Here is a 72,089-nt window from a genome sequence, read left to right as displayed (position 1 = left end):
CACAAAAATAAGAATAAAAATAATTTTTTTCTCAGTTATGAAAATCAATATAAATACGGTTCCCTAAGTGGGTTTGAGGATGTGACCACAAATTGAATTAGAAATTTGGCTGAAAAGTGGAACTATAATGGAAGCTGGGCTTTAATAAAGAGTGCTTGCAGGCACAATGACGATAGTAACTGCATTTAATATATCTCGCAAGCAAATTGATGGTTTTTAATATGATATTGGCATGCAAAACAAGACGATGATTGAATTGATATTATATTGGAAACATATCTTTATATGATACATGAAAGCAAATGACACAAAACTATCTCTTAATTACAATATTTGAAAGGCAATATAAACACGATGTCCATAAAAACATCTATAAAAATTATATTTGGAAAGCAAAAATAAAATGATATTGAAAACATATGTTTAATGTGCTCTGTTTAAAGCAAAACTACGACGATGAACGAAATCCTTTAATAGAATATTATGAACTTCGAAATGGTAACAAGGGAATTGCTGTTTTATATTTTACAGGCTCTATATTGATGAAGGAAGTATTTTTGACGTTCATTATTTGAAGATGTAATTTAAAACCAGGTAATTGTTTACTTTGGACTATCTCCTGTTTTTACTTATTTTCACACACAATTGGTTTTAACATCTGTATTATAAGCAGAAGAAGATCAATGGTCATACAACACAAATATACACTCCATACGTATTGGATACTGCGAGCCAACATGTAAACAGCATTGTGACGAACGATCAATTCCGATTGCAGCCTTCGAAGTACAGGTTATATTACGATATTATTTATGTTTATTCCGATATCACATCACACTGATAGCGTACAACACAACAGTTTACCCTAAGACAGTTTGCCCTTTAGTCAAAACAAATCAAAGGACCTTTCTCCATGTTGTGGCTGCCATAGCAGAACGTAACTAACAACAAGCTGGCTATGGCGTTTGCTTCCGACTTTAAGGTATCATCAAACAGAAAGGAGTCCCGATTAATCCACATTAAAATTGTATCAGAACCATTAACGTAATGAAAGTTTGGAAAAATCAATAACGAGGCTGACAACAGGGGGATGTATGGATCTTAATGTATTGATGATTTCAATTTCTTGGCGCCTGACGCAATCATGTCTGTACGTTCTGAGGTTATGTTCGTGTTAATGTCCAAAGGTTCTGTGTTTATTAGGATAGTAACATTTATGTGCTTCGTAAAGCAGGTGATCAAAGCTCGACCCTGATTAGTTCCCATTTTATTGACAACGTTGCAAGAAATATTTGTATCATTTTTGTGATAACGCAAAACTTTGGAGTCACAGAGAGGATCAGATTAAAATGGATAATTATCTGGTGAGCGTTGTGAAAGATATTTGTAGGGGGTCGTTGTTACTAGTCCACTCATCGTGAAATATCGTGTCAATGTATTTACGGACCCGTGAAGATCCGGGGTAGAATTGGTCTTTAGCAACCCATGCTTGCCGTAAAGGTGACTATGCTTGTCGTAAAAGGCGACTAAAGGGATCGGGTGGTCAGGATCGCTGACTTGGTAGATCAATAACTGGATTGTCCGGTCCAGACTCGATTATTTACAGACCGCCGTCATATAGCTTGAATATTGCGAGTGCGACGTTAACCAACAAACCAACCAACCATGTATTTACGTCACGTATTGGTCACATGGGACTGATTCTCAATGTCCGTCCCATGAAAGTTTTTAACCTAAACTGCCTTGACGACCTTATACAAGCGATACCCTAATACAATGTTTGTTGTTATCAATCTTTCCAACAGCGATCATTGATAATTTCGGGAGCAAATCCCTACCCTTAATCATATCTGGAATGTCGCTTAAACGTGATTACGACGAAATGCCGGTATGATTCTAATATTGACAAGTCGACATCGCCTCTATTTACTGAAGCTCGATATAACGACATTGTTCTCAAATCTCCCTGTTTCGTCATACGGTCATTAGTCACAATTCCATGACTTGAAATAAGAGACCATGCCATTATAACGGTTGTTGAGTGAGGGACATTTACTTCACGGTACCGTTCGCTGTCAGTGTCTCGCAATCGAATATCGACGAACCCTTTTTAAAAATAAATTATACATAGAGAATCTCATCCGAGTGTCTTTTGATATCAAATACATCAACAGGAGTCAATAACAGTCTGAAAAGCCTTGGCTGATCAAAACCGCTGTCTTCAATACGTCAAATATTATCATAAATGTTTAATACGCTTGTTAGGACAACAAGTAATCTTCTATAACCCATCAAAGAAGCTGCTCTGCTTCCTAGCAACGACATATTGTCCTGTGTGAATTACTGGGCCTCCTAATGGTTGTATGCATATTCATCTAGAACTCAGTGCAACTCATTCTCGACAGCCGGAAGCTCTCGTTTCTGCACTCGCTGTTTCCACTCGACAACTATTCATGCGAGGACAACGGATACCACATACAATGAGATCAAGCATCCTTATCAAATACTTGTATACACACACGCATCTATCAACAAACAAACGCACGATCCTTTCCCACACGAGATAGCTATAGTTTACCATGTACATAATGGTATGTGCTTGAAGCACATCTTGAGATTCTGGTAGGCTCTTTATGGTTGGGAAGTCTGCTATGTAGTTTTGTAATAGCTTGCATTACCTTTTAAGGGTTTTCTTAAGAAAAATTATGGTAATTTTTTAAGGCTTTTGTGACTGATCGAATTTAAAAGTCAAAGCTGGGAAATTATATCGCCCTTTTAAAGTTGGAATGGATACTGAATGGTATATCAACAACGAAGACTGTGTTTAACCTTGAAGCTTGGAACGTCTTCCCGATGGCCAGAACGAACCAGGTGACCGTGTCCCTTCAGCGCCACCACAATGAACATAAGAAACTGCCCCTTTCAGCTGTGCCTTGTCGACTATAATTTTATCGTTAAAGAATCACATATACGATCTGGGGCGGTCGGGTAGCCTAGTGGTTAAAGCGTTTGCTCGTCACGCCGAAGACCCGGGTTCGATTCCCGACGTGGGTACATTGTGTGAAGCCAATTTTCTGGTGTCCCCCGCCGTGATATTGCTGGAATATTGCTAAAAGCGGCGTAAAACCATATTCACTCACTCACACATACGATCTTTATATTCTCTGTGTAACAAAACGGATGACATAACTCAGAGATATCAGACGGTTCGAATCCCTAATGAACAATTGCACCCAAACTGCTGGAACAAGCAGTAACCGCGATGCATTTCGCCGTTACCAAATACCGGGACCATAAGAACGCTTTTCTATACTCCCTGGACCAGGGTCGATCGTGTGTTGGGTGTGTGTTTTAAGCCGCTTTTATCAGTAGTTCAGTTACATCACGGCGTGTTCACTTTATGTGGTAGCGACATAGGTCATAGACAATTACGAATGTCATGAAACACATATGGGACAAACAGATTATTATGTGATTCAAAATAACAAACAGCGAATCCTGCACCAGTAAGGGTCGCAATTATAGACTACACCGCCTCAGCCACCTGGGATAGCCGTGTCCCGTCGACATTTACAAATATTATGTTTCTCGAGTTATATAAAAATAGGCATAAACCTAAAAAAAATTATTTATATAATCGCAGCTACGTGTGCATATATTTTCTTTTCGTGTCGTAACTTAGGAATAAATATTAACACAATATCTGTGATCCTCCCTCCACAAACATAGTTGCTATCATGTTACTACCAACAAAGGCAAAGATATTACTCTACCTTCAAACGCTCCATCAATCATGAAAGTGTCATTTTTTACATTAAAAATGTATTTGCCTCGTTAATAGGCAAATCAATAACCGCGCTACAAAATAATGATTTATCAAAGTATTGATTCCATCGGCTTGATGTGTTTCATCTGGGTTTATGGACTTAACGAGGAAGTTTACACTAATACTGAAGGATTTCCTCACATGACAAAGTGATTACAGTGATGGTATTTATGTTGTTTGTTTGACATGCGAAATTATTTGGCACCCATGTCAATATCAAACGACATACATTGATCTGGACAAGTGACAAAATAGTGAGTTATGGTGAGCTTATTTGTTGTTTAACGCCGCACTCAGCAATATTCCAGCTATATGACGGCGGTCTGTAAATAATCGAGTCTGGACCAGACAATCCAGTGACATCATGAGGATCGATCCAAGCGAATGGGATACGATGACATGCATCTACCAAGCCAGCAAGCCTGACCACCCGATCCCGTTAATCGCCTCTTACGACAAGCATGGGTTGCTGAAGACCTATTCTAGTTATGAGTAATGGGGCTTTAATCGTGACGTCAGGGGCAAATGATTGAATCTGCCTGTAGAATGACCTGATGCGAATAGTGAGGCACAGGATGTAAGGATATTACAGTTTAAAACTTTCTGGAATATTGAGTGAGTGAGTGGGTGCGGTTTGACGCCGCTTTGAAAGTGTTCCAGTTATATCACGGTGTGTCAGCTTAATGTGGGAAAGCCAAAAGTGATGCAGGTCACAGACGTTTACCACTTCAGTGAAACCCACGAGCCCGGCTGAGCGAGTGAGTGAGTATGGTTTTACGCCACTTTAAGCAATATATCAGCAATATCACGACGAGGGACACCAGAAATTGGCTTCACACATTGTACCCATGTCAGGAATCGAACCCGGGTCTTCGGCGTGACGAGCGAACGCTTTAACCACTAGGCTACCTGATCGTTCCACGAGCACGGCTGCAAAAAAAATAGAAATATAATCGGGATTCTAACCCACGAGCATAGGTTTCTGGCGTGCCAAAGGGACGCAACTCTGCACAGCACATAGCGGCGCTTTTGACGACTTAGCCACCCGTGTCCCCATATACATCTTACCTTTAATTACTATAATAACTACCACGATAACGATTACTAGTAATGGGTAGATGATAAAACGATATGCTAGTAATGGCTGCCACTTCAGGGAAAGATGTCTTTAATGATATTTCAATGGACAAATCCACCTTTATAATCACAACATGCATCCGCTCTTATTAATGTCATTCATTTTTCAAGCGGGGCGGTCGGGTAGCCTAGTGGTTAAAGCGTTCCGACATGGGTACAATGTGTGAAGCCCATTTCTGGTGTCCCCGGCCGTGATATTGCTGGAATATTGCTAAAAGCGGCGTAAAACCATACTCACTCACTCACTTACATTCTCCAAGTCAAATTCCGTCAAGACATTATATTTTTCAACTTTGCACACCAATTTCCCACATAACAAACTTAATGAAAGACTTCATTCCTTGATCCATAGAACTTTTGTTACAAAACGTGGTGACCATAGATACAGTTACATTTATTTTCAGAGGTTGTCAAAATTGAAAGCAAAAACTACTGGAAGTTTACTGAAAAAACAGTATGCGAAGGTGTGTACTTTCTCATTGATAACATGTATGTACAATTTGGGGGTCAGGTTTAACATAAAATATCGCCTTCAGCCAAACACTGGCAGAAATATTATCAAGTTATTCAACTGACGATTGCACACATCGGATCGCAGCTGTCGTAAAGAAAGTCGATCGTTTCAAACAAGTGCTTCAACGTGTGGGCTACATATGAGTAAGTGCGTGAGTTGGGTTTAGCGCCGCTTTTAGCATTATTGCAGTTATATCATGACATGTCAGCTTAATGAAAGCGTGAAAGCCCGAAGCGATTGAGGTCTCAGACGTTTACCACTCCGGTGAAACCACCGAGCACGGGTATGGTGCTGACAAACCTAGAAACATAATCGGGGCGAACCGGGATTCGAACCCACAATCATAGGTTTCTGGCGTACCCAAGGGACGCAACTCTGCACAGCGAATCGCGGCGCCTTAGACAACTGGGCCACCCGTGCCCTCGTGTGACAAGAGGACTGACTTCAACTTTCCAATATTTAACAAATGTCTCATTATGTCGAGCAATATTCCAGCAGCTTCAGCCTATCGTGTTTACATATCACAACTTTCTTAGGCTCGCAGATTTGGTTGATGCATGTCATCGTATCCCATTTGCGTAGATCGATGCTTGTGATGTAAGTCACTGGTTTGCTTGGGCCAGACTCAATTATCATGGAACACCTCACTGGGTCAGACAATCAACAAAGATGCCCGGGGCGTTTCTACTATCAGGCTCTCTAGCTATAAATCTTCTTACAATCTTGGATTTTGAAAAAAACAAAATTGTTTGTTTGTTGTCAGCAATAGTCCAGCTATATGAGGGCGGTTTGTAAATAAATAATGTCTAGGCCAGACATTCCAGTGATTGACATCATAAGCATGGATCTACGCAACTGGGATACGACGACTTGCATCAACCAAGTCAGCGAGACTGACTACTCGATCCAATTAGTCGCTTCTAACAACAGGCATAGTCGCCCTTTACGGCAAGCATGGGTTGCTGAAGACCTATTCTAACCCCGATTCTCACGGGTATTGAAAACAAAAAAGGAATATCCAACATGAAGTGTGCATCATAGACACGTAGATCACATCAACTTCAGAAATATTCTACATGTACCAAAAGCCATCATCAAACCTTTGCCTCAAAATGAAACAATTCATGATCAGTAACTACTGCATATTTTTGCGGTTAGTTTGCATACATTATACGGCCGCTTCTTTGGGGTTCTAATGTACCTTGGCTGTCGGCGAGTCAGTTTGTTGATGTCATATCATCGTCGTGTCATCTTACAGCGGGAGCAAAGATCAAAGTGGCACAACACCAAGAAACTCGATCTGGTTGGAATTCGAATCCAAGACCAGTGGATGGTGCCCGACGATTTACGCCACTAATTTAACACCGGGTCAGTCGTGTTGCAGTAAATGAATTGGGATTAGTTGTGATTGCAACATAATCAGGAACATATAAATAAAAGTACTCACTTATTACTTCATAAGTACTCTCTACACTTCGACGATGCCCTGTACATCTGTATACCATGGACAAACATAGGGCTATCATGGGATTCCTACACTTGCCTACAAGAGAAAACCTAATTAACATACAATAGGAATCCAAATGGTATATTACCATTAAAAGCTGATTATTAAAAAAGAAATCGTACATTCAAAGACAAACATAAGAACACTAAATTATAACTGACAGTAGTACGAAGTATACACTCACGGCATAGCACTTTAAAAGACGAACACGAAATACCTGTTTTTAATGTGTAACTGTACGAGGAATGCATCGCGTAGCAAATTTCGACTTTCCAGAACTAATACACATCCTACATGTTTCATCAGATATTCTGACCTGACACAGTATGCCCCACACTACCATATTGTTCCCAATAACAGCGCTGGATCCACTTTATTGCAAGAAACAGATCGATGAAGGTTTTTATGATGCTTCAAGAGGTCCTTAGCAACCGTTAATATGTTTCAGCGTTGCTCTGTTTGATTAACAAAGGATGTTTCATACCGTGACAAAATGATGATCCACAGTCTGAAATGAATCATGTAAATTAAGGCTACAGATTTGTATTGCACACAGAACGCAGTGCAAGCATTGATTTTCAAAATTAGTTTAATCTACTTGGGTAAATGAAATACATTGCTACACTGTAAATATATATTTAACGTTAACGCCAGAGAATAGTCAGACTCGATTATCCGACGAAACATATTCCAGTGGGTGTAAAAGGCAAAACAGAGATAAAAACTACTTGAATGGATCACTGAAAATGAGTGATCCCAGTTGTTCGGGAAACGAGTAAGCATGTCCTGCCTATCGGTAGCACCGATCACTCACACAATTTGCATATAAGGTATGTGTTTGTTGCTTGACATCGTACGGTACTTTTGCCAGGCGACGGTCAAACAGAAGCGACAAAGGCCACACCCATATATCAACACAAACGGGACAGGAGATGTGGAGGAATGGTCGTAGCATGTTAATGCTATATTCGTACGCTCAATGAATAATATATCCTTTTAATATAAGTGACAAGACCATTTCGATATTCATAATACATCCATGCTGTAAACAGAGTCCATTGTATGATTCAAACGATATCATAAGCATGCGTTTATGATAAATGCGAAAGGTGAGGATATCCTACCCCACCAGTGGCACCCGGGCCAAACGCATGTGACTGACATGGTGGCATCGATCTATGCAACTGGGATACGATGATATGCATCATCAAAGTCAGCGACCCTGACCACCCAATCCCGATAGTGTACTAGCTCGGCTCATACTCGTATATTAATGCAGCGTTTCGCCGTACCCTTGATCCGTTAATCCGATTCACCATCCGGATAAACGAGGTTTCGCTGTACTGAATGAAACCGTCGTGACCCTTACTGTGTTGATATATTCGAATCATGGGGATGTAAAGAGGGGTGATTATAACACTTTAGAATACCAGTGGAAGAGAATTATCAAATTTACAACAAAAACAAAAACGAATTGACTAAACAGACGGCCAAAGGAAACTTTACCATAGTTTTAAAATCACCCTCGTTTAAAAAACACAAAAGATAGATGTATGAAGTAAAATGTATTGAAAAGATCAAAATCTCAAAAATCAATATTTAGAATGAAAGTCATTCACCTCGAATTGAGTTGGGGTAGCAAAACAAGCTTTCAACGCCATGGACAACGCACACGCATCTTAAACTAATCAGGTTCAATTATACGTCACATTAATAGTGTGTATGACCACCACCTGCTTCAAGACACAAAAACTCTGCGGCGCACAGAAAAAGGTCAGTCGTCTGATGACGTCACGTGGGATACGTCGTCATTCTTAGAGGGCCTGGATAAGTTCTTGAAGGTTGGCTGCAGGATGTGGTCGCTGTCCAACACGACGATCCAAGACATTCCAGAGGTATTATATGGGAGGCATGTCTGGGGAGCGTGCAGGCCACGGCAACACATTGACGTTGTTGGATGCAAGGAACCATTCGGATGGATTGGGTCTGGCGTTGTCATGCTGATAAGGACATCTCATGGCAGGCCTTGTAGACATGGTAGGACAATCGGACGAAGAATGCCATCCATGTAACGCTAAGCCGTCAAATTTCCGTTAACGATGACCAGTGGTCCTGCTCACACACATAACACCCCCTCCACCATACGGCACGACCTCCTGAACGCAACATACCACCGTTTGTTTTCCATCAGCTCTTAACAGACATAACCGGCTTTCATTAGTGAAGACTCTGCCAGTCATGTCGTTGATAATAATCACATGCCACTCTGACGACGATGTTGCGCTGCCAATAATAACTGTCCCCTGAAAGGTCTGTAAGCCCTAATTACGTCAGTCACCTGGCCACTGTCAACTAACAAAATGTCTTAAGGTATTCGTCGCTGATGACATCACTGTCAGGAATCGATACGTCAAGAATACACAAGTACCGGTCTTCATTAGGTGTAGTTACCCAGGGTCTGTCTGTTCTTGGCCTGTCTAATGTCCGCCCGGTCTCTCTAGCTCTGTATCGTTGCATCAGGTAAGTTACAGCAACACGGGAGCAACCAAACGTTCTATCAATGTGGGTATTGATGGCCCACATCTGTATCATACCACGGGCCCGCTCGCGTTGTTGGGTGTGCATTCGTGTAATTTCTGAGCTGTTCTTTTAATCAGTGTAAGTGTCTGACATGCAGCCCGCCGTATCATTGATATGCCCTTATTTCACATGTAATTTCGGCTGACCGAGCCGGCACGTGTTTTTGTCTCACTTTATCGCATTTTCTATAAACGAAACGTGCCGTGTATCACTTCCTGCATAGAGTCGTGTTGTGTTCGGACGATGTGTTTTGCTTTGATATAGTTGTGATTTTGATTTTTTTTAAAGTGGTCAGTTTATATGTATCTTGCGTACTCAGAAGGCTTGTAGTGGTGGGCTTTGATACTCGATTTGGATCTTGATCCTTGCCTTGATACTTCTAGCTGGATTGGAACACAACCAAGGTCCAACTGACACACGTGAGCAAAGACCAATAATTCGAAGTGAGCTACGCCTCACAACAGAGTGATAAAACAAACTTGGGATTTGTCATAAATGATATTCATGCTATGTCAGTCAGGTTGGACAGTGTCGTCGAATAGTCGACATAGTGATTTTGCACTAGAACTGGGACAAGGTTATTTATTAATCGTGTGTACTGAATATCCCGCGGTAGAGCTATTGTAACTGAAATAGCCGAAGGTCATGTCAGAAAAAAGATATCTGAAGCGTCAAGAAACGAAAACCATTTGAGTTTATCATCTGGAATGGCTTCAAAAGTAAAGTAAACAACAACGAACTGATTGACTAGTTTTTCGCAATTTGGCCGTTTCGAAGAACTTTAGTGAAGAGAATATTGAAACATCTCTTCAAACAACCATGTTTATATAACCTTACAACTCTAGGGTTGAGGGTGCTGTGTGTATTGTCCTGGACTTGCACGTAATAATAAACATGTTGTACTTGACTTCACTGATTGGATTTGTAGTTCTAGATAAGATCATGGTTAATGTAGATTGTGATGTCATTATTGGGTTTATGTATGTTCATCCTGTAAGGTCGTCTGTGAAGACTGACGTGAGGTTAATTCAAAGCATTGATTATGTTGAGCACAGCCTTATCAAAGCTTCGTACAACTTCGTAAATTGTTTAGTATATTGGCCTTTGCGACGACAGTGCGAGAAGTGGGAGTCTCATTGATTTCTTCTGCGATAACACGTATACTGAACCGCAAAAGAAACGTCACCCAAGTAACATTGCATAAAAAGTTGTCATTTAAATATCTGGGTAATTTTTGTCAAAGTTTCTAAAACTTAACATTATCTTGTCCGGAAAAATGAAATTTGATGATAAAAAACCCAAAGCAGATGACAATAAAACCGATCGCCAAAACGCATCACGGCAACGGCCATGGTAACCCGATGAACGTAAGTTCCGTGCAAATTGAAATGCAAATGCATACCCCCATTTCTTGCCCTATAAAAATCCACCCAGATCGAAAAACATTCATTCGTTATTGAATTGCTACCACATGCCAAGATTGACAAGAAATCGGCGACACCAAGCCCTTAGACGATTGCCAGCTGGACAAATCGCCCGGCAAGTAGCCAATGACTTTTATGACATTTTTTATGACTTTTGTCATATAAATTGCTGACTCTTGTCATCATTTTTGCTGACTTATCTCGTTATTATTGCCGAGTCGGTCAAGGGAGATGCACGGTACATTGATCAAGTCTTAAGACCACATGCCATACCTCATTTGGCACGACGCCGCAACCACGAGTTAAAGCATGATAACGCCCGTGCCTAAACTGCGAGAGTAACAAGAGACTTCCTCCACCAGAATGGCATCAGAACCATGCAGTGCCCTGTCCTCAGTCACGATTTAAATCCCATTGAGCCCCCGTGGGACAAGATTCAAAGACGGCTGAATGACGTCCGACCAAAGCCTACAACTGCAGCTGAACTGCGTCAGGCGTTCCTCAGAGTGTGGGCTCAAGTGCCTATGGCCTTCATCAACCGCCTCATCCATTCCATGTATCGACGTTGCACTGCAGTCATCAATGCACATGGCGGACACACGAGATACTGACTGGTGATGCCATTTTCTCAGAAACTAGTGTTGTGTTTCACTTTAAAAACATTTGACACATTTTCAACCTTGATGATCAGTTTTGCCAAGTTTCATCTTTTTCTTAAAGTATGTTTACAGTGTTTGGACAAATAAGGTTTCTCATATATCTATCCATAGTGACGTTTCTTTTGCGGTTTAGTATATATACCACGTTTGAGGACATGGACTACCATTGTGATGTGTTCAGCACACCCAGAAACAGTAGACATAGTGCATTATTAAACGTCAACGTCAACGTCAACGTCAACGTCAACGTGTGTAATGAATATGGGAAGAAACCTATCGACCTGTTTTATACACATGACCTTCACCTGTTAAAGATACTCTGGGGATGAAGATAGAACACTTACTTGCCTTAAGGGAGAAGGGATTTGAAACGATGATTACTGTCGTTGCATTGTGAGCTATTTAGTCAGGAACTTGACATTAGTGTACAAACAATATTATCAAATCTGATCTTTTCAGACTCAGATCACTCCATCATTGTCATGTCATTGCCAGCTGATGTAGAACATCTGACCTACTCAACCGACATGCCGGGCGACGACCACATTGGGGAGACTACCAATACATCCAGGTTATATCGCCTTCAGTCAAACAGTTGCAGAAATATTATCATGTTATTCAATTGATGACTGCACACATCGGATCGTAACTGGTATGAACTATGTCGTAAAGAAAGTTGATCGTTTCAAACAAGTGCTTCGTATGAGTAAGTGCGTGAGTTGGGTTTAGCGCCGCTTTTAACAGTATTGCAGTTATATCATGACATGTCAGCTTAATGAAAGCGTGAACGCCCAAAGCGATTGAGGTCTCAGACGTTTACCACTCCGGTGAAATCACCGAGCCCGGGTATGGTGCTGACAAACCTAGAATAATAATCGGGGTGAACCGGGATTCGAACCCACAATCATAGGTGTCTGGCGTGCCTAAGGGACGCAACTCTGCACAGCGAATCGCGGCGCCTTAGACGACTGGGCCACCCGTGCCCCCGTAGCCTCTAAGTGATCAATCAGAGTCATGGTATTCTGCGGAGTCAGAATCCAACGCTTTCAGTTTGTAAACCTTCACTAGCAGTGTATTGCATGTAATCAGTACAACTAACAAGCATCAATGGCAGAAAGATTAGTGATGTCATTTGATCGTGACGACATAGTAACAGATGACGTCACAATGGTCTACAAAGCATTGTTTTACACGTTGTGCAGATAACGTTTGGTTGGAACGATGCTGTTGAATCATAACGGGATTCTCAGAAAGAAAATCTGCAATTCCATGGTACTTAGCAACCAATGATGACAAAACCACACATGAAGGCAGTGGTGTTTAATCAAGATGGACATCAAGCGTAACCTTACCCAACATCGATGACCATATATTTGTGAGACGCTGCGTCATACCATCACTACCCACAGCGGGTCCTAAGAAAAACCCTGATCGCAAAGTTTGGACATGTCTCTCTAAAGTAAAGTATCAGGTCGTGATCATTCAGGAAATTGCACTTGTGCACCCTGGTATGCAGACTCTACACATATGCACGTACAGTCGTTTCATCTTCATCTTCATCTTCATCTTCATCTTCATCTTCATTGAGCGTCCGCCCGGAGAGCGGAAGGTCCGGGGTTGGATCCCCGGCCGCGTCATACCAAAAGACGTTAAAAGATGGTACTTGTTGTTACCCTGTCTGGCGCTCGGCATTAAAGGGCGAAAACAAGGACTGGTCGGCTCGGAGTCAGTATACTGTGTCTGAGTGGGGTATTCATGTTAAACTGCGGCATGGTAACTCAGTGTGCTAGCACTATAAATCGGCATCAGTCCGGACTAGTACAAGCAGTTCCACACACACATGCATGCACGTCGCTAAATAAGTGCAATAATCTTGGACGCGACGTTAAACCCCATTTCACCTCACCTCATCTTCATTGCTGTTTTTCTCAATCTAAACGTTGATAACGTTTTCAAAGAAAATATATGCTAAATGTTAAACTTGATCACAACATGTAATCGTGATTTTTGAAAGGCGTTGCCTCTATTAACAGGAAGATTATATGATATTTGATTATGAAGATGGGCAAACACCGTCCACTGCTTGCCGATTCCAAGATTTGTTTGTTTCTTGTTTAATGCCGCCTTCAGCAATATCCCAGCTGATTGACGGCGGTCTGTAAATAATCGAGTCTGGACCATGTAATCCAGTGATTGACAGCAAAAGCAATTGGAATACGCTGACATGCATCAACCATGTCAGCGAGCCTGACCACCCGATCCCGTTAGTCATCTCTTACGACAAGTAAAATTGGCCTCTTACGGGAAGCAGGTGTTGCTGAAAACCTATTCTAAACCGGATTTTCACAGGTCGTTCTAAAGATGATATATTCCAATGTACAGAGTGCTGTTACACATCTAAATGCTCCATCCCAGTGTATGTGAGTCAAAGATTGAATAAAGGTTTAACTGAGTTGATGAGATGACATGACATGAAAACTATAAGTACCTTTAATATGCTGGCGGACAGTATCATTTTCATTATGAAAAATGCGCAGTTAGACTAGACGTTCATTCCTACTTCTGGTAGATATTTGTGTGTAGATGGTTAAATGGATAGAGTTTGTGGGAGATTGCTATTGTACCTATTGGCCTCGCAAATTATTATTTGCACTAATATTTCTGTAACGTATTGAAAATGGAACTGGATAGTTATGGAAATTCTTAAGTTCCGGATAAGGATTAAATTTTATATGCATGGTATATTATTCTTCAGCACAAACACGTATTCCCAGCTACAAGTGTCTTCTTGCTTGTTAGTATTGTCAGTCTCAGTTCTATGAAATATAATTTATGTTTAAATAATCATTTACCTCTTTCATTTTTCTACCACTTCGCATTTTAACATCACCCACGTGCTTGTAATCACACTGGCTGGCTGTTGAGATCACGAGACCTTGAACTCAATCCTCTGCAGTTTTTACACCCCTCGGGTCTACTTCGTGGAAGCTAACCGTTTCATTCAAGGGGGTGCAATATAATAAATGTAGCATTATTTTTTTTTCACACCTGTCTATTTTTCGGCAGGCCAAAATACATATAGGCGGACGGTGAGGAACCATGCAGAGTGTTCGGTCCAGTTAGACTGTTGTTTGTCAAAATTGTCCGTGAATTAATCAACAACCAATGACGCCATCTTCAATTATTAGCGTGAATGAGTAGGGGCTAACGTCGCTTTGAGCAATATTCCAGTTATGTCACGGTGGATCAGCTTATTGTAGGGGAAAAGCCCGAAGTGATGCAGGTCTTAGACGTTTAGCACTTTGGTGTAACCCACGAACACGGGTATGGTGCTGACAAACCCAGAAACATAATCGGGGCGAACCGGGATTCGAACCCACGACCCAATGTCCTGGACGTACCCTTAGGAGGCGTCCTGCGCCGCGAATTGTGGAGACAGATATTAACCAATTGAACTTGTCACTATAGATTGCCAAAAGTATTGCTTTGAAAGCACCATGCCAACAAAAACACAAACCTTCCATGTGATGTTTTGTAGTCGAATTTAAATTACACGAGAACCGATTGAACTGTTATCAAATAGAAATAAAGAAAACATAATAATATTTTCCCGGTTAAGACTGATGATCATTTATGACCGATGAACAGAAGAGTGCGCGAGCAGGCCTCAGACGTTTATCATTTTGGTGAAACCCATGTGAACGGGTATGGTGCTGAGAAACCAACAACCATAATGAGGGAGAACCGGGATTCGAACCCATGACATATTTTTGGCACGACTAGGCCACCTGTGCCCCCAGGCCAACAGAAGAGAAGTCTCGGGAAATAACTGCATAATAGAATCAGTGGTAGGAATGGGTATATTTATTATACAACAATATCAACACAATATTTAGAATGGACAAATTGATAGAAAATCACATTGAAAACATATGCGATAATAAGAACTGATACGTGTTACACATAGAGGATTGTTAGAGTGAGTGAGTATGGTTTTACGCCGATTTTAGAAATATTCCAGCAATATCACGACAGGGGACACCAGAAATGGGCTTCACACATAGTACCCATGTCGGGAATCAAACCCGGGTCTTTGGAGTGACGAGCGAACGCTCTAACCACTAGGCTACCCGAACGCCCCAGAGGATTTTTGGAACATGTGAATATTGGATATATATATATATATATATATATATATATATATATATATATATATATATATATATATATATATATATATATATATATGGAAACTGAATGAACTAAAAATGATTTCTGAAATTGGCGCACAAATTCAAGCAATTTTACAACATAGCTATCTGCCGGAGATGCCATCGGTAGAAAGCTACTGAAGGATTTCAATAGATAGATAAGGAAGAGAATATATGGATGTCAACTTCTTTATTATGAGGAACACAACGTTTCGGAGTATATGCTTACTCCTTCCTCATTCGCCTGATGAAAGAGTATGCATATACTCCGAAATGTTGTGTTCCTCATAATAAAGAAGTTGACATCCATATATTCTCTTCCTTATGTGTATCACTTGTAAATGTCTTTCAAAGACCTAATACAGTATAGTACGGTTATAACGAACACGCTTATAACGAACTGACGGATATAACGAACTTACTTTTTTTGTCCCTACTATTTCCTGTAGTTATGCTGTATATATGCTTATAACGAACTACGGTTATAACGAACTAAAATTAGCAGGCCCTTTATGTTCGTTATAACCGTAGTTTACTGTAGATAGATTGTTTAAGGTGTGAAAAAAAAATTCAAAGGTAAAAATTCAAGTAATACCACGATGGTTCGTGTCGATAAAAACCCATAGCGATGCAGCTGTAGACTACTAACAGACAACGGGAACAAATCGAGACGAATCTTGTATACAAACCAACGATAAGTCTAACGTGAAACTCCCTAGGAACAGGCACTCCATACAACATATTTAGGAGCCTCAGATCACATGGCCACTCGCACAAAAGAGTTTTACATCCCGATGCTGGTCCCTTTCGCTTGTTAAAATATGATGCATGGACCCTCCTTTGAATTCGTTTTCTAAAAAAAAACCAGAGGTTGTTGAAGTATTATAACAGGGTGTTTTACATTGAACCAGGCCAGGCTAAACTGTAGTAGTTGCAGTGAAATACGAAGGTGGTGCTTCGATGCTGGTCCCTTTCGCTTGTTAAAATATGATGTATGGACCCTTCTTTGAATGCGTTTTCTAAAAAAAACCAGAGGTTGTTGAAGTATAATCACAGGGTGTTTTACATTGAACCAGGCCAGGGTAAACTGTAGTAGTTGCAGTGACATACGAAGGTGGTGCTTCGATGCTGGTCCCTTTCGCTTGTTAAAATATGATGTATGGACCCTTCTTTGAATGCGTTTTCTACAACATAGCAGAGGTTGTTGAAGTATAATCACAGGGTGCTTAACATTGAACCAGGCCAGGTTAAACTGTAGTAGTTGCAGTGACATACGAAGGTGGTGCTTCTATCCCAGACTTCCCCATGCCGGAGCTGCAGGGACCGACTGTCACAGACGCTTGCACTGGCTCTGGGGAAGAGAACAGAGAACACATGAGAGAAAAAGGGAAGAGAACAGAGAATACATGAGAGAAATAGGGAAGAGAACAGAGAACATATGAGAGAAATGGGGAAGAGAACAGAGAATACATGAGAGAAAAACATGAACTTGTGCTGCAATTCAAGTGCAACTCTAACATTGTCATATAAGGTATCTCAGACACGTCGCCTAGTCTCTATTATGTTAGAGGGCGGTCGGGTAGCCTAGTGGTTAAAGCGTTCGCTCGTCACGCCGAAGATCCGGTTTCGATTCCCGACATGGGTACAACGCGTGAAGCCCATTTCTGGGTCCCCCGCCGCGATGTTGCCGGAATATTGTTAAAAGCGGCGTAAAATCATACTCAACCACTCACTCACTCACTATTATGTTAGCCATCATTAAAACCCGCCATGATAGTGCTGGAATATTACTAAAATCGGCGTTAAACCCAACTCACTCACTCACTCACTCACCCCTCATAAAAGAATGCTCTCCAAAACATGTAGGGGATCATGAAATATAAATGCTATGTTGATAAACTTTGAAAAATAGAACGTCTTCGGAAATAAAACCTAACGCTCCATCACACTCGAAACATTGCACTTGCAATTCCTCTGTGCACGAGCTTTAACAGCCAATCAAATCGTTGACGCTGATCTGCATGGTCGGTGACAAGGTTTCGTTTACCTCAAACGTTATTCTTTATGACTTGTAGTACAGTGTTTACCGTGGAGGTTATATGTGTATATGACTACGTGTAGTACATTGTTTACCTGAAACGATACATATCATGACCTGTATTGCATTTTTCATTACCGTGGACGTTATATATGATGACCTATAATGCATTGTTGAGTTAGCGTGGACGTTATATATGATGACCTGTAGTGCATTCTTTACTTACCGTGGACGTTATATATGATGACCTGTAGTGCATTGTTGAGTAACTGTGGACGTTATATGACCTGCAGTTCAGTGTTGAGTTATCGTGGACGTTATATATGATGACCTGTAGTGCATTGTTGAGTAACTGTGGACGTTATATGACCTGCAGTTCAGTGTTGAGTTATCGTGGACGTTATATATGATGACCTGTAGTGCATTGTTGAGTAACTGTGAACGTTATATATGATGCCCTGTTGTGCATTGTTGAGTAACCGTGAACGTTATATATGATGCCCTGTAGTGCATTGTTGAGTAACTGTGGATGTTACATATGCTGACTTGTGGTGCAGTGTTGAGTTACCGTGGACGGTATATATTATGACCTGTAGTGCATTCTTTAGTTACCATGGACGTTATATATGATGACCTGTAGTGCATTGTTGAGTAACTGTGGATGTTACATATGCTGACTTGTGGTGCAGTGTTGAGCAACGGTGAACGTTATATATGATGCCCTGTAGTGCATTGTTAAGTTACCGTGAACGTTATATATGATGACTTGTGGTGCCTTGTTCTCGTCTATTTTCTTCTTCAGGAAGATTCTGCCGCACATGTGCATGAAGACAGTCAGGACCATCAGGATGCAGAATGTGCCGACGACGATGCCGGCCAACATCAGAGCTTGCATCCTGGGCACAAATGCCACAAATTTCAAGTTAGTCAATGCCTCTATTTATAATTATTCTATAGGATTTGAATTAGTCATTTAGAAATTTACAGGAAGACTGTTCCGCTGTAAGGATGTAAATGAATCACTTATTTCCTAATATCAATATTTACACAGCCTAGACTTCCTTTCTCAAAACTAGCACCTTGCCCCAGAAACATCATCTGAATGCAAATACTACTCCCATCATTAAACTTTGTTAATTGTTGAAAATTATCTTTGACGTGAACTGGCTTTGTATGATAGGGTGATGGCAATGTTCAGATGCAACACATTTAGATACACCAATGTGTATGGCGGTCATAACAATACTGACATTGATTTTGTGTTCGTAGTGGATGAAGATGAATACCACGTGATGGTGGTGTGTCGTAGATATGAATGTGCCAGAAATGAATGTTATCAGCAAAGTTTAGTTCAATCTGATACAAGTGACAAAATTTTAAATGTGGGAGGCATATGTCAAATGACAACATTAAGACACTGAAAACGTTATTGAGTGCAAAATTTCGTTCTTGTGAAGTATTTATGACATTCTACTATAATTGTGTATTATTGTATTATAGGCTGGAGGTCTGAAATACTGCATAAGGGATGGTCTGTCTGACAATCTAGAAAATGTTTTTATTGTATACTTGAACAGTATTTGTGTTGTAGCCTCTAAGTGAGTGAGTGAGTGAGTGGGGTTTAACGCAGCTTTTAACAGTATTCCAGTTATATCACGGCGTGTCAGCTTAATGTGGGAGGAAAGCCCGAAGTGATGCAGGTCTCAGACGTTTACCACTTCGGTGAAACCCACGAGCACGGGTATGGTGCTGACAAACCTAGAAACATAATAGGGGCGAACCGGGATTCGAACCCGGCGTGCCCAAGGGACGCAACTCTGCAGAGCGAATCGCGGCGCCTTAGACACTGGGCCACCCGTGCCCCCGTAGCCTCTAAGTGATCAGTCAGAGTCATGGTATTCTGCGGAGTCAGAATCCAACGCTTTCAGTTTGTAAACCGTCACTAGCAGTGTATTGCATGTAATCAAGACAACTAACAAGCACCAATGGCAGAAAGATTATTCGATCGTGATGACATAGTAACAGATGACGTCACAATGGTCTACAAAGCATTGTTATATGTTGTGTTATAAGTTTATTCTAGAGATATCTCCCAAGATTTCACCAAAGTGGTATCTCCTATATATAGTCCTCAACAACAGTCAAGACTTACGTTGCGCTATTGTCCTCCTCCGGTTGAGTAGTGTCCATGGTTTTGTTGTGTTGGCACACTGGTTGTCGTGAGCAGCAGAAACGTGTCCACGAGTCCCCGCAACACCCACAGGGGCAGCTGAACAACCTCTTGTAGGGGGTCCTGGACCAGGAATGTTCATAGTCGTAGATCCAGCAGGTGTCTGCAGCCTCAACACCTGTAACTGTAAATGGCAATATATATACATATAAGACACAGGCGAAGTTTAGCAACGTTGGTGGCGTAGTGTAGTTGGATGGATGACCGTTTTCGACAGCTTGGCTCCTGAGAGTTTCTAGAGCTTCGAATTCGTTCCTGTCCCATACTGAAGCCCATGTAGCCCATGTGGTGTCTCCTTAGGCAAGTTACTTTGTTCGAAATATACCCCTGTTGACCTAGCAGTGAATGGGTACCCGGTAGGATAAGATGGTAACATGACTGTTAACCTTCTAACACCTCAAATGGGGCTGTATACTCGTCAGGGAGATGAGAACGGAAATGGTGCACACTGATCCTTTCACTGGGGAAACAATGGCGTTAACACTTTGAGCATGCTTCAAATGTATGGATAATAGCTTAATATGAATACCGGTATCCATTTTATTATTTTTTAGTTTCATAAAGCCACCACGCCCTAACACTGCCCTTTTTTAATTTCTGTAACCTACTTGTCAGGAATCTCCCCGCAATAATTTATTTTGTTGAAAGCGACAAAATCATTTCCATAATTATAAGCAATCTCCACTAAATAAGCGTCAAATAGTACTTTTAAAAACCTCCAACCCACACAACCTAAACTTATGGGCCTATATTGGAAATAGCATATTTGCCTGTTTGATATACCCTTGAAAAATATGGTTATAAAACTCTTATGAATACATTTTCGTGATCGTGTAAACTATTTTCAGCATCACGATCACATTAACGGTGTGTGTCAAGATCACGGCATTGCGTCATTCAATCTATACCTATAGAGTAGTTAGATGTCATGGTTGAACGCCTCAGTCAGTAAAAAAAATCTCATTAACTTGACAGAATCCACGACAATGGACCTTTAGTATTCCCTCGATCTCTCGACCTTAATAAGTATATCATAAGTTGCATAGTCAGATCGTACATCATAGCCATATTACTCCAGGACGCACCACTGCAGAAGTGGGGTGGGGTAACCAAGAGGTTAAAGCGTTCGCTCGTCCCGCCGAAGCCCATTTCTGGTGTCCCAAGCCGTGATGATGCTGGAATATTGGTTAGAATAAGGTAAAACCATACTCACTCACTCACTCACTCATTCACTCACTCACTCACTCACTCACTCACTGTAGAAATAAGTACACAGCGAATACCTGTTAATCCAGAGGATTATATTCCTATTGATATATATGATAAACTGAACCGATCTATATTTAAACTCGATACAAACATATACATGTATTTGCATCATCGTAAAAATAACCGACAAAACTCTTTCCATAATCATAAAAAACTCAACAAAAGCGACACACTCCTTTCCGCACCTGTCCATTGTAGATTCCGTCTATATCAATAGCATGTGTTGATGAATCGCAATCAAGTAATGATGAGACAATGTGTTCGCAAAAAAGTGAGCGCATCCTGCCCCACCGATGGCACACGCCAAAAATGAATGCAAAAGCAAGGTTATGTCAAATGTTCACCTGAAAACAAACTCCAGAACATATCGTACAACTCAAAAGAAGGAGTTGCATCGGACACAATTTGGTCACTGATGCGTCAAAAGCCCTCCACATGTTCATCATAAAACGTTTTGTAAGCCTTACTAACGCATTGAATGTTGTAACCCAGCAACGTCGTATGACGCTCTTTGAAAGAGCATCCTTGATTGTATCTCAACAGGTAAACCAAAGGATGGAGCCGCTGGAATATTGCTCGCCATGAAGGAAAATATAGCTTTTGGAAAGGTACACTCTAAATATGAAACAGATGAGGCGGTTTCACTGGTCTCTTGTATTTCTGACTCAGGTAGGTTAATCATATCTTCCCGAGGCAAGAGGTGAGGTGAAATAGGGTTTAAACGTCGCGTCCAAGATTACTGCACTTATATAGCGACGTGCATGTACGTGTGTGTGTTTGTGTGGCTGCTTGTACTAGCCGATTTATAGTGCTAGCTCACTGAGATACCATGCCGCAGTTTAACATGAATACCCCAATCAGACACTGTATACTGACTCCGAACCGACCAGTCCTTGTTTTAGCCCCTAATGCCGAACACCAGACAGGGTAACAACAAGTACCATCTTTTAACGTCTTTTGGTATGACGCGTCCCGGGCGGACGCTCTACCACAAGACCACGGAGGCGGTTCCGAGGCAAGAGAGTTAACTGACTATAAAAGTCCAGTTTCTACCCATGCCGGGGGTCTGTTAACCCCCTTGCCTCTGGAAGATGGGTTAATCATGGAAAGGAAAATGTATGGTTACTTGAGATTTTGAACGATATACTTCTTCGTCATCCTCACGTGTGATGATTTTGCAATCCAAGCAATACTTGATGTTTTGAGAATCCACATAGGATGAGTTCCACTTTTCCATTAATTCCACTTCCAATATTATCCGTGAATCTAAAGGAAGCCCTTCCTTGATTTTTATTTTGTTGGTTTTGCGGCAAACGCTTTGACAACACCAGTAATGATTTTACTGTTGTCGCAATTGACAGCAGGTCACATAAACTATGTATACACGTAGCATTATAGATATATAACATGAGCACACACACACACACACACACGTGCGCACGCACGCACGCACGCACGCACGCACACACAGACACACAGACACAGACACACAGACACACACACACATTTTGTGAGTAATCATTACCTTTGAATAGAATTACTGAAAACATATTGTTTATATAATAATTAAGTGTGGATAAAAGAGCAGCACAATTGACATGTTTTGAAGATTTGACACAAAATATGATACTTTTGACAATGGAGGTATAACAGAACCATATTTTCAGTTTATAGGTCAAAGGTTTCCTAGAATATACAACAGATGCTTTCCAAATAAATTAAACTTCATCACTGGCATGGGTAGTTATTTCTACATGAAATATAGTACTTGTTGAAATATCAACATTTCTTGTGTTTGCATCAGCCATCAGGGTTCAGCAAATACACAAGTCCATATGGCAGTAACCAATAAACATTATTCTGAACCAGCAATCTCAAATCGGACTGTTCCAACTGGCTATGAAATGTCGGTTAACTCATTTGTTCAACTTGGCATTATTGTCAGAATATTTTGAATTCACAAATTATGATAAATAGGTCCAATTGTGTTTTATCACTGACTTAAATGAATTAGTATATTCTTGTACTTAATCGTGTTCATCAATGTGGTCTGAATGATGATCAAGCTGAAGGTATTGATATTTGGATTCCTGGTAATTATTTTATTTGGATCTTTTGACCATCACTATAATAAAATAAACATTTAATCTTGCTCAAATAGACATGCTTTCACTGGTCGTCTGGTCCAGAATTGACATAATTCACGGTCATCAGTGTCATGACAAGTATAAAGTTTATGCTGTAATGTAAAGCACCATTCATTTGTTCCCTCAGAATCAATTACACGTCATTTATTGGCCTATTCCTCAGTGTGTGATAGCGTCTATAAAGAAGTGTATTTTATCTTAACTTTGGGCACTTCTGACTTGATGTTGCTGTCGCTGGTTCATCTTGGTTACTGTACAGGGTGAGTGAGTGAGTGAGTGAGTTATTATTTAACATCACATCGGCAGTATTTCAGCCATATCGTGACGAGAGGTCATACATTTTGAATACATATATTTAAACTAAATAAAACCTGTCATCGATGGACAGTAAAATTACTAGAATATCAGAGATTAATGTTAAAACTAGCATACAACCATCAAAAGATATCACTCAATGAAACAGTACAGTATAAAAAAGAGCTATAGATCGCCAGCAGCCGAAGGTACGAGATCACCATGGTAGGGTCCACGGGGACTTACAGTACTTTTGCTACCTGCATGGACCGGTTACTGTACAGAGGATCAACACTTCTCTATAACCCAGAACAACCATTCATGTACATGGTTCACAGAGAAACAAGGCAAAAAGTATACACAGTGTAACATTACCAATGTCCGACACCAGTGTGTTCATCACTGGAACTTAAATAGTATTCACGTGAATAGATAATCAAGTGGTCTGATCATTTACATGGAATACTAGTAAATCTGTTGGATTACCCCCTCATATTTATGTTAAAGTTCATGATCTAAACAGATTAATTCGCACAAGCCTAAAACTTCCTATGACCTTAGAGGTCGTGGAATTCAGACAAGTAAATTGACTTTGCTGGCAAGCGAGATATAGGTTACAATAAAAAAATTAGGACTCCTGTCTTGCTTTCATTATAACCATGATAATATATTTTCGGTGTTTGAAACTGAAGTCGTATGGTGTGTGTGTGTGTGTGTGTGTGTGTGTGTGTGTGTGTGTGTGTGTATTATTTGGGGGATCATTATACTTACAGATAGGGTTGGCATGCAATATTCACTTTGTCAATTATCAAAAGGAGAGTAATTCATTTTATTTCATGATGCACTTGAAGATCCGGGTTAGAATAGGTGTCCAGCAACCCATGCTACTATAGGCGACTATGCTTGTCGTAAGAGGCGACTAACAGGATAGTGTAGTCAGTGTCGCTGATATGGTTGATGCATGTCATCGTATTCCAATGGTGTGGATCGATGCTCAAGATGTCAATCACTGGATTTTCTGGTCGAGATTCGAGTGCGGCGTTAAACAACAAAAAACAAACAAACAAAATAAACCCAAAGAAGGCAAAGAACAGCTGGAAAGGCCATGGCCTCCGTGGTCTTGGTTGCCGAGGATGCCACCATGGTGGACTATCGTCCAAAAGGCCGGGCAACAAACGAGGCTGCATTTTTTAGTCAATTACGGTATGAATGGAAACTAAGAAACGTGGGTGGGAGAAGATGTGTGCTCTTCCACCAGGACAATGCGCCAGTACACAATTCAGTCATTGCCATGGCTACAACCCACGAATATCTCTTTGATCTCCCACAGCACCCACTTTATAATCCTGATCTGGTTCCGCTAGACTTTCATCGGCTCCCAAGCATGAGGAAAGCTCTAGCCGGGACCCATTTTGACTCGAGTAATGACGTCATGGCATCTGTCTAGAACTGTTTGGACAGCCAAGTAAAGGGCTTGGAAAAGTGTATCAATATGAAAGGGGATTGTAATGAAAACTAATACATTTTAATGTCTAATTAGGTCAATCTTTCTAGGCTCAGAAAATGCCAATCACCCGTCATGTCTTTGAAATCAGATCTCTAATGTACAATTCGTAATTGCGAAGAAATACCACAAAAATATCTGAATTCGAGGAAAACGGGAAACAACAACAACACATGAAATACTATGTTTGTGAAGAATATTCTGTCAAACAAGAACAACTTTTGACTTTTAACAGACGCTTGACAGACAGACACCAACAGACGCATGGCCTCGTCTTCCCGATAACGTAACTCTGCTACAAGCAGAAGATAATAAATCCGGCCAACAAAGCTACTCCGACTCGACAAGCACTCTTGAGACACGCATGTCTTGACTGGTAATATTTTGCAGAATTATTTTAAGCTTCAAACCAGGTTAACACATTATGAGAGTCTTTGTGACATTCCCCACAAAGATGCTGAGGCTACGGAGAAAAACACTTCGGGAGATGACGAGACGTTAAAGTTTTCTGTACTTCTAGTGGTTGTTGGGTTAAAACAAGCTACAAAGCAATCATGTCCTTATTATATTTTCTCCGTTTAAACAATTGACAGTTACAAGTAGCTTACGCACCTGAAAAGCAAATATTGATTTTATGTTGAAACTCTGATACAAAAGATTTAATCGATCTTTTGCTGGACATAAACGAATACCGGAAAACGATTTCTTCAAAGACGGGAAAGTAGGCTAGACAAAACGAATCTAATGGAAAACACAGTTTGCGGAATTAGATATGAAAATTTGATTTTATCAAAATATCAGTAAATCAGAAAAACACCACGGTTGCTTAATTTTTAATCAGGACTTCATCTCTCGTGTGTTACAGTCAAATAAGAATGTGGAAGTCAGAAACCATGATGGTTTTGTTGCATATATGGCAGAAAGTGTACAATCATTTAGTTTGTCAATCAAAACAGCATATGCCACCTGTGTGTTTGAGGGGTGAAACACAAAGGTTGGCATGCGTCAACCAACACATAATTCACAATGTTTCCTTGAAAGCATTAACGTAAGGTTTAGTATATATTATATATGACACGTGTTTCTGTTTGTGTGTTGTCTTGGGCCTCAGTCAGCAATATTCCAGCATTATCAGTTCGATTGATGTCATCAGCCATGCCCCATGCAGTCGGAGAAGGACAAGACGGAATTAACGAAGTCACTAGTCCCGACCAGCCGATACATGTGGTCACCTATTTCGAAAAACAGTAGTTGGTTGGTTGGTTGGTTGTTGAACGCCGCACTCAGCTATATTACAGCTATATGACGGCGGTCTGTAAATAATCCAGTCTGGACCAGACAATCCAGTGATTAATATCATGAGCATCGATCCACGCAATTGGGATCGATGACATGCATCAACCAAGTCAGCGAGCGTGACCACCCGATCCCGTTAGTCGCCTTTTACGGACCCCCCCCCAAAAAAACCCAAACAAACAAACAAACAAAAAAACAAAAAAACAAAAAACAAAACAAAAAACCAAAAAAAACCAAACCAAAACAAAACAAAACAAAAAAACAAAACAAAACAAAACAAAACAAAACAAAACAAAACCCAGTAGCATCCTGGAGACCTACACTAACTTCTATCGGTAAGGAGGGGGGAGGGGGGGATGACAAATCTGGAACATCTCTGGACCAAATGATGTATTGCAGTCCTCTCAGCTAAATAGCTATGAATTATTCCATGTAGTGTAACTGAGAACCAGATTTACAGTTTATCGGAGAATATCATGGGGCAATTCCTTTATCAGTAAGTAACCCAACAGAAGCAGTAGATAGGTAACACTTACAGTCGCCATCATTGATTTTTCTATCAAGACTACTTTTCATCAGTTACTTTTGTTGAATTATCATGTAAAAGTGTTGTAATTAGAAAAAAAATTGAGTTGATAATACAGTGTGATTAAGACTTCTTGGAAACGTTTAGTTATATCGAGTCCAAATTAGTTAAACGTCCACATACCACTCACCTACAGTATTGTAGCCATGCCTGGTATGAGTGAGTGAGTTGGGTTAAACACCGCTTTTAACAGTATTCCAGTTATATTGCGGCGTGTCAGCGTAATGTAGGAGGAAAGCCTGAAGTGATACAGGTCTTAGACGTTTACCACTTCGGTGAAACCCACGAGCACGGGTATGGTGCTGACAAACCTAGAAACATAATTTTGGCGAACCGGGATTCGAACCAACAATTATAGGTTTTTGGCGTGCCCAAGGGACGCAACTCTGCACAGCGAATCGCCATGCCTGGAACCACATAAGGAAGTTGAAGGTCAGAATATAAGAAAACTCGAGGCCAGAGTGCAGTTGCACTGTAACTACACTGTAACAGCGCTGTAACTACACTGTAACATGAACACACAATGCCATTTAGAAAGTGGTCAAATGTAACAAATGTTAGATTTGGGATAGCATTTCCACAGTAAAGTACAAATTCTCTATCAGAGTGAGGCACTTTGGGAAGTGTTATCCCAAATAAAACATTTGTTATATTTGTCAATTTTCTAAATGGCATTGTGTATTCATAGCTTTCGGCCATGGGAGCCGTGTCAATTTACACTTGTCACAAGGGTACACAAAGTACTTGATCTAGACTACCAGCTGTTGGATTTGGTGCCTCACTCTGGCAGTGTGGGTTCGACTACCAGATGGGACTCAACCCCAAAACATACTAGAATTTGTACTTTACTGAGGAATTGTTATCCCAAATATAACATATGTAACATTGTAATAGTTCTTGAACTACGTTGTTACCGGCTGTAACCAGACTGTAACAGTTCTTTAACTACACTATAACTGTGCTGTAACTATGCTGTAACTTGTAAAGACGAGAATCCAACAACGTTGCAACAATGCCAGGCAAAGGGGCGTGATGTTAATTTATGCAAAATGGCAATGTTCTGTTGGATTGGCGTTAGTGATATCAGACATTATCAAGATAAACTATTGAATGTTCTAAAGGTTGCAAACTGATTTCTTTATCCTCGTACGTGCGTCCGTGTAACCATGGCAAAATTGCAACGTTGAAAACAATGCAAAAGGCATCTGAAGTACACCCCGTCAATATATTTGATTAAAATTGCAAGTGGTGCTTGTTGTCAGAGAACACGTAACTCTCATTGAAAATAACTCGTCAAAAAATTCAGCAGGTTGTTGAAAAACATAACGTTCCTAGGCAACTGAACATAAACAAAACAGAAGGTTCATTTATAGGACAAGTGTAATTTCCATGACATGCTACATACATGCACAGAGTAAACAATGACATTCGTGTCAGGAGATACTTTAGAGTAAAGTCAATTAATAACGGCAATGCAAAACTAGGATTACTAACTTCTATTGTTTGGTATATCAATTAAAATACGATTTGTTACGATTCATGTAACGTATGTTCAACTTGGTTATCTAGATTAATTTTAATTGTTTTTTTTTTTAAATTTCGCTCACATGTACATGACGATTGTTGAGGGCAATTCGTCAGTTCTCTGGGAATATACGTACATACTACTGTCATCTACGTAACATCTACGCGGTTGCATACATCATCATCAGGCATTTAAAGGAAGCCATCGATCGACGCCCAAAGTCTGGAAGATCTACAGTAAAGCATGATCTAAATGCGCCACAATACGAACAATAAACACACATTGACGCCAAGAAAGCACGATAATGTTAGCCTCGTAGCGGGATAAGCAGCGCTTGGAAGGAACATTCGGTGGTTACCTTCAGCGTAACTATAGAATGTTTCCGAGACGATTTCAAAGTCTTGCCACTGACGGCTGGGCTTAATTAGCATTTATCTATGCTGGGTCAACGACAAAAGAAATGTTTGGCCCGAGACTTTAAAACTGCGCCCCACTGTGTTGCAAAACGAATATAATTCATAACGTTTTTCTTTACTTATAAGCAGCAAAATCTCCGCACTTGTACACAGCTGACGTAATTCAAAATAAACATACCGTTTTAGTTTCAACAAAAATAGTAATTGTACTCTCGTGTCACTGGATTTTCCCCACGTGGCTCAAGTCGGAACCCACTAGCGCAGGTATGGTGTTCACGAAGCAAGGATAACTATCAGTGTGAACCTTAGATTTAAACCCACGATCAGCGGCACCTGCCACGGCAAAGTAACATCACTCTGCATTGCACTTGTGCCGCGTTGGATCATTGTGTTCTCCCTGCAGGTGAGTGAGTGAGTGAGTGAGTGAGTGAGTATGGTTTTACGCCGCTTTTAGCAATATTCCAGCAATATCACGGTGGGGGACACCAGAAATGGGCTTCACACATTGTACCCATGTCGGGAATTGAACCCGGGTCTTCGGCGTGACGAGCGAACGCTTTAACCACTAGGCTACCCGACCGCCCCTCTTGCAGGTAATTATGTGTTGCAAAATACAAACCAATTGTCTCCGCTCTTCCGGCATATTAACTATGATTACACACTATAAAAATCAATAAATGACAACGTCAGACAGACTAACATCGGATCCTTCTCAAGTGGTTCGGACAACACCTTGTTTGCTTAGAACAGTATGAAGCATCAATGTAACAGTCAGTGAGTGAGTGAGTCGGTTTGGATTAACGCGGCTTTGAACAGTATTTTAGTTATATCATGGCTTGCTGTCATTAGTGGTCAAATTACTGACTCAGGCATATTATGCCTCTTCTGCATCCTCTTCGTCATCAAACTCCCCCAACACGTAATGCTGCAGGTTCACTCTTAGACGTTTACAACTTTGGTGAAACCCAGGAGTTGTGACAAACCTAGTAAAATAATCACGGACGAACAGGAACGAAACTCTGAACAATGTCGCCTCTTTTGCAGTCGATGGTTACCCTAACAACAAAGGGACAATGGTCAGTGTCACATATGGCACCTATAACGACACAATGAACATCTGAACCTTTACAGTTAACGTCTGTGGGTAATACGTGTTCAGACGGGGGTTGTATGCAATGCAAATTGTAGTGTGGGCAATGAATATTGAAATTGCCAAATTAATAACAACAGATGTTCTCAGATGTTCAGTGATCAATTCATTACGTTTCATCGATATTTGGCTTTGTACGCCCCAAATCTGTTTCGTTATATTTCGATAATCGTTAGCTGGAATATTCAAATTTTACATTAGGAATTAACACACCCCTCAACAAGTAGACAACGAGGGGATCTTTGTCTCGCACACCTATTTCTCAATATACAGATGGCGAAAAACCAGTATCATAAGAATCTGTGGTCCATTGTAAAAGCAGAGTCCACTGCACGTTTCCTACTTCATCGTAAGCCTGTGTTTTTGAATCACCATCAAATAGCAATGACACCGGGTGTTCGCGTAAAGGTGAACGTATCCTACCCCACCGGTGGCACGTCAGTCAACAGACAGAGGCGTTCTATTATGGCAACACTGAAGGGTGTTCCGTTTGTAATCGTGTTTTGTTGAGGTGAGGTGAAATCGGGTTTAACGTCGCGTCCAAGATTATTGCACTTATATAGCCACGTGCATGCTCGTGTGTTTGTGTGTGTGTGTGTGTGTGTGTGTGTGGCTGCTTGTACTTGTACCATGCCGCAGTTTAACATGGATACCCCACTCAGACACAGCTTACTGACTCCGAGCCGACCAGTCCCTGTTTTAGCCCCATAATGCCGAGCGCCAGACAGGGTAACAACAAGTACCATCTTTTAACGTCTTTTGGTATGACGCGGCCGGGGACGAACCCCGGACCTTCCGCTCTCCGGGCGGATGCTCTACCACAAGACCACGGAGGCGTGTTTTGTTGAGAGTAATAAACATCATCAAGGATTTCTAAAACGAGATGTGTCTCAGTACCGCTTACGACAGCGACATGGGTGGCGTAGTGGTTTCAGGCGCCATTGTTAGTTAGCGCCCCTTAGAGGTGACAGGATCAGCTGATCGTGGGTTCGAATTCTTGTGAATGAATACCCGTAGTTGAGGGTCTCACCAAGGTGATCAACGCCTAGGCCTGCATCTTTCAGGGTTCCATCCCTAACATACCGTGACATAACTGAATAAAAGCGACAAACCCTTTCCTAATTCTCAATCAACCAATCTCTATCACAGAAGTAGTGAATATCTATAGTACATATATATTTATATATGTCGTACATATAGGGGCACGGGTGGCCAAGTCGTCTAAGGCGCCGCGATTCGCTGTGCATTGTTGCGTCCCTTGGGCACGCCAGAAACCTATGATTGTGGGTTCGAATCCCGGTTCGCCCCGATTATGTTTCTAGGTTTGTCAGCGCCATACCCGAAGTGGTAAACGTCTGAAACCTGCATCACTTCGGGCTTTCCTCCCATATTAACCTGATACGCCGCGATATAACTGGAATACTGTTCAAAGCGGCGTTAAACCCAACTCACTCACTATAGTACATATCTTTGTGGATATAGGGCGGACATAGTGATTTCTGCTTCTTTTTGTCACTCAGCTTATCATTTCTAAAAAATAATCATTGTATGTAATATATACTCAGTTTAAGTCTTCAGTACATTAATATTTATAGAAAACATTAATTCATTAAACCTAAATACAATTGGAAATTGATACATTGATGGATGTAGGTATGCAATTTGTAAATTTTGGTGAAATGGACAAATGAGAACAAGATGGTACTCATCCTCTATTAGCTGTAGATTACACATTCTACATAATCTAATTTCCTTTGGGATTTTGGAATATCATCCCTTTTCTATAATTAATTCATGTGATGAGCATCATATTCATAAGAGTCGATTGTACGATTCCGACTACATCATGAGCAGGTTTCACTATCAAATAGTCGCTAAAGAATCACTTTCAAATAGTAATGATATCAGGTGATCATGAAAAGGTGAACGTATCCCGCTCTACCTATGCACTGTTCAAAGCGGGATTAACCCAACACATTGACTTAAATTCGAACCATGCTTGTCAGTTATTAGTAACGTTGGGTACTCTTATACAGATACCAACACTTTCATGAAGCTTTCGGGGCGGTCGGGTAGCCTGGTGGTTAAAGCGTTCGCTCGTCACGTCGAAGACCCGGGTTCGATATCCGACATGGGTACAATGTGTGAAGCCCATTTCTGGTGTCCCCCGCCGTGATATTGCTGGAATATTGCTAAAAGCGGCGTAAAACCGTACTCACTCACTCACTCACTCACTCATGAAGCTTTCATTAGAAACCAGTTGTCACCCTGGCATTTTGATTTGCTTTAAAATGATCCGATGTTTTTCTTGCGTGAGAATAACTATTTTGGTGTGTGAACAAAAGCTTAAAAGTGAAAGGCGTTTTACAACATGCATTATTAAAAGTCTAGTGCGTTGTACGGAAGCATTAGACGGCAACATCACAGTCCAACAACAATGTGTGCTGTCCTCATTTGCACGTCGTAGTTGACAACGTTTGTGTATGTACAAACGCCTCAACGAAATGTGTCACCATGATGGATGGATACCAATAAAACGTACTTTAATTTGTTTTTTTGTTTATTGAATGTACATCCGGTACCTGTTATGTTGCCACTGGATACTTTATGTTGGGGAAGTTGCCTTGACAGCGTATTCAAACAAGAAAACATTTTTTAGGCCTGACAAAAGCGTTCAAGGACGGATCCAGCATTTTCAAAAGGGAGGGGTTCAAAACAGAAAAAACCCTTGTCTGCCAACAACATACAACATTTGGTTTTCAAAAGGGGTTGGGGGTCCTGACCCCCTGGAACCCCCTCTGGATCCCCCTTTGGCGTTAATTATTAGTAATAAGGAATCGTCAGCGCCTTTAATCTTGTTATCAACCATTTCTTTCATCAGCCATTACATTACAGATGTATGTACGCGTGGATGATATTTTATGCGCTGTCTATTATGAATGGCTACCAAATTTGATTTGATATATATTCTATGAACTGTAGTGATCCCTCTCTGGCTCTTTTTAAAATGTGTTTTTATCAGCATGAGTTAAAATTTAGATACGGCTATGACGTCACTATTGTTTCAACTGTAGATTGTCTGTAGAGAACGGACTTTCTGAAATGTTAATTTTAAGCTCATGCATTAATTCTAAGCCCATTCACTAGGAATGAACTGACAACATCGATCGCACGAGCAGTACGAATATACAGTCTTGTTCAAATGCAGCACGGACATAGAGGCAATTCGTAAACTTTGGTGAAATGGACAAATGAGAGCAAGATGGTTCTCGTCCTCTTTTAGCTGTAGATTACACATTCTACATAATCTAATTTCCTTTGGGATTTTGGAATATCATCCCTTTTCTATAATTAATTCATGTGATGAGCATTATATTCATAAGAGTCGATTGTACGATTCCGACTACATCACGAGCAGGTGTCACTATCACATAGTCACTAAAGAATCACTGTCAAATGGTGATGATATCAGGTGATCATGAAAAGGTGAACGTACCCTGCTCTACCTATGCACTGTTCAATTGAGGCACGAAGTTAAAGAGTCTTGTGTATTACGAATGTACTTCATGGAATTTCCGTGCATGATATTAAATTTTGTGTTGCATTTATTTTTTTTATTTACTGATATTTTTTTAACTTTAAGGCTGTATTGTAAATCTGATTAGGCAGTATTTCGCTGGCTCGTACATTATTTGTAACTCATAACCCTGGCCAGGTATTTGTTAGGGGGCACGGGTGGCCCAGTCGTCTAAGGAGCCCCGATTCGCTGTGCAGAGTTGCGACCCTTGGACACACCAGAAACCTATGATTGTGGCTTCGAATCCCGGTTCGCCCCGATTGTGTTTCTAGGTTTGTCAGCACCATACCCGTGCTCCTGGGTTTCGCCGAAGTGGTAAACGTCTGAGACCTGCATCACTTCGGGCTTTCCTCCCACATTAAGTTGACACGCCGTGATATAACTGGACTACTGTAAAAAGCGGCGTTAAACCCAACTCACTCACTCACTATTTGTGCGTTATCCTTGTTATCGAGTTACTTTTCCAGAATGTCTTGGTATCAAAGGCGTGTTATCAAAGCGAGAGGTGTTATGTCTTAGCTTAAACATACTGTATTCACAGGAAAGATTGGACACACGTTATCACAACTTATATCGCCCTCTATCATAGATTTACAAGTATGCTTACTCGCAATAAGATATTAAATGGCGGAAAATAAAGATCAGTATCGGATAAATGTATTTATGAATCAGTATTACATTAAACAAAGCATGCAAGGTAAAGCTGCATTGCCAACTAGCGTCATGTCAATATTAACATGACAAACATATCTCACAATTAACAATAGCGTTTGTGTCGATTCGTTTCTGCCTAATCAATCAAATGGTTCTTTCCCTGAAAAAAGACAAAGGACACGGCACTGCATGCAGGTAGTGGATGGTTTGATCTCCCTTAACCACGTGTGTTTGTTTGTTTGTTTGTTGTTTAACGCCGCACTCAGCAATATTCCAGCTATATGACGGCGGCCTGTAAATAATTGAGTCTGGACCAGACAATCCAGTGATTGACATCATGAGCATCGATCCACGCAATTGGGATACGATGACATGCATCAACCAAGTCAGCGAGCCTGACCATCCGATCCCGTTAGTCGCTTCTTTCGACAAACTTATTCGATTTTTACGGCAAGCATGGGTTGCTGAAGATCTATTCTAACCCGGATCTTCAGTCATAAGAAATACGAACTGCTCGACAGGGAACATGAATAAAAACATGGGTTCAAGGTGTACTGTTTGATTCCATAACTCGTATCTTAAATCAGCATACAAATTACAACTTACAAGAAAATGTACTTCGTCTTCGACACCATTAGTAGTACAACATTTATAAAGACTTGCAATTGAATAAATGGGCGAGTGAATCTGCCAATCTCTATTTCTGATTCCACAAAATACACGTCTCAGTGGCCTATATCGGTACAGACATGAGTTTCAACAAAAAGATGTTTAAATGTCCTATATGATGGAGTGTCTGCTCCATCATAAGTGTATAAATGTGGTAAACGAACATCATTATATTTGCAAATAGATTTACCTGGAATAACTCATACTGGCAAACACTGAAACGAACAGTTCAGTAACCTACAAAACTAATCACCTGATCAATTGCAAACATTTACAAACCCGTGAAAATTGTGTCAAATCGGGGGATCTCGTCGCAATGAACGCGTATCTAATTTACTACTGTTCTACTGTCGGCTTCTCTCAATGGCTGGGCCCTTGTGGAATGGTTTCTGCATGTAAGCCGAGCAACCGAACTCTAATTAAGACGAGCAGATCTTGTGTTTATGGTCTGGTGAACATAGGTCTAGGACCGCTTATCAACTCAAAATTCACATCTCATTGTTTACCCTACTATTCATTTGATCTATTTGTCAAATTCAACCGAAACCCGTTCCCGTGTTACACGTGTGACACACGCGTGGGTCACGCGTAGCATACACGTGCTCACCTCGTGTGCAATCCGTTGAGCTCCCATGTCACAAGCGTGTTGCACGCGTTGAGAACGCGTGCAAGGGAAATGTCAGGCGTAACAACGGTGTTATTCGAATGAGTGAGTTTGATTTGACGCAATTTACGAATTTACGATATTAACAGCATCACCGTTCCATCACGGCGTGTGAACTTGACATTTGCTACTTTGGCGACACCCACGAGAACGGACAGACAAAGAATATAAAAGATGCGGATCCTAGCACGACCAAGGCTTGTAACTCAACACAGCGAATAACTGTGTTGTGATGGATACACGAACTTGAATAGTGCAGCGTTCCAGGCTTTGATATACCCCAAAACATTACCAGATAGGGCAACCGGGGATCTTGTACTGTATGCAAGAACTCGATTGTGAATTAATGGACTAATGAGGTCAGTCTCCATGTGTGGCCTTTTTATCCAAGTTTACACTGAGCAGGCCTTGTGTTCTGGGAACATGTGCTCATTTGAAAAGAAACATACGATTACAATCTTCAACGATTTCCATTATATTGATCTTTTTAGAAAACGAGAGACACAAAAAAATACCAACGCAAAATAAATTTGAAGTTGTTCAAAATGTTCCAGATTGCTAACAATACGAATTCATTATTCACACTGAGTTTCTACACGTGACAATGACAATGATGTTAATCAGGCGTGTGTAGAACGTCTCATTAGCTTCAACATAAAGGAGACGATGCTCATGGGAAATATGCACAATTACTCACTGAAATGCATCACATCACGTAACGGCTTAACATCTCGATGCACAACATGACCGAATTCGTTTTTACTGCCATTAGTGATTCCAATGCAATTGTCTGGAATGAATTTTTAAAACAAAACAGTTTATTCGTAATATTGTGCATCAGTTGCATCCCCAAGGTGAGACAGGATCTGCTGACCGTCGGTTCGAATCCCAGGTCCGCTTACTTTATGGTTCTTTCTGTATTACTACCATACCAGTGCTCATGGGTGTCTAAGACTTGTGTCATTTGGGGCTTTAAGGACCACACCCAACTGATTTCTTCAGGTGTATAAGCATTATATACCAAATTCATTACACCTGAATAGATGTTTTATCTTCTTCAGGGCCAATAGTATTACAAGCCTGTATATTGTTCTAACATTTTTGGAAAACTTATGGTCTCATAACGCAATGCAGTTGTTGAAAACTGGATGTACGTTTTACTGCAGCTATGAAATGACCATTGAAATATGCTCTTGATCTACTACCAGCCAACAAAATGTTTTCATGCGAATAATATTGATGGTTTCCTAACAGCATAACCATCTCATGATCAGTATCCGTATCAATTTGAGAGTAGTATACATTGTCAACACAAACTGTACAAAAGTTGGCTGAAACAGATGCCCGCTGTCACATGGTCTCACGCAGATTTTACTTTACTCTAACTCTTACCTGACGATTCAACCGAGAGCAATGTTCGAACATACATGTACTTGTTCCTTGGGCTCCCTATAATCAGTGATAAACGAGTTGATACTTTTTAAAGTTTCACAAAGATTTCCATAACGAAAGCCACTTCTTCGATAAATTTAAGTATGTTAAAACATTTTTCATGTGAGAAACGTTCATTAAGATCGATTGCTTTGGCTCCATGCTAAAGAGAAACAACACGTACATTATCCTCAATAGTTTCCAGATAGCCATGTTGCCAAATGACTCTATTCTGTCAATATCATTCTTATAACCGATGTTTCCCTTCCAGCAATGATCTCACTATCATATACAGTCAAGTCTCGTTAATCCGACAATCGGCTTTATCGGACACTATAATGATGGGAACGGATTAAATCAGTGCTATTAAGACCCGTTAATCCGACAGTCTCGCACTCCGACTCCAACTTCCATTCCAGACTATGCTTTTGTAATTTGTAGTTTTGTCTGATGATAAATGTATCTGTCGGACCTGACGTCCTTCATTATATGCCTATTGTGTGTGGCAGATTGAGACTTATGCACAGATTGAACCATATATTGATAAGCTTAAACATACTGCAACGAGATTGTAGCTCACCTGCATATTTTGTATTTTATTCCATAATAATGACTTCCTAAATTGCTATTATGGAACATGTGGAAACGTCTACATATTATTACAAAAATAATTATCAGATCATAAAATAGTGCCACGATGTTGTAGCCCACTTGCAGATGTTGCCAACAACTACTTAAAATGTCAACACAGAAACACGTGACATAAGGTTTTATCTATAGTTAGGGTGATTAAATTTCTGTAAATAAATACAAAATAAATGTTTTCATTCATTACCAATATTCAAATTCCATGGCCAGTGCATTGAAAAACTTCTGGATAACGTGTAAGTGACTCCAAACTTGTGACCTTGATAGTAACCATGGCTCTTCTCATAATTAATTTTTATCAACAACTGATAAGGATCATTGTTCAAGTAAAAGTGCATAAGCAACTCGCAACAAATGATACCACCACTTTCCTATTTAAAGTTTTCCTTCTTTATTTGTTTGTTTGGTGTTTAAAGCCACACTCAGCAATATTCCGGCTATATGACGGCGATCTGTAAATAATCGAGTCTGGACCAGACAATCTAGTGATTGACATCATGAGCATCGATCCATGCAATTGGGATCGATGACATGCATCAACCAAGTCAGCGAGCCTGACCACCCGATCCCGTTAGTCGCCTCTTACCACAAGCATATTCGCCTTTTACGGCAAGCATGGTTTGCTGAAGACCGATTCTACCCCGGATCTTCACGGGTCTAGACTTTTCTTTAATGTGTTGGGACCCGATCCACGGGGCGTTTGTGGGTTATGACCGGCCTCAGTAACCTTTTGTGCATCCTTCTCAGCACTCCGATGAGTGTTGACCGCTTATTCGTGGCTCGCGGGCGCTTTTGTGAATCGGTTCCCTGATGTAATTATCAGCGCTCTCAGTACATGTGAACTGATTAATCCAATGTACCTTGTATAATGGACCGGTGGACCCCTTTACGGAATAAACTCATTCATTCATTCATTCATTTAATGAAGGTCATGACCTTAGACAGACATTCCACTGATAACGGATTGTATAGGGTTTGTAAGAATACTTGAATATATAAAGTTTGTTCCTGTTGAGGTTATAATTGAATGCAATATATGGTCCATAATGACTGGATACAATATATGGTCCATAATGACTGGATACAACATATGGTCCATAATGACTGGATACAATTATATGGTCTATAATAACTGGATACAATATATGGTCCATAATGACTGGATACAATATATGGTCCATAATAACTGGATACAATATATGGTCCATAATGACTGGATACAATATATGGTCCATAATAACTGGATACAATATATGGTCCATAATGACTGGATACAACATATGGTCCATAATAACTGGATACAATACATGGTCCATAATAAAAGGATACGATATATGGTCCATAATAATTGGATACAATATATGGTCCATAATAACTGAATGAAGAAGTTGATCTTCAGCTCACCTTAACCAAAACAATATTAAACTCTATTCGTAATATACTAAGTGGTATACTTACTGAATAAATGTAATTATAGTGATAAATGTTCTTTATGAAAGTATAATCAGAAACTCTAGTTTTCCCTCATTGTCTTCGGGCAGCTGAAATCTAAGACTAGTCTTATAGTTATCAGCATTTCAAAGAATTTTAAAGGCATTGACAAAATACAAAATGTAGGTCAAACAAGGTCAACATTTAAAACAAAATTTTGCTATGGAATATTCACTGGACACGCTAAGTCCTACTACTACGCATGCAATGTGTAGCAAAACCATTTTGAAAATATGGTTACTTTGGACTGAAAGTCGGATTCGAACAGATTCGAAAAAAGCGATATTAGTGCTACAAGTATCTACCTTCCTTGCTTTAACAGTTCATAACGCTCGGTCGCTTTGTACAAGAGGGTCACGGTGTCCTCCTCGGTGGGATGAAACATGTCGCGTTTCAGCTTCATCGGTCCATTAGCTTCAGAGGAGAATATGATGAGATGATAACATACGATGACGTCAACGATGCCGCAATTTTACACCTCCGGGAATGCGGGGTCGATTTTCAACTTTGGACATTCATATGAATGGACATTTCATTTCAAAACGTTTCCCATTTTCAGACTGACAAAGAGGAAACCAATTGAAATTCATGAACACATGTGATCTTTGAAACTAATCTGAGTGTAAAGTCTCTTCCCTTTGGCAAGTGGTCATGGTGAAGATTTTCAGATTAGATCGGATTTTCAATAGAGTCTGTCCTGAGAGCGAAAATCGGTGGACGCGTCATACCAAAAGACTTTAAAAGATCGTTCTTGTTGTTGCCCTGCCTGGACACAACAAGGACTGCTCAGCTGGGAGTCTGTATAATGCTTCTGAATGGAGTATCCTTATTAAAATTCGGCATGATAACTCCATGGCTAGAACTATAAAACGGGCATAAATCCGGAATACAGGCAGACATACACGTGTATGCACGTCACTAATGTGATTGAAATTATCTTGACCGTATGTTTAACCCCATTTCACCTCACCTCACCTGGTTTCCTGGTACATCTCATGAGTGTCTGGTTTGTTTACTGGCAGCCGTCGCATGACAGTACTATTGCTGAGCAACAAACACATTATTATGCAAATTGGGGTGCAACTGGTATCCTTTTCGCGAACACCTGATGTCATCTATGATGTCATCAAGGAAAGGAACGTGTTACCAGAGCAACAGAAACACACTATATACATAGTTTTCAGAAAATGATGGATAATGTCACATACATGTATTTGGACAGCCAACGTATAAAATCCCATTATGTGAATTATATAACACAATAATTTTTCTTCAATGTACGCTACATGCTACTAGATTTAAGGTTATGGGGACACCTTGCATTAACTGGATACGATTAATGCCAGACGTGTTTTGACAGACTATAAAAAGCACAGAATGTGGTTGACGTGCAATCCTTATTACTTATTCCCTTATTGATACTGCAATGTCCATGCTTGGTTTTTAAATTACAAGGCTTAAGTAGATACTTTTGTATTTAGGTGTGCGTCTGATCTCTGCCGAAATCTTTCCAAATGATACTCTTTGATCTGGAATGATTATATTTACCAGAAACACGGAAATGTAAAATCCACACACAACAGTTGTTCCTCATGCTGTCAGTGAAATGTAACGGAGCGAACTCGCAGTTTTCTGCCTATAAAATCCTTTAAATAGACACTTTATGTATGCTGAATCATGAAAACTACAGTGGCCTAATCTTCTGGTAAGAAACATAAGCAATTGGTAGTGCACACATGTCCACATTATATACTATGAAACTTTTTTATTACATAGAAATTCTCGCATGCTTGTGACTATAAAATGACAATTTATAACGACAAAATGAAAAACCTAAGATTCTTCAAATATAACGTGGTTCTAACCTATGTTCAGCAAACAGAACGCAGCCTTCGAAAATATTAAGAAACAAAACGTACCTGAGAGACATGCAAATATACCGTAACACACAGCAGGTATGTAAGCCTGCATAGTCTCGTCCAAAATGTTCTCGCCCTCCGTAAAGTCTCGCGAGATTTCAATTATGTTTCTTTGTTACCTAGGATCTTCTTCAAAGCTGCTTTCAGCTATGCAAACTTCGTGCTTCAAAGCATAGCAGGTATTAAGAAAAACAAGTTAATCTTGAGTCTTGAATGGAAGTTTGCACTCTGTTGTCACAAAGATGTGTCCGCATAAAAAAACAACTGAAGTTCCCACTTGGAGACCAATCAAGGGAGAGTCCTTCCTGGATATTCTCAGATGAAATCACTGGAAATGCTCTTCTGGAAACAAGTGTTTCTTTTACTTTGAAAAGTCATTGATTGTATAGCAGGTGATGACACATGAGCCGGTTATTGATTTCAGAAATTAATTCAGCATGACAAAGATATAACGGCAGGGTTTAGCAAGGACAAAGATCTGCTGTTGGGAGTATTGATTTGCTGATACTGTTACATCAGTTATAGGGCGAAATATATTTGGTCTGTTTGTGTACATCAGCGTATTCATCTTTTTTGTTTATCTGTCTGTTTAGTGTTTATTTTTATCGATTCACATATATCTATCGATTTACTCAGTTATGCATAAACGTGTTCACATCTTTCTAGACGGTGAGTTTTTTTAATATAGTACAGATGTCTATAGGGTAATTCGGAATAACACTTTGGTTTAAGGCCGACACAAATGGTTTATATTTTCAAGGTCTCCTGACAAAAACGGTGATTATGTGGTGTCATGATAACATGTCATTTGAATAGTTCTTACCTGATATATACTGGCGGATTTGAAATAAATTACTGGGCAACTCGAAATAAATTGTTCGTAGATTAAATTTAAATAAATTTTAATAACCGACCAACTAGAACTTCAAAAGCTAGAGATACTTCTTGAGGCCATATTTTGTTCTGGGTTCCGCCCTGAATTCTTCTGATCCATCTCTATTCACCAATAAGTTGATACATGTATCGCTCAAGTCAAGGATCTACATTCATTTCGATCAAGCTGCGGAGATATCGATTTCGCTCGATGTTAATATCGGCATCCAGCTTGCCTTGAGTAACTTCCTTTTTTTTGTTCAAGGTACTCCAAGGTGTATAAGGGTTTCTCTGTACTTGCTCAGGCGACAACCATCTTATATCATCTCTATATATTTGCCGTCATAATCATAAAAATCTAAATATGTAATGAACAAATGCGAGGTAAATCTGTGTGTAAATCTATCGATTATCAAATGATTTGATGGTATGATGGTGTGGAGAGCTATCGTGAGAATCTATTAGAACTTTCTTAAGTCAAACATTCAAGACTTGCTTCCGTGCTCTTTTTATCTTATACCCTTTCAAAACTTTACTATACACATAATATTTTCAAATAGTACCCCCATTACATATGCGCTAGTAACTTGTCACTATTACGTCTTATGCTTATATTGTAACTCTATTGTTATTAGGTCAGACTCTTTTTTATTTATTTACGGATTTGAGGCCCAAAACCTCAGATCGGAAGGTCGCACAAAATGGAAAGAAAACAATTCAAATTCCATTTTTAAAATGATATATTTCATCAAAAGGTTTTGTTGACATGTTACCTATTTCTGGTCGGCAGAATAACAAAACAAAACACAAATTTTCGTTTCTTTCTTCACATTTCGAGATTTTGGATTCGTCGCATTCGTAAACCAAGTTTTAGAACAGTCTGGCCTTTGTTTGAATACACTTGTTCAATAATACCATCGTATGCTGTTTTCTCTAGTGTTTCTCTCATTCGTTAGGCTACCCATGAAGATCCAGGTCTTCAGCAATCCATGCTTGTAGGAGGCGAATAACGGGATTGAATGGTCAGCCTCGCTGACTTGGTTGATACATGTCATCGTATCCCAATGGCGTAGATTGATGCTGATAATGTCAATCACTGGATTGTCTGGTCCTGACTGGATTACGTACTGACCGCCGTCATATAGCTGGAATATTGCAGAGTGCGGCGTTAAACAGCACACAGACACAGACTTGTTAAGAACGTTAATTATGCGGAGGTTATCTTTCGATTACGTTTCTGGGTTTACTCGTGTGCCTGAACAACCGTATGCCTGAGATTTGTTTATACCCGTTGGTGTCTTCCCATAAAGGCGATGTTATAGTTTTAGGTATTCGGAGGAACGCGAATCGCTGTGCACTTTTTTGATATTTTATTTAATGGATTATGTTTGATGCGGGTGCATTCAGCCATGAAACACCTGTCTTACCCAACATTTATCTTCCCGACATTGGTATACTTCTGCCTTAAGCCTTCTATATAAAAGGTATGACGTGAGAGGCGGTCAGTGAATGTTGTTTCACGCCGCACTCATCAATATTCCATCTTTGAGAGACAGGCCTGAATAATCAAGTGTACATACTGTACAAAGCGGCGTTGCCATTTAATATTGAGTCATTTGTTACAACCTATTCTACTCTGTGTAGTTGATTTCGACTGCCTCCGTGGACTAGTGGATGGAGCGTTTGCCCGGAGAGCGGACGGGCTCTAGTTCGATCCCCGGCCGCGCCACACCAGAAAAGGCATTTGTTGTTTCCCTGCCTGACCTGCTTTAAGGTGATAAAACAAGAACAGGTCGGCTCGAAGTCAGTGTACTGTGTCTGAGTGTGGCATTCATGTTAAACTGCGGCATGATATCTCAGCGGGTTAGTTCTATAAAACCGGCATTAGTCCGGACTATTACAAGCGGACACACACACACACACGCGCACACGCACACACACACGCACGCGCGCTATATAAGTAAAATCATCTTGAAAACACCATTTCCTCCCACCACCACACTGATCTGAGATTCGCTGTGGTTCTGAAGAAAAAGAAGAATCAGGCGATATTTTACAGGCGCTTACCACCTCACCACATACTGATTGCATGATAACATGATTACTTGTGTTGGAGGTAAACATAATTTCGTATCGTGTCTATTTACAACGGTTTCAGAACATTGATTCAATTGTTTTTGTTTTGTCTCTTGCATTGTTAGCGATATTGGCACATATTTGATACATTATGTTATGATACAAAATAGAGATCGCTCACGCCAAGGGTGCACGTGCGAGCGAAGAAAGAGTTTGCATTTAAGCAGACATGTGATCTAATAACGAAGAAACATTGTGAATACGTTGTCTTACAAGGGAATGTACGCATGCGCAATGACCACAGCAGCAGCCCTTACGTCACTTCCGACTTTAAAGCATGTTTTGCACGTGACAGCCGACACACATATACTCATGCCAAATCGACCAGCTTGAGCCTGCCGCAGGCACCTAAACATCAGCTTTGTTTGGTTCAGTGTTGACCCCCTTACTGTAATGATTAATTCTGATTTCAAAATTGTATCGAGAACACTGTCGTCTTATATACCAACTCTGGTACATAGTTTCAGACAGATTTCAACAATATCTGCAAACATGACGATGATCGTCAGCGCTTTAATGTGGGTAACTGATTTTACAGATGTGGGACCGTACCGGCATAATGTTTCCGAACTGCATGATAAGAGTTATTTCCCTTTGATTATCGTCGCTGTTGGTCTCGGCATGTAAATGAATGCCAAAGACACGATCTTCTGTCACTGGTGTATGTCATGTGTCATGCTCAAAGTGAGTGAGTGAATATAGTGCAGTGGTTGGTGTAATGTCTTTGGGCCCTTATAACGAAACAAGAAATTGAAAGCACAACATATTAATCGTGTTGAGTCCTATTGTGGAAATGCAGTATTCACTTAGTATGGAGCTCCCCCAGTTTTACACACCTTGCTAGTGGATGAGGCATCAGAAGAGTCACATCTGTGATTCTGTGAGCTATGCAACATTTTGAACATGTCACACAAGCTGGGGTACTTATGTAATGGTGTGTCGTCAACAGCTGACATTCTGAGGAGTGAGTGAGTGAGTTTGGTTTAACGCCGCTTTTAACAGTATTCCAGTTATATCGCGGCGTGTCAGCTTAATGTGGGAGGAAAGCCCGAAGTGATGCAGCTCTCAGACGTTTACCACTTCGGTGAAACCCACGAGCACGGGTATGGTGCTGACAAACCTAGAAACATAATCGGGGCGAACCGGGATTCGAACCCACAATCATAGGTTTCTGGCGTGCCCAAGGGACGCAATTCTGCACAGCGAATCGCGCCGCCTAAGACGACTGGGCCACCCGTGCCCCCGACATTCTGAGGAAGGTACTTCATCCACAAGCTTTGTACTGAAAATCAGGTTTTTATCAGTTTATCCATGTTGGGTAAAATATGTGGCATGAAATGTTATTTTTATATCTTGTTTGTTTGTTTGTTGTTTAACGCCACACCCAGCAATATTCAAGCTATATGACGGTGGTCTGTAAATAATCGAGTCTGGACAAGACAATCCAGTGACTGACATCATGAACATCGATCCACACAATTGGGATACGATGGCCAAGTCAACAGGCCTGACCACCCGATCCCGTTAGTTGCCTCTTACGACAAGCATGGTTGGCTGAAGGACTTTTCTACCCCGGATCTTCACGGGTCTATTTTTATATCTGATCGTATGGTAAATATGTATGCACTATTGACATACTATTTTGAAGATTATTAATTTGATTGACGTTTTAGTGTCTGCTATGCTTTACATGATAACAGGGGGCACGGGTGGCCCAGTCGTCTAAGGCGCCGCGATTCGCTGTGCAGAGTTGCGTCCCTTGGGCACGCCAGAAACCTATGATTGTGGGTTCGAATCGCGGTTCACCCCGATTATGTTTCTAGGTTTGTCAGCACCATACCCGTGCTCGTGGGTTTCATCGAAGTGGTAACCGTCTGAGACCTGCATCACTTCGGGCTTTCCTCCCACATTAAGCTGACACGCCTCGATATGACTGGAATACTGTTAAAAGCGGCGTTAAACCCAACTCACTCACTCACTCACTTACATGATAACATACATGTAGTTAATACCCTTGCGAAACCTTTTGCTCCGCTTTTGAATACGACATTTGACAAGAACTGGTGAAATATCGCACCTGTCGATATCTGTCACTCTTGTATACATTGTATGTATCAGCTGTAGGCCTTGCCGCATCCATAAATGGGGATGGGTTTGGACCATCGATATAACGGTCTCGGAAAACATTGATTTGTTCAGACCAACACCCACTCTACCAGACAGACATTTCCGCCTGTCTGAATTTAAAGTTGCTTTTCTAAACATGAACAAGGCGAGGAAATAATTACAAATGCAATCGAGAGTCTGTCATTGGCCTCAGTGAGTTAATGTTGTTTAATGCCGCAGTTAGTATACACATTGAAATATGTCTGTAAACTGTTTTTTTTTCGAGCTGATGAATACATTATTGTTGTTACCATGGTACAACCCCACAAGTCACTAACCAACAGAAACTGTCAATGCGAATAATGATGATGATGATGATGATGATGATGATGATAATAATAATAATAATAATAATAATAATAATAATAATAATAATAATAATAATAATAATAATAATAATAATAATCGATGCCACAGGTTTATTACCGTCTTCGCAGAGGTCCAGCCATGGTACGACCCAGAATATGTAAAGGACGTCATGGAAAATGATAAATACAAAATTCTTTGGAATAGAACGGTATACAGCCTCAGCCGTATCCAGGCCAACAAACCTGATCTTGTCCTTTTTGATAAATCCAATAAAATCTTTTATATTATTGAATTTCCTGTCCCTTTTGACACTAATGTGATTGACAAGATTCGGGGAAAAACATGGCAAATATGCAGACCTCGCTTTCGAAATGTCACGCTTGCATCCCAAGCACCAAGTTGTCCGACTCCCCATTGTCCTTGGAGGGGTACATTTAAGCCAAATAACGGGTTTTATCCCCTTAGTTCATCATAACTTAAGCTTTACGTTTACATACGAAACGACCGCCTCCGTGCCCTAGTGGTAGAGCGTCCGCCCGGAGAGCGGAAGGTCCGGGGTTCGAGCCTCGGGCGCGTCATACCAAAAGACGTTAAAATATGGTACTTGTTGTCACCCTGTCTGGTGCTCGGCATTAAAGGGCTAAAACAATGACAGGTCGGCTCAGAGTCAGTAAAGTGTCTCTGAGTGGGGTATTCATGTTAAACTGCGGCATGGTATCTCAGTCGGCATCAGTCCGGACCAGTACAAGCAGCCACACACACACACACACACACACACACACACACACACACACACACACACACACACACACTTGCATGCACGTCGTTATATAAGTGCAATAATCTTGGACGCGACGTTAAACCCCATTTCACCTCACCTTACATACATAAAATTAGCAAACACGATACAATACTCCATTTCATTCAATTTTAATAAACACAAATTATAAAGAGTATAATAAAACACTAATGCGCAAACATAAAACGTCACGAGAAACAAAGGAGACCAATCCGCTTATAGATATGGAAGCCCCTCAAACCGCTAACAGTCACATTCCACGTTTCAAACGTCCGTTAAGGTGGATTACAAATTGAATTCTTAATTTAAGTTCATGGGCTAAAAAACGAGACGAAAGGCCATGATCTAAACAACGGAGATGCTTAAATACATTGGTCATGCTGTCAAACATGTCTTCTTTGTTTGCACACCGCCTTGGTATGACTGATGTAAAACACAATATACTGATGTGCTGACTGACGAAAAACACCAAGGAAAGAAACAGATTAGCCCAGACTGCACTATTGTGCATTATGCTGTGAAATACCTGGAATATTGTTGATCGAGGTGTATCGCAAAATGCATACATCATATTGACGTTACGATACTAAACAATCCGATGGTTTTGCATTCTGTGAGTTAAGAGCTTTAAACGTCCATTAGAAACGTTTTGGGGGATCAGGCATTGTGTGTGTTGAAATAAATGCATTTACACTAATTTTATCACCTAAACCCGTGAGCCGAATCCTGGTTGTGGAATTAAATATCCAGTTTGTCATAGCGACTTCCGTAGACATTGCTTCTGCAATTACAGATTCGCCGCGCAGAGCACGTTTCAGACTAACAAATGTTTGTCAAACAATCTAAAAGTTGGATATGAGAACGTCCATGTTATTTATGCCATTAATGAATATTAGAGTACGCTCTTCACAACGACATGGACTTCGACCCACGACCACATTTGTCGATCAGTCATTTGGTAGTTTTGTCAGCAGCAGGATTCGTGAGAGCCATTTGTAAGAATATATTTGTCTTGTGATCAGCATTGGGTAGTGCTTCTCATGCTGTCTCTAATGCAACGAGGTGTAAATGAACTATTATTGATTGCAATTAACAAGTGTCTGTTGTACGGGAGATATCAGTAAACGATGTAATGTATTTCTGAGGGAAATTCAATTCTCGCCACATCGGCATGAATCATCTTGAAAGATGAACGACCAGATGAGAAAGTGACACGAGGGACTTGTGGATGTAATCATCCGAGCTCGGTAACAGAATGTTTTATGTGAAATTATGTGGTTTCATAACGGCCTATTATTGTTTCTGTTGGTGGTGGTGGAAGCCAGAAGGTGTCTAGGACTATTTGAGACAGTTTATTTTTCAGCGGCGCAAATAAAACAGTTATTCTCTCTTGCACATCAAGCATGTCAAGTCAAATCTCTGTCTCTCTGTCTGTCTGTCTGTCTGTCTGTCTGTCTGTCTCTCTCTCTCTCTCTCTCTCTCTCTCTCTCTCTCTCTCTCTCTCACACACACACACACACACACACACACACACACACACACTGTGTCTTTCTAGATTAGCTTTGAGTGCGTTGATTTTACGTTGGTTTAATTAACTGATAACCACGTTTGTATAGATGAATAACTTCACTATTACATGCGAGTGAGCATTTCGGTTCTAACACGTCTGTCAATTGATCTTGCTATATTGAAAATTATTCATTTTAGTAAAACAAACTTTTAAGTTTGTTAATATAGGAAAATGATTCACCATATATTCTTAATGCACAAAACCCAAACATTTTCATTTACTTTTAATTTCACCAGACTGACAGAAATCAAATTGTATTCTCTTCATCTGACACTGAGTTCACAAACTAAACCCTGATATGTATAATATATGTTGTAACATGTCTAGGAGTGCATGTAGGGTAGATTTTGGACAAGTAAACTGAAAATATGTGACCTGGTATCAGTGAGAGAGTGATTGAGTTGGTTTTAACGCCGCTTTTAACAGAAGTCCAGTTATATCACGGCGTGTCAGCTTAATGTGGGAGGAAAGCCCGAAGTGATGCAGGTCTCAGACGTTTACCACTTCGATGAAACTCACGAGCACGGGTATGGTGCAGACAAACATAATCGGGGCGAACCGGGATTCGAACCCACAATCATAGGTTTCTGGCGTGCCCAAGGGACGCAACTCTGCACAGCGAATCGCGGCGCCTTAGACGACTTGGGCCACCCGTGCCCCCACCCCCTGGTATCAGAATAATACCTTGTGTACTGCCGCTATAAAAACGGGAACATTGTATTTGTATGCATAGGGGTGGTCGGTATACCTAGACATTCGACATGCGTACTGGAAGATTAACTGCTGCCGGCCCGGGAACGGAAATTAAAATTTACTAAATACGGAGTCATCGAATTGAAACTGAGCAAACTCGTGAAGTTAGGACCAGGTTAGAGTGTTAGGCGTATCCCAAGCAGAAAACAGCTGGAAGATATATTTTATTCACGTTGTATTCACTCAAAACACAGCACACCTCAATCAATTTCAACTCATGTGACGCCCAGGAGAATGGGTTTGCTTGGATCCCTCTGTTGATGTTGTGTTTGGTGGATACCTCCGATAGATCATTCTCAGATCATCTACATATTTAAAACGTCAACTTCACAGAATAAACAGTCTCGTATATCTGTTTAAACAGATTCCATAGGGCGTATGAATGAATAACTAAAAATCAGTGGTGACACCAGGTATTCGCGAAAGGGGCAGGCATGTCCTCGCTACCGGCACACACGCAATTCACACAATTTTTTATTCAAACCGTAATGCTAGTAAATAAGAGTGTGTGAGAAGTCCATGCAAAGGTCATCGCAAGGGCTGATGCACATGTGCCACATGTGGTGTCTCCTTAGGCAAGTGACTTTGTTCGATATGTGCCTCTGTTCACCCAGCAGTGAGTGAGTACCCGGTAGGATGAGATGGCTGTTAACCTTCTATCGCCTCACAGGCAGCTTTTAGTTGCATACTCCCCAGGGAGCTGAAAATGAAAATCGAGTGCTTACTGATCCATTGAGGGGGGTAATAATAGTGTGAATGGAATCTGGCGCATTATAAATGCACTTTTTATAATTATTATTATAATAATTATTATTATTATTATCGCGCATTATGTTGACAATTGACATGATGATATTTAATCAATTCCTCTGAATGTCTACCGTAGTCTGGAATGACTTGACCAAGTTGTTTTTGATGAAACCGTCATTATTAAGTTTAGTTGTAAGTAAAATGTTTTTCCTTGAAATTTGAATTAAATGTACATACTCTAAATGAAGTACCCAAGCAATTGAGAATTGTAGACACAATTAGCTTGAACCGATGGTATATTCCTCAACATGAAAGCGAAATTCACGAGTAAAAAATAGAAATAATCCCTCAGAGGCTGACATATTTTTTGAATTTCTAGCACAGATCCGGGTGAGACACGACACATTGCTTCACAGTTGTTGAATTGATTTGAATTCTGGTGGATAGATGAGGTGAAGATACTCATTTATCTTGGACTCGTTGAAAGACGTGAGGCCATCTGTATAGACGAACCTGAGGTTGAACTATCATTCGGTTTGGTAAAGGATGGAAAAATCAAAGATTTGATCTTATTAATAAATTGTTTTTCCTGGTCTGAGATTATAGAATAGTTTTGAAATTAACACATGATTAACTCAACTTGTCTGACAGTATTTAATTAGGCCTTCCTTGATTGTTAACATAATTACTATTTGTAGTTTTGGCAAGGATTTGGTGGTACCTTTGCCAGACCCTCAATATCCCCCTCTTTATATGGATTCTTATGAAGCTTATGAAGTGGCTTACACGTAGCTCGAACATTCTTATCTGTGGTCTGTCTGGCCCAGATTCGATTATTACAAGCCGCTGTTATACCTTTGGGCCCACTTGCACAAAGCGATCTTAGTAAAAGATGATCGTAACGCCCATACTTTAACATAGGCTTACAATAGTCTTAGCGCTAAGATCGCTTTGTGCATGTGGGCCCTGGACTATTGCTGAGCACTGTCGTAAACATAAAAAACACAAGCAAATACCTCTAACATGGGCCTTATCTCGAGTGCGAAATCAGCGTTATCGGAAGCGTTTGTAAAATCTCCCTGTCTAGCCTTCATTGTCTACTAAAACTGTCTTGCAATATAGGAATTACGGCAGACAACGATCGCTTTATAACCCGATACACTGTTATGATACTGGAGGCACGCCATTGATTTTTGTTGAAGAAACTCAGAACACAAAGGCTTACAAGTAGGTCCAAAGTTTTTAAAAGACTTTAAAACATTTCACAAAGCATTAATGTGCTTCCCTTTCCACAAAAAATCATAATGAAGCTGGAGAGCGATGTTTTAATCAATTAAGAATTTCCTACTGAGATAATCGAACGGACTGTTTCTGAAGACGAATAATGGAAACACTATCCTTAGCTATCATGTTTTAGACAGTCATCTTTGAATTCAAATATAAGCAGGAAGCTTACGGTCGTGGATGCACCATTGCTGATCTTGAACATCATTGTTGCTGACGAGGATTATAATTTGCCCTATGGGCTTATTATATCTACGATTGGGGCCCGCAATTCTCTGTGCAGAGTTGCCAGAAACCCATGATCGTGGATTCGAATTACCATGATTATGTTTCTAGCTTTATCAGTGAGTGAGAGAGAGAGAGAGAGAGAGAGAGAGAGAGAGAGAGAGAGAAAGAGAGAGAGAGAGAGAGAGAGAGAGAGAGAGTATGCACCAAAGTATCAATATTTCAGACAAATATCACTCTATGTCTGACTTTTTCATTATCATTGTTGTTTTTGTCATTATCATTGCCGACTTCTGTCTTTTAATTTGTCGTTATTAACGCTTTTCTGTCATCATTATTGCTAATTTTATCAATATCCTCACATCCGTCGTTATTGTTTCTGACATTGTCATATAAATTGCTGACTCTTGTCATAATTTTTGCTGACTTATCTCGTTATTATTGCTGAGTTTTGTCCTCATTATTGATTACTGTCATTATTATTGCTGACATTTTGCAATTATCATTGCTGACATATTTCGGTATTATTGATGACTGCGATCAGCGTATCGTTGGCTTTGGTCATGATATTGCCTACTACGAAGGATATCATCTTCATTAACAACTGATTTTAATTCAATTTGTCTTAAACTGCATGCAAGCAAAGTTGAAACTAAATATGACTAGATGTGGATTTCATGTTCCTAATTCCATGCATGATGTACACCGTGTAAGCGCGCATTTGGTCCATTTGGGTATTGCACTTTCTCTCCATAATGTATGATGCTGGAGAGGTGGCAAAATAACGTGTCACAAATGGAGAACAGATGTCCTGAGATTGATTAGATACTGGTGCCAGGTATTATGTAACATGGAACGCATGCTTCAGAAATCGAAGTCAATCATATTATGCAACGAGACCTTGAAGCAGAAAATCAATAGGATAATTTTGTAACCGTTACAGCTTGACACGTGAAACCCAGCGTTCTGCCCAGTTCTGCAATTCTTTGCCCGGAGTTGCATCCCTTAGCCGTACCAGGATCTTATTTTCGTGAATTCGAATCACAGATTCCCTTTGTTTATTGTCCCCGGATTGTCAGCATCATACTACAGTTGGCTTCGTGGTGAATGTCTACGGCCTAGGCCACAAAACCGCCTTAGAGATAGGACGAGCGTAACTCCCATACCTTAAAATAGATTTACGACAGTCGTAGTGTTAAATTTTTTGTGTGTAGCCGGACCCATCTCATCACTTTCGACCCGAATATAGCTGTCACACTGGGATATTGCTGAAAGACTGTTCAAAGCTCACACACTCACTTACTCACCCAACCTCGATGATTAAGAAAGTTTCTACAGACCGAAATCGCATTATACCCGTCTTAGCTACATCCGCTGTAGACTAAAAAGTCAGTGTTGAAAAGATCCTGAAACTGAAACGAGAATTAATACTGACCAAATTCAAATAGTGATGGTGTCAGTGTTCACCTTGTTCTTAAATGAATGAGAATTTGAAAAGTTCCTCTTTTTTAATTTTGGAGTCAAACAAATAATCAACAAAATATGACCTGTCACAAACATCCAGCATTGTATGTTCAAGAGGGCAGGATAACACAACGGACAAATATGGCGTATTGGAGTATTTACGGTAAATGTGACGCATTTGCAACTTGAATTGCATCCAATAGAACTAATGGGGTGCTTTATTGTTTTATAGGTTACGGTTCTAATATATTCCGGTAGTTTGTTTGTCAGAGATAGAAAAAAGACAATGTACAGTTATTTTTACGCTACAAGTACCTTTTTATCGAGGTACGAATCAATGTCCCTCTGTGCCACCCAATCAATTGACCGTTATACTTACGATTAGACACATATTTGTGAACAGCTGGACACCATTGATCAATGTGCGAATCGACTTGTTTGAAGCCAAAAGCAAAACGCCAAAGAATTGAATTGTATCAAAGTGTCATATTAAACAGGGGACGTATTTCAGGTAAATATTCAATTCCATACCTTGCCAACATCAATGTTTTCACCGCAAGCAATAACAAATCGCTATTGACTGCCAAATAGGAAAGCGATGGCCGTAGCATTATGGTAATACATTAATAACAATTGCTTGTTTAGCTTCTCAGCAAGACGCCAGATGACATCGACATTAAAATTGATATTTCTTGGACAAATATAACGCAAATATTTGCACAAATGAAGGTTTGCACCTTTCAGTGGAGGAAAAGATCATTACAAGAATCTCTATTTAATTTCCTTTCTTCTATGACATCCAAAGAAATGGATAATTTAAAAATACAATTTATGTCAATATTTGACAAAACAACACATGTATTTTAGTAAGTCTGACACGTTGATTACATCGTAATACATATATGTTTATTATATTTTCAAAAAATACTTCTAGTCGTGTACCTGTTGAAACTGGTCGATTGCACAATACCGCTTTGATAGATATTTCCTATTTACAATACCAAGGCATAACTTCACTACAAGGAATTGCACTACTTATTTATGCATAGATGTTTATGTACATCCCAAGTATTGTGAAATAAATATGTCCATGTTTGTGTACATCCCAAGTATTGTGAAAGAAATGCGTGAATGTTTATGTACATCACAAATATTGTCAATGCGTGAATGTTTATGTACATCCAAGTATTGTGAAATAAATATGTCCATGTTTGTGTACATCCCAAGTATTGTGAAAGAAATGCCTGAATGTTTATGTACATCCCAAATATTGTCAATTTGTGAATGTTTATGTACATCCAAGTATTGTGAAATAAATATGTCCATGTTTGTGTACATCCCAAGTATTGTGAAAGAAATGCGTGAATATTTATGTACATCCCAAATATTGTCAATGTGTGAATGTTTATGTACATCCCAAATATTGTCAGTGTGTGAATGTTTATGTACATCCCAAGTATTGAGAAAGAAATGCGTGAATGTTTATGTACATCCCACGTATTGTAAAAGTGTGAATGTTTATGTATATCCCAAGTATTGTGAACGAAATGTGTTCAAACTGCAATTCAATTTTTTTTAAATAGTCAAACTTGTCAAAGTTATGTAAATGTAATCACGTGTGCATTTAAACAATGTGTAACATTGGCGCCATGCAATTACGGCACTGCCTCTAAATACTAGAAGAAAAACAATAGCAAAAAGAACAAATGTTGTTTTATAAGGCTACATCCCTTCTCACGTTGAAAACTTTGAAAGTTTTTTTAATTTTTGTGGAAGAAACAGCTATTCTTTGGATTTTGATTCTTTTTCCATAAATTTCAGGTTGACAGATCCGTAAACCAAATAATTTAAAAAAAATCGCCTAATTGCATTGCATATCTGAAAGGAGTTCTTTCATGACGTGCCATGTGGAGCGACCTCAAAGTAGACACTAAATCATGACAACGCTATAACTACCACCGCCATGAAGCGTTACTTCAAGCCGCTGCTGTCACAGACCATAAACACACACTGCAACATTTTATCATCTTATCGTCTTTTCAACTTCATTCAAATGCCTAAATAATTAGCCGAAAGTATATCATAAACATCTTTCTCGTATTTCTGGACATGTGTGTTTTATATCAAAGGATATGCTACTTTCATGTTTCATGTATGCATATTTTTTGTTATGAAGTGCCATAGAGGTAACGATGTCCCGGGAGTGAACGTTGACACCATGTCAGTTCTTACCTGATTAAATAAGCATGTAAACTTACATGTACCTTGGCGCACCTGCGAGTACGTGGGCGTGTCTCTTTGATGTCTCTTAATTAGATAGCCACTTGTGGCCCGTGTTGTATCGTTCCGAAGGTGGGGAATGATTACTCCGTAAACTTGGAGCATGACATATGGAACACTCAAACAGTCTACTGTATATCAATAAATAGACGTGCTGCTGATAAGTGTTCTGGCTCATGAGACTGGTGCGTAACAAAATGGAATCGTATGAATATTATGTAGGTTTGAGAGAATATTGTCATACTCTGGATCTACTTCTGCGCGACAAACAACATACCATCATGGCCCGATTATTTTGGAGTTGTCTGTGATCCCTTTTGGGTCTGTTTGTTTGTTTGGTTAACATGTTTAACATGTTTAACGTCGCACTCAGTAATATTGTAGCTATTTGACGGCGGTCTGTAAATAACCGAATTTTGACTCGTCACTTCAGTGATTTGTTCTCTGAAAGGAAGAAATTTGGAAAGATATTATTTGGACCCACAACACGATAGTAACATTTATTTTCTGTAAAAGCTGAGGAACAAATGTTTTTTTCCTCAGCAAGATATTAAAAAAAAATCATCACACATGAAAACCAATTTAACACCTATACACAAAGTACACTCGCTTTATAATTTGTAAACAACATCTGAAGGTATTTCTATGTTTTGTTTGTTTGTTTGTTATGTTAAACCGCACTCAGCAATATTCCCTCTATATGGCGGCGGTCTGTAAATTAATCGAGTCTGGACCAGGCAATCCAGTGACTGACATCATGAGCATCGATCCACGCGATTGGGATACGATGACATGCATCAACCAAGTCAGCGAGCTTGACCTCGTTAGTCGCCTCTTACGACAAGCATGGGTTGCTGAAGACCTATTCTAACCCGAATCTTCACATGTTCGCACAGATGAAACAGGAAAGACAAGCCTAGATTGATGAATACACCAATAGTTACAAACCCCCTTTAGCGTCACAGTGTTCTGCAGGCTCTAATTCAATTTTAATAGCTTTATGAGTGAAAAATCGCAAAACAACCTTCGAAATGCCTTTGCAAAAATATATTGAGTCAATAATTACAATGAAAAACCCTGAAAACGGCCGCGTGTTATTGATTTGTTTGAACGGCACGTATAAACAATGTGTATTCATATTTCTCAATTTTTGGAAGATAATGATATAATTTGTTAAATGTATTGATTGACATGATCTATATCATATGTTTCGTTTTACTGACAATTTGTTTTTGTTGATGTTAATTACATATAACGATTGTACGATACGTTCAACGCAAAGTAGCGTTTATGTCATGAAACGTGTCTCCTTGGTGAGGCGGATAGAGCGTCTGCCTGGGGAGCAGATGTTGTTCGATCCCGGGTGCTTTATACCAAAGACTTTAAAAGACGGTATTTGTTGTTACCCTGTCTGGAGCTCGGCATTAAAGGGCTTAAACAAGTACTGGTCGGTTCGGAGTCCGTATACAGTGTCTTAATGTTAAACTGCGGCGTGGTATCTCAGAGGGCCAGCACTATAAAATCGGCATCAGTCCGGACTAGAACAAGCAGACACACCCACACACGCGTGCACGCACCCCCCCCCCCCCCCCCCCCCCTCCTGACACACACACATACATACACACACGTACGTATATACGGTATATAAGAGCAATAATCACCTGACCTCATATATAATTCTGTCCATATGGTTTTTTTCAGTCGATTGCATACTCGCATGCTTGATTTGTGTCCACAATGATAGCCACATGTCCATCTTCTGTATATGTTCAAAAGGGCAACGTCAGGGAACGTCTGAATTATCCGACAAAACAGATTCCGTTGAGCGTAAAAAGCAAAAATATGATAACACCAGGTGTTCGCGAAAAGCTAAGTGCCCTGGTCTGCCGGTAACAACCGCCATTCACGCAATGTTCATGAAAAAAATAGTATTTGTTGCCTGACGCCGCACCCAGGAATACTCCATGCCAATCGGCGGCGGCATCCAAACGACTGAGTCACGACCAGGCATATATCCCTTGTTCTGTCCATTGTTGGAGGCACCTGTGGTCAAATCGTCGAGTCGAGTTGCGTCCCTTAGGCGAACAAGGAACCTATGACCGTGGTTCGTGCAGATTAGCCTCAATGCCCCCTGGTTGTGAATGTTTCCAGGTTTTGTCAGCACCACATCCCTGCTCTATGACATTCCTCCCATATCAGTCTGAAAAAATGATACATTATGTTTTTAAAGTGGCGTTACACCAAACTCATTCACTGTCCTTCACATATACTTCGGCCATATTGTTTTATGCCGTAAATAAAACCGACGAAACCATTTCGAAATTTATCAGAAATGTATGAGGTGAGGTGAAATTGGGTTTAACGTCGCGTCCAAGATTATTGCACTTATATAGCGACGTGCATGTACGTGTGTGTGTTTGTGTGGCTGCTTGTACTAGTCAGGGACTGATACCGATTTATAGTGCTAGCCCACTGAGATACCATGCCGCAGTTTAACATGAATACCCCACTCAGACACAGTATACTGACTCCGAGCCGACCAGTCCTTGTTTTAGCCCCTTAGTGCCGAGCGCCAGACAGGGTAACAACAAGCACCATCTTTTAACTTTTGGTATGACGCGGCCGGGGATCGAACCCCGGACCCTCTGCTCTCCGGGCGGACGCTCTACCACTAGACCACGGAGGCGGTCCCAGAAATGTATGCTAAAGACAGAGTCGATTGCACGATTCCAACTATGCCATGTGTTTATGAATCACTACCAAATAGTGATGACTCTGTCCATGCCATTTCGAGCTAAAGGCGGGGCAGTCGGATAGCCTAGTGGTTAAAGCGTTCGCTCGTCACGTCGAAGACCCGGGTTCGATTCTCGATATGGGTACATTGTGTGAAGCCCATTTCTGGAGTCCCCCGCCGTGATATTGCTGGAATATTGCTAAAAGCGGCGTGAAACCATACTCACTCACTCAAGCTAAAAGCAACCCATGCCATTTGTTCTTACTTGAATCCATAATTATAACTAACTCAATTGAAACAATGTTATTTCACTGTCCTCATGCCACTGGGTAATGATACCTGTTTCTAAGTGAGTGAGTGAGTGAGTGGCCGTTTTTCGCGGCATTGAACAGTATGTCAATTATATTATGACGTGTCGGGTTAACATGCGATGTAAGAAGCATTTTCAGCACAAACTTTGGATTCGAATCCTGAATCTGCGGATCCTGGCAAGACTAAGAAATGCCAAACGACACGGTGACTCCCATTCATTGAGTCACTACCGAGTGAGTGAGGGCTTTAGAAGCGTGAGTGAGTGAGTGAGTGGATGTGCTAGTAATTGGTGAGTGAGTAATTTCCTCTTGAGTTTTGAAAGTTTATAGTTTTTATTCGAACTTAAAACCCTTGATCCGGTTTTGAGACATGTATTCATTGACGCAATAGTCTGAATATGCGTACATGTATATACACGCTCTTATCAGAACGGAAATAAGTGATTTTATGAATAATACAGCTCTAATAATGCGTCCCTAGCGAAATTATTATGAAATTTTCTCCACTGAAACAGCGGAAATTAAACATTAATGTCACACGGGAATTATATATTGTATGTTCTCATTTTATGACATACTCCCTCATCATTGAGAACATCCTGCAATGTCTTTCTTCGATTTTGTTGTCATTACCATTCATCTGAAATTAGTGCTCTAAAAGTTTCTCGCAATCTCAGTTTGAAATATCCGGTTAAGTTTTTTTGTGTTTCCCAAGCGCACGTGAATCTGCATGTGATCGCGACATTGCTAATAAAGCCGTTACGTTCAATTACTTTGACCTTTTCTCTGATTTTACGTCCCCTATTCCTGAAGGTACGCTCAATTTTGAAATCATTATTCACGTTAGAAGTGCGCATTATTTCAATATTAAAGATTATTGCATGTCGGCCACAAGGCCCGTTCTCTCCCTATTTGAATGATGAAGAGGCAGAGGAATGAGTTTGGAAACTCGTTTGTAGGAAACATGAAACGATAAAATGTCATCCTAATGTCAAAAAGGAATTGCGGTGGGAACAGTATACACCCTTGACATGGAGGTGTTCGCGAAAAGGTGAGCGTATCCTGTCCCGCCAAAGTCACGCCAACTGTTCGCATGAAAAAAGACGAGAACATAGGGTTAACAAAAGTCCAAATAGGGAATTGCATCAGGCATCATTTGGGTCAAATTTGGACTCTTCGTTGAAAGATCATGTTTGATTGTACCCCAGAATTGATTAAATGTAGACACCAAAGGCTGGGGCTGCTAGAATATTGCTCGACATGAAGGGAAAATTAACTATTTGAAAGCTATAGTCTTGTCATTGGGACTTGTGCAGAGTTCATTTTCACTCTGAATCTTTGTGCATATATCAAAATATGAAAAGATGAGGCGATCTGTTATCTCTCTAGTTCAGATGGGTCCATCAGTGGAAGGGAGTCTGCGATTTGATCATATTTAACACTTTTGGATCACCAATATACCTGAAGTTTAAGATAAACTTCTTAGCCAATTCCTTTGTTTTCAGTTTATCAATCCGAGCAGGCATTTCGATGATTGCGTAAAGAAACAGATCATCACGAATGGGATCACAATTAGGATACCTGCTTCTTGCCTCAGTCTTGGGGGAAGTATTGGGGGAAAGTTGATGTCTTCCCTCTTGTCATACAATCTTGTGGAGAGGTTTTAGTCACTCTGAAGAAGCCGCCGAATGTAGTGCATCCCCAGGAGTGTTCGCGAATGTTATAAGATATGTGGACGTTCTATGAACAACTATTCACTGGACACGTGGGCGGTCGGGTAGCCTAGTGGTTAAAGCGTTCGCTCGTCACGCCGAAGACCCGGGTTCGATTCCTGACATGGGTACAATGTGTGAAGCCCATTTCTGGTGTCCCCCGCCGTGATATTGCTGGAATAATGCTAAAAGCGGCGTAAAACCATATTCACTCATTTATTAGACACGTACAATGATTTCAGTATAATAATCATCCCTCCCAATACGTCACCAGCTTATAACAATTCTGTGTATGCTGCATCATTTTAAATGGTATACGTGAATTACCCCACTGTATGGCGTCAGACGCTGAGTACAAGAAAGACTTAGGATCTGTAGATGCAAAGGAAATGAAGGTAGCATTTTTCATATGCACGATTGCTATGTTGACCCACGCTGAGAGGGTCGTGCAGCACACACGCGTCAGGGCGGTAATATCCCTTCAAATATCCGCCGTCAAACATAGGATTTGCTGGCCATATTTCTCACGTGCCATTGTGAAGGAGATTCAGCAAAACGCCCTAGGCGTCACGTGATCCTTGCTGCAGGGCCTTGTTTAATGTAAGTGGATTTTTTCCCGGTGCAAATTACGCAAGATCTAAACAGCCGGAGATAGGAATCTGCTTTTGGGGATAAATTGGGAAATTTAATTATCTGTCACATATCGTGGTGTGTTGGGTTGTAGCTTTGCGAGAGAGTACTGTGAACGTGTGACTTAAGTTACATGCAGAATGTGTATCATAATGTAAATATCATCATAATGTTATATCAGATAACGGATGTTGGCACGAATTTGCCTGGTCTTATTGACGACCTAAAAATCACGTAAACTTTCAGGTAAAGTGAAAGTTGGGTTTAATCAGTACGTGTAAATATATAATTTGATTGATTGTTTGTTAGTTAACGCCGCAGTCAGCAATATCCCAGCTATATGCCGGCGGTCTGTAAATAATCGAGTCTGGGCCAGACAATAAAGTGATTGACATCATGAGCATCGATCCACGCAGTTGGGATATGGTGGCATGCATCAACCAAGTCAGCGAGCCTGACCACGCGATCCCATTAGTTGCCTCTTACGACAAGAACTGTCGACATTTACGTCAAGCATGGGTTGCTGGAGACCTATTCTACCGCGGATCTTCATGTACTTACGCCGACGGCGTGGATCATTCAGTGCTCATGTCACTGGATTGTCTGGTCCAGACTCGTTTATAGGACGCAGGTTTACAGGACCATTGATGAGTGCAGAAGATATAAACAAACACTTAAAAGAAAGTGTGCGAGTGGCGGGTGTTACTGTTAGAGTAAGACATGCTTACCCTTTTCGCGAACATTTGGTGTAATCAGTGATGCATGCCTACTATTTTCATCCCCAGTTTGCCCCGGAATATAGGTTATGGTAGATATTCGAGACTTATTATTATCTGGCGTTTTGAATTCATAACAGTTTGAAAAGTGTCCAGCATGTATATACACGTCATTGTATATACTGTAACTCACCAAATATATAAATATATAAACCAAACTCACTCATGTCTACAACTGTCAAACACAAATCACAAATCCGCCCAATGTATTACATGTCAGTATAACCATTAATATCTGACCGAACCCAACTGATTTTTAGAACATTGTTTTCGTCCCAAGAACACCACACCGGAACACAGCAAACATATTAAATACAGAAACCAAACTCACTCATGTCAAATATCTACAACTGTCAAACACAAATCACAAATCCGCCCCATGTATTACATGTCAGTATAACCATTAATATCTGACCGAACCCAACTGATTTTTAGAACAGTGTTTTCGTCCCAAGAACACCACACCGGAACACAGCACACCTATTGACGTCACACTCGCGCACGTTCCTTCATCCCAGTTGAAGGAATCTTCCGAAACGAACATGTCATTGAGGACAAGGGAGATAACTCTTCGAGATAGTAGCCGCAACCTGTAATCATTTAGACATCAATCTAAATCAGTGTATCGCATCAAGCTCAATTCCATTTGAGGAAGAAGCACTGAGATCAATGCAATCAGATTCAAATTACTACGAGACTGGTGTCAATTTCTTAGCGCCAGCTCCCGATGTCGCATACAAGATGGTGGCAGCATTAAAATGTGAGGTTTTCTCTCCTCCTGGCACGATCGGAGATTTGGGGAGCATTAACACAAAATTCACGTCTGACCGTACGTGTCGGAGAGTGGTACCGTCTCATCTAGAAACCACCAAATCTGGATGTGTCAAGAAAATATTTTCCAAAAGCAGACGGATCGAAAATATTTTTTTTCTATGAATGAACGCAGGACTCAGTTCAGATGCCGGGAATTGGCAAAGTGAATATTTACCAACTCATGAGAGCAGATATGGAACGGGGAATGCGTCCCACCATATGGATGCTGGTTGAATGTGGATTCTGGTTGCATATGGATGCTGGTAGAATATGGATGCTGGTACAATATGGAAGCTGGTAGAATATAGATGCTGGTTGAATATGGATGCTGGTAGAATATTGATGCTGGTTGAATATGGATGCTGGTAGAATATGGATGCTGGTTGAATATGGATGCTGGTAGAATATGGATGCTGGAAGAATATGGTTGCTGGTTGAATATGGATGCTGGTAGAATATGGATGCTGATAGAATATGGATGCTGGTAGAATATGGATGCTGGTTGAATATAGATGCTGGTTGAATATGGATGCTGGTAGAATATGGATGCTGATAGAATATGGATGCTGGTAGAATATGGATGCTGGTTGAATATAGATGCTGGTTGAATATGGATGCTGGTAGAATATGGATGCTGGTAGAATATAGATGCTGGTAGGATATGGAAGCTGGTTGAATATAGATGCTGGTTGAATATGGATGCTGGTGGAATATAGATGCTGGTTGAATATGGATGCTGGTTGAATATGGATGCTGGTAGAATATAGATGCTGGTAGAATATGGAAGCTGGTTGAATATGGATGCTGGTAGAATATAGATGCTGGTTGAATATGGATGCTGGTTGAATATAGATGCTGGTTGAATATAGATGCTGGTTGAATATGGATGCTGGTATAATATAGATGCTGGTCGAATATGGAAGCTGGTTGAATATGGATGCTGGTAGAATATAGATGCTGGTTGAATATAGATGCTGGTTGAATATGGATGATGGTAGAATATGGTTGATGGTAGAATATGGATGCTGGTTGAATATGGAAGCTGGTAGAATATAGATGCTGGTTGAATATGGATGCTGGTAGAATATGGGTGCTGGTTGAATATGGATGCTGGTTGAATATGGATGCTTGTAGAATATGGATGCTGGTAGAATATGGAAGCTGGCTTAATATGGATGCTGGTAGAATATGGATGCTGGTAGAATATGGATGCTGGTAGAATATGGATGCTGGTAGAATATAGATGCTGGTTGAATATAGATGCTGGTAGAATATGGATGCTGGTAGAATATGGATGCTGGTAGAATATAGATGCTCGTAGAATATAGATGCTGGTAGGATATGGATGCTGGTTGAATATGGATGCTGGTTGAATATAGATGGTTGAATATGGATGCTGGTGGAATATAGATGCTGGTTGAATATGGATGCTGGTTGAATATGGATGCTGGTATAATATAGATGCTGGTCGAATATGGAAGCTGGTTGAATATGGATGCTGGTAGAATATAGATGCTGGTTGAATATGGATGCTGGTTGAATATGGATGATGGTTGAATATAGATGCTGGTAGAATATGGATGCTGGTAGAATATGGATGATGGTTGAATATGGAAGCTGGTTGAATATGGATGCTGGTTGAATATATATGCTGGTTGAATATGGAAGCTGGTTGAATATAGATGCTGGCTGAATATGGATGCTGGTTGAATATAGATGCTGGTTGAATATAGATGCTGGTTGAATATGGATGCTGGTTGAATATGGTACAACGTAATATCGTACAACGTAATATTTATCAGCCCATGTTACTCTATGTGGAACGGGGTATTCGTCACACCATCTTCATGCTGGTTGAAGATGATACGTCGTGATAAACGTTCAGAGCTATAGCTGGGCTTACCGTCAGAAATTATGTACGAAACGCCTCTTTAACAATGACACGTTCATCAACGCGTTCACCTAATCACATTTCGTTTCGATTAATTTTCATTGTAGGGCGGACCATCCGGACAGTTTCTTGAAGAATGATACTATCAAGTCGATGGTATTTTGGTTCCGTGATTTTTGGCTTGTTATCGTGGATCCAAGCCAATGTGTTATCCTGTGCTTTTTCACAGCAACATTAATTAAGATTTGTATATTTAAGCTCATTTTTCATCATGTCAGGGGTATTTGTTGCCAGTAAAGTACGGTCGTGCACACTACGTTGGTTCTTCAGTCAGTGATCTATGCGGTTGGGCTTTAGTAGTATTTCAGCCATTTACGACAGTACTATTTATTGAATTAAGCACTTCTTCTCGGGAGCCCTCAGTGATTTGCTTATATTTGTCACATTATTTGTTACATTCGTCCAGAAACCATAATCACTCATTCTCTCATTCACTACAATCTCATTAAAATCAGATCTTAGTTCTCGCTACTGCTAAACAAAGATCTGAGGACATCCCATTACGGGTCACGTCAGACCGACCCTGCGCGAACTTTGACCGACCAATGGAATGACCAATCAGAAGGCAGCTTTCTCGTGCTTTACGGTACTAATTTCAAATTGGCGACTACGCTTCGAAACATATTTTGACAAATTCTCGATTACAAATTTGAAACCTGTACAAAAGAACATTCTGGAATGGCTAATGGATGGTCTAGATTGTATGGATTCAGTCGTTAAACCCGTAACTATCGTTCGGAATACCCCGTGTTAAAGTTTTCGAGGTTGTATGATTAGAAATCACATTCCGACTGTCACTTTCATGATCTGACGTGACCCCTAATGGGATGTCTTCAGATCTTTGTTTAGCGGTAGCGAGAACTAAGGTCTGATTTTAATGAGATTGTCATTCACTAATGCCTGATACAAGGGCAGAAGTGTAGTTTACAAACCGTACAAAGATATCATCCGTTCAATAAAATCAGCATTTGATGCACACAACTCGTGTTTATTTATGTTTTTTATGTCGCTTTAAATAATTTGAATAACCACGCTAAACCTCCCCCAATAGCTTTCATTGTATCATGGATACATATGTATATACTCCTTCCAGTTAACCTTAGTACGAATATATCCTACGTATAAGAGTCGATGAAAAAGTTTAGGGGTGTCAGGCGTGGTGGCATGGTGCCTAGTACAATCACTTGTGAAGGTTTCGGGTCAACATTTGGAATAGTGGTCATAATCGGTGTCTTAAAGCCTTATACAGAGATGTCACCTTTGGAGATTTTGGTCAACATTTGGAATAGTGGTCATAATCGGTGTCTTAAAGCCTTATACAGAGATGTCACCTTTGGAGGTTTTGGTCAACATTTGGAATAGTGGTCAGAATAGGTGTCATAATGCCTTATACAGAGATGTCACCTTTGGAGGATTTGGTCAACATTTGGAATAGTGGTCAGAATAGGTGTCATAATGCCTTATACAGAGATGTCACCTTTGGAGGTTTTGGTCAACATTTGGAATAGTGGTCAGAATCGGTGTCATAATGCCTTATACAGAGATGTCACCTTTGGAGGTTTTGGTCAACATTTGGAATAGTGGTCAGAATAGGTGTCATAATGCCTTATACAGAGATGTCACCTTTGGAGGTTTTGGTCAACATTTGGAATAGTGGTCAGAATAGGTGTCATAATACCTTATACACAGATGCCACCTTTGGAGGTTTTGGTCAACATTTGGAATAGTGGTCAGAATCGGTGTCATAATGCCTTATACAGAGATGTCACCTTTGGAGGTTTTGGTCAACATTTGGAATAGTGGTCAGAATCGGTGTCATAATACCTTATACAGTGATGTCACCTTTGGAGGTTTCTGGTGAACATTTGGAATAGTGGTCAGAATAGGTGTCATAATGCCTTATACAGAGATGTCACCTTTGGAGGTTTTGGTCAACATTTGGAATACTGGTCAGAATCGGTGTCATAATGCCTTATACACAGATGTCACCTTTGGAGGTTTTGGTCAACATTTGGAATAGTGGTCAGAATAGGTGTCATAATACCTTATACAGAGATGTCACCTTTGGAGGTTTCTGGTGAACATTTGGAATAGTGGTCAGAATAGGTGTCATAATACCTTATACAGAGATGTCAGCTTTGGAGGTTTCTGGTGAACATTTGGAATAGTGGTCAGAATAGGTGTCATAATACCTCATACAGTGATGTCACCTTTGGAGGTTTCTGGTGAACATTTGGAATAGTGGTCAGAATAGGTGTCATAATACCTTATACAGTGATGTCACCTTTGGAGGTTTCTGGTGAACAGTTAGGACGGTGGTCAGGTTCGGTGTCATGATGCCTTATTCAGAAATGTCCCGTGTTGAGATTTCGGGTCAACATTTGGGATGGCGGTCAAGCTCGGTGGCTTGGCTGAATGGCCTCACCGTGCCTAGAAGTCGTGGATTATCATTCATGTTTTCAGTCACTGCTTGGCCTGGTCCAGACACAATCATGCATGTGCATCTTGATACAGTTTGAATTTAGATGTCTGTGGTGTCAGTTAATTACTCACTACTCATGATGTGCGGAAAAATAACCTTTTACCTGTTTGTTGTTTTTGTTTTTCTTCCGAAAGTAAAGGCATGGTGGACAAGTTAAGTTCATCTGAGATGACAACGTACGCGGTCAGCAAACTTCAAGTTGATAGTAAATTATACTGATCGTAACTGCTTTCTGGTTTCCTTCAATATTTTCTTTTGAAACATCGATATGAAATGAGTTAAATGCCGCTCATTCCTACAGTTCTGCGATGTTTGTAATTGTTTTATGTCCTTTGACATATCAATTTGTTCTCTGAAAGGAAAAGATTTGGAAATACATTTATTTAGACCCACAACACAATTGTGAAGTTCTTTTCTGTAAAACCTAGGAACAATTTCTTTTCTTACAGAATTTTCATCAGCAATATTTTCAAAAATATCATCACTATGAAAACCAATGTAACTCACATGCACAAAGTAATACCACTCGCTATATAATTAGTAATCAACATCTGGATGGATTTCTATGTGAGACAGTGTTGTCATGTAGATATACAACTCTTTGATGTTGAATGTGCTCGTGTAGACTAAGTCAATTCCTCTTGGTAAATAAATACCAATGACATTCTCGATACCCTCCAATGGGATATTATTCCTACACTGAAAACACTCCTATACCGCAGCTGCATGCTAGTCTATGTGGGAGGACTGTGTTAATTGCCCCCAAACAAGCGTACTATTGCAAGTTGTCGATTACAAAAGCTTTAATCAACGTTTCCGTGATTGGGTGTCACAGTAAATATTTTACAGTCAGGTCACGACCTCGTGTCGGTCAACCAGAAGACCATATCCAATTGCGAGTATTGACCAATTTCGGCTGATGTGACCAGTTAGAACGACAGTGATGGGGCACTCGCTGTTGATTACACTAAGAACTTCCCAAGATTAGTCCCATCATACGACAGGAATCAGTGAGATCGCATCTTACGAAAGTGATGTTGTGGTGTTGGTGACAGACAGCCCCTTTCGGAAATGATGGAGAACTGTTGGTCACACAGATCTCCCGGGACATGTGCGTTCAAATGTAACGAGAGCCACAGGGTACTGTTGGTCACACTGACACCTTCCCGGACCATATCTTACAACAGTGATGGGGAACGTTTTGCTACACTGAGACCTTCCGCAGAGGAGAAAGGTCACATATTACAACAGTGATGGGGAACGTATTGCTACACTGAGACCTTTCCTAGAGGAGTAAGGTCACATTTTACGAAAGTGGTAGGGAACGTTCGGCCATTCTGAGACCTTCCCTAGAGGAGTAAGGTCACATGTTACAGCAGTGATGGGGAACGTTCGGCCACACTGAGACCTTCCGTAGAGGAGTAAGGTCACATATTTCAACAGTGATGGGGAACGTTCGGCCACACTGAGACCTTCCCTAGAGGAGTAAGGTCACATGTTACAACAGTGGTGGGGAACGTTTTGCCACACTGAGACCTTCCCTAGAGGAGTAAGGTCACATTTTACGAAAGCGGTGGGGAACGTTTTGCCACACTGAGACCTTCCCTAGAGGAGTATGGTCACATTTTACGACAACGATTTGAATCACTATCACGGCACCCGTCACAAACACAGGAGCTTAATGCCACCCAGAGCTTTATGGCCCTGAGAAGAAATTCCGAAGCGTTCTCAGACTTTAACCGTTGAGCACAGATATGGTGCTGACAATTCAAGAGTCATACTTAGGGCTTGAATTCAAACACAAGATCAAAGGATTCTGATACGACTGTATATGCACACCTGTGTTTAATGCCTTAATAAGACGACTGGGCCGCCCCTACCCCAGATATATTTAGGTGTCAATTTACATACCCAGAACAACCGTCTGTGGGTTGTTGAATTAATCACATGTCGCTGATATACAGACCGTTCTTTCCCGAGGCGCACTCTGAGACTAAAAACCAGTTAGGGTTCCATAATTACTGTGTTCTGTGTTTTCCATATTCTTTTTCATTTACAGCCTTTTCGCGGGTAGCTGCATAGCACTTTCACTTTCTGAATAAATTCATAAAATATTCTATTTGCATTGTCAACTAAGTTTAATTTTACACTGCAAACACGAAAACGTCGTTTTTTCCCGTATATGGTCATTGGACGGAAAAACGACTAAAAATTCATTAAAATTGATTAATTGGTCAGCGTCTAGAAAGTGTCCAGAAAAGGGTCGAGTTTTTCAAGCGTAAAATGGACGGAAAAACGATGCTTTTTGCTCCGCCTTGTACAACTGTTAACGGCCAATCAGATGGCGCTGGTCCCCCGACGCACGTGATGTCCAAGGCTTCCTTTCCGAAGCTTTAGGTTTCGTATTTCTGGCATGCCTTGCTTTAGTATCTGTCGCGCGCAGTGCAGCGAGATTTGCTGATAAGCTAGTTTTAGGATATGTTACATGTTAATGGAATTCAGACACGCGCCAAGAAGTCAAACCAAACAATGTTACTAAGTTTATTGTGGTAACGGCTATGTACAGTTACCCCTATCGGATAATGGGTTGTGTTTCATTTGGTTATAACAATAACTAATTTTTTAATGTGAAGTTTACAAGATATACGACTTGGGCGCGAGGTCGGTCACATGACGTTCTTCACGTGACTGTATTCTTGAAAAGGCGTAAACACTGACTACTTCCACATTCCTGGGGAAAATCCTTGGAATTCCGTGGTACGAATTCAAACAGAAGCGTGGTTGCAAGCCCATTTAAAGATACCCTCGCTGCAACCCATCCCAGAGAGAAAAAACACGAAAATAAATCCAAACTGTCGCAGTGACAATTTACAGAAATCTATGAATTTACCTTAGTATCTATTTGACACATCTTCACAATCACATTTCAATGATCGGACAATTGATCAGTGATGCCAAAGGCTTGAAATAGCCACAGGTTAATTAACAACTTCGAAAATATCTCCCGTCCCGTTTATCGTGTCGGCCATTTTGACGTATTGTACTTGATGTAAATGTATTACGACGCTCTGTCATTGTAATTGACTTACTGAGGTAATTCTGCAAAAGATCTTCTCATCTAATGAGGATATTGTTTGGAATATATTTCTTGTAAACCTACTAAAACATATGTTCCTCGCTTTGGGGGGAACTATTTTATTCCGGGGTGGCCCATTAAATCTAGTAGTAAGTCAAGGCACCATGCGTGATCTGTTATTTTATGTGTTTAAATTACGATTTGGGGCGTAAATAAAATACACTGACGCAAGTATATTCTATTCAAATCAGTTGGATAATTGAATATGCTTTCTTTTACATATTACATAACATCACTGCACAAAATATGAACAGTTGCAGTAACACACTACGGTAATCGCTTTAAACATCATTTTCAACTGTACAGTATTTCAGTATTTCAGTTATATCATGGTGTATCAGACTGATGTGGGATAAAAATCCGAAGTGGTTCAGGTCATCCAATGGGTGTTCGGGAAAAGGTGAGCGTATCCTGCCACACAAGTGGCACCCGTCACAAAACATGCAAGGACAAGTCAATTGTTCACCTGAACAAAGCACGGAAACACACAATGATGCCCGTCCTCAGTTTTACCGAGCATGTAAATTATTTTGTCCGTCAAAAACATGGACGAGTATAAACAATATGTTCATTCACGTAATACATGTCATACATTTGACAAAATGTATTGACTCAGAGCATTATTGTTAATCACAGCGTATGCAGTTGAACTCATCACCCATCCCATTATTGATAACCCTTCTTGAAGATCTATGAAATCAGAAGCTGCAACACTCTATCTTTTAACTGGCATGTCAGACTACTATTTCATTACTCAGTTTTATTTGCACGGATTACTATGGAAGGGACATTGTCTCGTTGTCGCATTGTCGCATTGACGCCTTTACAAAAACAAGCAAAACCTGTCAAAATTAACAAAAGCGCGACAGTTGGCCATTTGTCGCATTGTCGCGTGTTCGCATTGTCGCTCTTTGATAATCCTTTTCTTTATTTTACAAAAGGGCGACGATGCCGTAACGCGACATTTTCAAGGTCAAAATATGTCTCGTTGTCGCATTGTCGCCCCATCACAAATGTGTATTAAAGGCGTAAAGTTCAGTTATTGTTACAGTTAGGAAGTTCAACCTGATAAATGTACGTCTTGAAATGAAAACACAAGTCCGTCCGCGAGTCCATAACGTTTTATTGTGAGCTCTTCTCTAAAAGTGCTTAGTGTTCAACTCCCAGTTCCAAACACGTAGTACCTCCTCAATAATCCACATACCTCCAGTGCAGTGGTCTTCCGGAAGATCTTACCCTTGACCGTATTAGACAACTGACGAGTGCACGCCTGACCTGTGACCTCGTTGCAACCCTCGTGATGTGTTTGCCGAAGGGAGAGGTGTAGGAAATGTGTGCTCCAGCCCAGCGCAGAGCTCGCGACACACTGTATACTGATGTATACAGTATATTGCAGTTGATATACTGTATACTGCATGTGATACTTATTTGCGGACATGTTACAACTTTCAAGATTCAAGATTCAATTTGCATATATTTCATATACAACAGACCGCCGTCATATATCAATGGAATACTGCTGAGAGCGGCGTTAAAACAAATTGTTTTCATAATGGAGCGCTGCAGTCA

The 72,089-nt window shown here is 40.4% G+C and overlaps 1 protein-coding gene across 1 annotated transcript; it reads right to left on the bottom strand.

Moving 5' to 3' along the window:
- Positions 1-16,729: 16,729 nt before the first annotated feature.
- LOC139450481 (uncharacterized) lies at positions 16,730-41,643 on the bottom strand. The gene is made up of 4 exons (XM_071232192.1): positions 41,367-41,643; positions 20,049-20,250; positions 18,641-18,792; positions 16,730-17,209 (listed from the first exon to the last, which is right to left on the bottom strand). The coding sequence occupies exons 1-4, from the start codon at positions 41,416-41,418 to the stop codon at positions 17,106-17,108; spliced, it is 510 nt and encodes a 169-aa protein (XP_071088293.1). The 5' UTR covers positions 41,419-41,643; the 3' UTR covers positions 16,730-17,105.
- Positions 41,644-72,089: the final 30,446 nt, after the last annotated feature.

This window comes from Haliotis cracherodii, unplaced genomic scaffold, assembly GCF_022045235.1.
Source record: "Haliotis cracherodii isolate W230 unplaced genomic scaffold, xgHalCrac1.p SCAF_8, whole genome shotgun sequence".
Lineage (NCBI taxonomy): Eukaryota > Metazoa > Mollusca > Gastropoda > Lepetellida > Haliotidae > Haliotis > Haliotis cracherodii.
Note: the sequence above shows the minus strand (reverse complement) of the source record. Positions and strands in the feature narration are given on the sequence as shown.

What these genes read in the sequence shown, in the direction of transcription:
- LOC139450481 (XM_071232192.1), bottom strand. Translation starts at nt 41,418, where the DNA reads ATGCAGGCTTACATACCTGCTGTGTGTTACGGTATATTTGCATGTCTC. An exon ending in TATATTTGCATGTCTCTCAG is followed by an intron (nt 20,251 to 41,366) that starts GTACGTTTTGTT and finishes TGCCATTTACAG; the next exon opens with TTACAGGTGTTGAGGCTGCA. An exon ending in GAGGAGGACAATAGCGCAAC is followed by an intron (nt 18,793 to 20,048) that starts GTAAGTCTTGAC and finishes ATTTGTGCCCAG; the next exon opens with GATGCAAGCTCTGATGTTGG.